General features: G+C 44.6%; 5 protein-coding genes and 2 pseudogenes across 8 annotated transcripts in view; 5 read left to right on the top strand and 2 right to left on the bottom strand.

Annotated features, from left to right (window-relative positions):
• The window catches only part of LOC129633809 (duodenase-1-like), a 2,015-nt gene extending 1,510 nt beyond the window's left edge, over positions 1–505 (top strand). Inside the window, exon 5 of the mRNA XM_055555733.1 lies at positions 314–505. Within this exon, the coding sequence (XP_055411708.1) occupies positions 314–475 (162 nt within the window). The 3' untranslated portion in view covers positions 476–505. The remainder of the gene's footprint in view (positions 1–313) is intronic.
• Positions 506–2,949: 2,444 nt separating this feature from the next.
• LOC129633920 (granzyme H-like) lies at positions 2,950–5,416 on the top strand (annotated as a pseudogene).
• Positions 5,417–18,591: 13,175 nt separating this feature from the next.
• Positions 18,592–20,593, top strand: LOC129633831 (duodenase-1-like). Its single transcript, XM_055555781.1, has 5 exons — positions 18,592–18,682; positions 18,877–19,024; positions 19,513–19,648; positions 19,839–20,096; positions 20,432–20,593. The coding sequence occupies exons 1-5, from the start codon at positions 18,628–18,630 to the stop codon at positions 20,591–20,593; spliced, it is 759 nt and encodes a 252-aa protein (XP_055411756.1). The 5' UTR covers positions 18,592–18,627.
• Positions 20,594–23,079: 2,486 nt separating this feature from the next.
• LOC129633876 (granzyme H-like) lies at positions 23,080–25,957 on the top strand. Of its 4 annotated transcripts, none has more exons than XM_055555836.1 (5): positions 23,080–23,133; positions 24,173–24,315; positions 24,843–24,978; positions 25,181–25,438; positions 25,814–25,957. In XM_055555836.1, the coding sequence occupies exons 1-5, from the start codon at positions 23,080–23,082 to the stop codon at positions 25,955–25,957; spliced, it is 735 nt and encodes a 244-aa protein (XP_055411811.1). The 4 variants fall into 4 exon arrangements, with proteins under 4 accessions (XP_055411811.1, XP_055411812.1, XP_055411810.1 ...); XM_055555837.1 differs by having other exon boundaries at positions 24,155–24,315; positions 25,181–25,246; XM_055555835.1 differs by having other exon boundaries at positions 24,155–24,315.
• Positions 25,958–39,333: 13,376 nt separating this feature from the next.
• LOC129633652 (tropomyosin alpha-3 chain-like) lies at positions 39,334–41,093 on the bottom strand (annotated as a pseudogene).
• A 3,845-nt stretch (positions 41,094–44,938) lies between these two features.
• Positions 44,939–47,964, top strand: LOC129633919 (cathepsin G-like). Its single transcript, XM_055555889.1, has 5 exons — positions 44,939–44,993; positions 45,951–46,098; positions 46,814–46,949; positions 47,108–47,362; positions 47,803–47,964. The coding sequence occupies exons 1-5, from the start codon at positions 44,939–44,941 to the stop codon at positions 47,962–47,964; spliced, it is 756 nt and encodes a 251-aa protein (XP_055411864.1).
• Positions 47,965–60,888: 12,924 nt separating this feature from the next.
• Positions 60,889–63,421, bottom strand: LOC129633918 (cathepsin G-like). The gene is made up of 5 exons (XM_055555887.1): positions 63,367–63,421; positions 62,501–62,648; positions 61,914–62,049; positions 61,483–61,737; positions 60,889–61,050 (listed from the first exon to the last, which is right to left on the bottom strand). Exons 1-5 carry the CDS (start codon positions 63,419–63,421, stop codon positions 60,889–60,891), a joined length of 756 nt encoding a protein of 251 aa, XP_055411862.1.
• Positions 63,422–69,714: the final 6,293 nt, after the last annotated feature.

Genomic DNA, 69,714 nt, shown 5'->3' with positions numbered 1-69,714 from the left:
TCTCCAGTGTTATCCATGCAAAGCCTTGGTCTCTGGATCCGGGGCCATGGGAACGAGCTCTGTCCTGTGTCCCCAGCCTGTCCTCCTGTCCAGTCTCTGTCTGGGGTCCCTGGGGGATGGACATTGCCTCTAAGTCACATATGGGCAGAGGCTTCCTGTGGGAGGAGGCGGATTGTCAGGGCCAGATTGAAACCTCAGGACCAACAAGACCCTTTTATCAGCCAGGGCCCCTAAGAGGGACCACCCACCACAGGGTGGCAGGGAGAACAGATCCAAAGAAGGTGAGCTCAGCCCTTGCCCTCTCTGCCCACAGGGTGACTCCGGGGGCCCACTTGTGTGTAATGGTGTGGCCCAGGGCATTGTGTCCTATGGAAAAAAGGATGGGACACCTCCACGGGTCTTCACCAGAATCTCAAGCTTTCTGCCTTGGATCCAAAAAACAATGAAACAGTACGAACTTCAGGGACCAGATTGAGGTTTCTCCAAGGACTAATCTGTCCATCTTCTCTGGGATGGAGGCACTGGGAAAGTGGTTAGAAGCTAGGCTGGCTGAAACTTAATAAACTTCCATCTCTTGAGCAGAAATCATGGATTCGTCCTTTACTTACCTAAACATATTCATTTAGCAAATGCTGTGTCTGACCTGTTTATAGTTCTGATCTGTTACTGGCTTCCACCTCCAATACACCACCCTGTTCCAACTCTGGAATAAAAACTCCTGCTGCACTGATAGCCAGCTCCCTCCACTCACACGTCCTCAGTGCCAGCTCCCTCTCCAGGCTAACCATGAGCTCCATCAGAGCAGAGAGACTCCTCTCAGGACTACCCGACCCTCTTCTTGACAACCCTCGTGTCTCATCCATACACCTTCTTCCTCGTCCACATCTACTCCCCTCCCCCCCAAATCCCAGTGCCCTGGGGGAAAAGAAGAGAATCCAGATTTGGAAGGAGGGCCACATGAGGTTGAGGGTTGAGGCAGAGGGGCACTTGTCCACCCTAACAGAAACGGGGGAGGTTTACAAAGGTGTAGCTCACCTCATGCAGTGTTCCTCCCTGCATCAGAGCAGGCAGAGCTCAGAAGCCTGAGAAAGTTTCAGGAGACCTTCAGTATTCCTAGGCCTGGCTTGAGTGCCTGTCACAGCCTTGTCTTAGAGTCCTGGGCCCAGGGCCCTGTACAGCCTCTGGTGTCCTGAGGGCACATCTTCCTTCAGCCCCAAGTGACCTTGAGGGAGCTCTTCCACCTTGGGCTGAGCCAGCCGTTCCGACGTTCATCATTCCCACCTGTGTTTGTACATAAATACATTTATCTCCAAAGGAAACTCACTCTAAAGAAAATCATTGGTTTCAAGGCATCCTAAAGTTTCAAAGAGTATCTATAGCCTATAGTTATTTGATACGTTTCTTCCTGTATTTTTTTTTTAATCAATTGCTGAAGTTTTGATGCAAGGTTCAGAAGAGCAACCTCAGTTTTAAGACATGCAGTTTAGAGAGGGCTTAAGAGAAGTGGTTTGCTGAACATTTGAATGGAGAGTGAGCTTCAGCTATTGCAAAATGTGTTCTGGTAGAAAGTAACACATATTCATCAAAATATATTCCTCATAATGGAATATATGCAACATGGTGCGTGCAAGTGTGCTAAGTTGCTTCAGTCGTGTCGGATTCTTTGTGACCCTATGGACGGTCGCCCTCCAGGCTCCTCTGCCCATTCATCATAGAAAGACAAATAAATACAGAACATACGGCTAAGAAAAGTAAATGAAGTGCACTTCCACCACCCCCGATCATCATCATTAATGCTTAAGCATATTTCCTTCCACTATTTTTCTATTTATTCATAAGATGCTCTTGCTTCAACTCCCTTGGGATTGGGTTGTTTAGATCTCCTCATGCCCTTCTTTCCATTCCTCTTTCTTCTGTCCTCATACTGCTGAAGGTGTTGGGGTCATCTGCACATGTTTAGGATGGCCTGGCCCAGAGACAGCAGATAGATGGCTCTCTGGGCTCTGGACAGGGAATACTTAGTGGGGAGTAAGTATTAGATGACGGGCATCTGTTTCCCCTTCACCACTCACCAGTCACCAGCATTTCTGGAGAGGAAGCCCCTCCTGACTCACAAACACCCTGATTTGGGTGGGACAGCCTCCGTCTCAGCTTCAGGGGCGCTGGATACCTCAGCACAACCCAACCATGTCCCTCATTGCCAAAGGATCTGGTGATGGTTTTTTTCTGGTTCGGTGAATATCAAGTCCAGGACTTTATGTTCAAAATTTTCAGATAAGAAAGGCTCTCTTTGTTAGAGAATACTTATATTTAAACAGGAGATTCTAAATCCTCCAAAATTGTGAGGCTGGAACCCTGGCAAGATACGAAATGGGGTTGCTCTTTGGGCCATTTGGCTGAGTCCAGGCCTCTCTGCTCCTAGAGCAAGTGCAGTCTCTGCCTCACCCTTGGCCCCAAGCAGAGCCCCACGCCGTTTTCCTCGCGTACGTGTCCTCTGCCTGCAGATTCGAGGTCTCCTCCAGCCCCTGAGCTTCCCAAGTACAGGAGCCAAGTCGCTGAATCCCTGACCCTCACCTGTTGGGTAATTCTTCATGCTTTCCCCAGAATCAAAGAAGACCCAAGAGGGGAGAAATGCAGACCCTCCTGATTCAGTCACTGAGGGCCTCTGGGGATCCAGCTCCTCCCCTGGCTGCAACACAGCCTCCACTTTCTTGCTGTTCCTCTTGCTCTGTGACTCAGCAGAGGGGATGCAAGTGTGGTGACTGTGTCGTTCTCACCTATCCCACAGCAGAGAACATGGGCACATGTGACATGCTCACACCCGGCTGGGGGGAGCACAGCTCTGGGGGGTCTGTGGGGGCACTGAGCCTCCCCTGCATCCTTCCCCTGTGCTTTGTATCTGGAAGGAAGAAACCCCAGCAGCTCTGACCTGGGCAAATCTTCTGGAAGATGCAGCCACTCCTGCTCCCTATGGCCTTTCTGCCTCCTGGGCTGGGACAGGTGAGTGACCGTCCCCATTCCTGACAGGGTAGCCCATCTCACTAAACCTCCCCAAGTCCTGGTCCTTCTGCTCAGTTCCAATTTCTGAACCAGCTCCCATCCCAACTGAGACTACAAGTTTGATGCTTCATAGACATTCAGCAAGGATGGGTGGTAGGAAGCAAGCTTTCACTAAAAGCTTTTGTAGCTCTTAGCCTCTCTCTCACCACTGGTAAAGTGGGTTGTGCATTTGCTGGAGGATGTGAAGCTACAAAGCACAAGTAGGAAAATTCCTCACTCTAGCCAGGAAAGGACAAGTCAGACAAACCATCCACAGTGCGGGAGTTCTCAGTGGACCCAGCTTAACAACCAGAGTAACATGTCAGTTTCCCCGCCCTTCACTCCTGCCCAGGAGAGGAGCCCAGGGTGTGACTGGTCAGAAATGGCTAGATGGCAGCACCCAAAGCTCTCTGGGTGTCGTTACTCTTCCCCAGGCCCTAAGCAGCTCATTTTCTGCCCCAGTGTCTTTGGCATGTTCTCCCCCAACCCTGTGGTCTTAAATCCCACCAGTACTATCCCCACAAAACCTCAGCCAAAAGCTAATTGCAGGCCATTCAGGTGTCCAGTCAACAGATGTTTACTGAGATCGTGGGATGCGTTATGCCCTAGGACATGAGGATTTTTGAAAACCCAACTCCATAAACTCATAGGTGGATTATCAGAAAACGGCACCAATCAGGATGTTAGCAGAGGCTCAGAGGGGTCTAGAAGACTCCATGAGAATGAGGGCTCATCAGGGGGTCCTATCCACGATCTTCTGGGCTCCACCCTCTGGAAGGCAGTCTCAGGCCCCTCCATATGTGTGTGTGACTCAGGATGTGGAGAACAATACTGAGGTTTGGAGTTCAGAAAAGGTTATCCCACCACAGTGAGAACCTGGGGGACTCTTCCCTAGTGTCCGTTGGGCGCTGTCAACCCACCTTGACTGCCACGTTCACGAACCTCCCTTCTAACCATAGCCTCTCCCATCTCCCCATCTTTCAGCCTTTTCTTTCAGAGGAGATCATTGGGGGCCACGAGGCCAAGCCCCACTCCCGCCCTTATATGGCTTTGGTTCACTTTCTGGATGAGAAGAGTTGGAAGAGATGTGGTGGTGTTCTCACACAAAAAGACTTTGTTCTGATGGCTGCTTGCTTCAGAGAAAGGTGAGGGGCAGTAGCCAGCCTACCCTACCTGAGGCCTGGACAGGGACCCGTCCTCTCCCCAGGAGCTGAGCCCAGGGGTACCCCTCCTTCACCCCAGGATCCTGGAAATCAGGACCACAAGAGCTCATCAGACAAGCCATCTTATGAGCAGGACTAGGGTGATGAAAAGCTGAGAAACAGGACAAGAAAGGTTTTGAGGTCAGTGGGTCGGAGGTAAGAACAAGAGACAGGTTGAGAAGAGTTGACCCACATTGGCCAAATACAGCATCAGAGAAGGATGAGAGTGTGCAGTGAGAGCCAAAACCCAAATTCAGAGTCACTTCACAATATTGCTGAGAAAGCCCCCAGAGCCCTGCCCTCATGTCCCTGAGAAGCACAGGGCTCAGAGTCACTCAGCCCCAGGACCGTCTGTCACCTCAATTCCCCCTCAGCTGCTGGCCTGCCCTGGTCTCAGCTGCCTGTCACAGCTCCTGGGCTGTATCTCCAGTGACCCCATGATCCCCACACCTCTGCTCTGGTCTCTGAGCAGCTCAATCATCGTCACCCTGGGAGCCCACAACATCAAACAGCAGGAGAGGACACAGCAGGTCATCCGGGTGAGGAGGGTCATCCGCCATCCAGACTATAATCCTAACAACTTCTCCAACGACATCATGTTACTGCAGGCAAGGAAAACTCCCCTATGGCCCTGCCCTCCTGGGATCAGATTGCCCTCCCAGGATCTCCTGCCCTTTCGTCCCTCCCATCCTGGCTGCCTAACCAGTCCCTGTGGCTCAGGAGAGAGGGGAGACACATCAACGTCACTGCCCTGTCCAGGCTTGGGGACCACTGGCTGAGCCAGACTCTTGCCTCTTCCCATAGCTGGAGAGAAAGGCCAAGAAGACTGCAGCTGTGAGGCAGCTCCGCCTGCCCAGGGCCATGGCCTGAATGAAGCCAGGACAGACGTGCAGTGTGGCTGTGGCTGGGGGAAGGACACCATAGGCACCTACCCTAACTCACTGCAGGAGGTAAAGCTGATCATGCAGGAGGATCAAATGTGTGAGTCCCACTTACACTACTATTACACCAACACCATCCAGCTATGTATGGGGGACCCAAAGACAAAGAAAGCTTCCTTTAAGGTGAGAATGACAGTCTACTTTGCTTGGATCTGGGGAGAAGTGTGTTTGCAGAAGATCTGGGACCTGGGGACCGCCTCACCCTCTAGACACCAAGACACATCCTGGGGCTAGTGTGTGAGTATGCTAGTGTGTGACATGAGTGCAATTGTGTGGCAGTTTCAACATTCTTTGGCATTGCCTTTCTTTGGGATTGGAATGAAAACTAAAGCTTTCCAGTCTTGTGGCCACTGGTGAGTTGTCCAAATTTGCTGACATATTGAGTGAGCACGTTCACAGCATCCTCTTTTAGGATTTGAAATAGCTCAACTGGAATTCTATCACCTCCACTAGCTTTGTTCATAGTGATGTTTCCCACTTAGGAATGGGAACAACTTAGCAATGGAAACAGTGACAGACTTTCTTTTTGGGGGCTCCAAAATCACCGCAGATGATGATTGTAGCCAGGAAATTAAAAGACGTTTGCTCCTTGGAAGAAAAGTTATGACCAACCTAGATAGCATATTAAAAAAGCAGGGACATTACTTTGCCAACAAAGGTCTCTCTAGTCAAAGCTTTGGTTTTTCCAGTAGTCATGTATGCATGTGAGAGTTGGACTATAAAGACAGTTGAGCACCGAAGAATTGATGCTTTTGAACTGTGGTGTTGGAGAAGACTCAGGAGAGTCCCTTGGAATGAAAGGAGATCCAACCAGTCCATCCGAAAGGAAATCAGTCATGAATATTCATTGGATGGACGATGTTGAAGCTGAAACTCCAATACTTTGGCCACCTGATGCGAAGAATTGACTCATTGGAAAAGACCTTGATGCTGGGAAAGATTAAGGCAGGAGGGGAAGGGGTCAACAGAGGATGAGATGGTTGGATGGCATCACCGACTCAATCGACATAAGTTTCAATAAACTCCAGGAGTTGGTGATGGACAGGAAGGCCTGGTGTGCTGCAGTCCATAGGGTCGCAAAGAGTTGGACACGACTGAGCAACTGAACTGAATTGAACTGAAGGCCCACTTGTCTTTGTACTCCAGCATGTCTGTCTCTAGGTGAGTGATCACACCATCATGGTTATCTGGGTCATTAAGGTCTTTTTTATAATGTTCTTCTGTGTATTCTTGCCACTTCTTCTTAGTATCTTCTGCTTCTGTTAGGCCTTTTCTGTTCTTTATTGTTCCCATCTTTGCATGAAATGTTCCCATTGGTATCTCTGATTTTCTTGAAGAGATCTGTAGGCTTCCCATTCTATTGTTTTCCTCTGTTTGTTTGCATTGATCACTTCAGAAGGCTTTATCTCTCCTTGCTATTCTTTGGAACTCTGCATTCAGATGGATGTATCTTTCCTTTTCTCCTTTGCCTTTTGCTTCTCTTCTTTCCTCAGCTATTTGTAAGGCCTCCTCAGACAACCATTTTGCCTTTTTGCATTTCTTCTTCTTGGGGTTGGTTTTGATCACCACCTCCTGTACAATGTTATGAACCTCCATCCATAGTTCTTTAGGCATTCTATCTATCATATCTAATCCCTTGAATCTACTTGTCACTTCCTCTGTAAAATCTTAAGAGATTTGATCTAGGTCATACCTGAATGACCTGTTTTCCCTACTTGCTTCAACTGAAGTCTGAATTTTGCAATAAGGAGTTCATGATTTGAGCCACAGTCAGCTCCTGGTCTTGCTTTTGCTGACTGTATAGAGCTTATCCATCTTTGGCTACAAAGAACATAATCAATCTGATTTCAGTATTGACCATCTGGTGATATCCATGTGTAGAGTCGTCTCTTATGTTGTTGGAAGAGGATGCTTGCTAGGACCACTGCGTTCTCTTGACAAAGCTCTGTTAGCCTTTGACCTGTTTCGTTTTGTACTCCAAGGTCAAACTTACTTGTTACTCCAAGTATCTCTTGACTTCCTACTTTTGCATTCCTGTCCCCATGATAAAAAGGACATCTTTTTTTGGTGTTAGTTCTAGAAGGTCTTGTAGGTCTTCATAGAACCATTCAGCTTCTTTGGCATTAGTGGCTGGGGCATAGACTTGGATTTCTGTGATATTTAATGGTTTGCTTTGGAAACAAACAGAGATCATTCTGTCATTTTTGAGATTGAACCAAAGTACTGCATTTTGGACTCTTTTGTTGACTATGAGGACAACTCCATTTCTTCTAAGGCATTCGTGCCCACAGGAGTAGATTTAATGGTCATCTGAATTAAATTTGCCTGTTTGGTCCATTTTAGTTCCCTGATTCCTAAAATGTCAATGTTCACCCTTGCCATCTCCTGTTTGACCACTTCCAATTTACCTTGATTCATGGGCCTAACATTCCAGGTTCCTATGCAATATTGTACTTTCTAGCAAGATCTTACGTCCATCACAAGTCACATCCATACTGGGCATGGTTTTCACTTTGACTCAACCTCTTGATTCTTTCTAGAGCTATTTCTCTACTCTTCTCCAGTAGCATATTAGTTACCAACCAATATGGGGAGTTCATCTTTCAGTATCATATCTTTTTGCCTTTTCATATTGTTCATGGGATTCTCACGGCAAGAATACTGAAGTGGTTTGCCATTCCCTTCTACAGTAGACCGTGTTTGGTCCGAAGTCTCCACCTGTCTGTCTTGAGTGGCCCTACATGGCACAGCTCATAGTTTCATTGGGTTAAACAAGTCTGTGATCCAAGCGATCAGTTTGGTTAGTTTGAAAGAGTACCTTTCATCCTGTCCCTTTAGTCATAGCTGGTCACTGGGCCAAGATTCCCTGCTGGTCAGCTGGGGCCTTTGAGTTAGAAAGGGCTCCTGTCCTTAGTAGGACTGAAAAGCACATTTTTCATTTATCAATACAAATGCTGGTAGATCACCTACTAAGTGCTGGACACTATGATTGTACAGTGGTACAGTGGACTCAATACAGGTTCTACTGTCTGAGCCCATTCAGAATAAAAACTCTCAACAAACTTGGTACAGAGGAAATATATCTCAGCAACATACAGGCTGTTTATGACAGATCCACATAGGGCTTCCCTTGTGGCTCAGACATTAAAAGTCTGCCTGCAATGCAGGAGACTCAGGTTCAATCCCTGGGTCAGGAAGATCCTCTGGAGAAGGGAATGGCTACCACTCCAGTATTCTTGCCTGGAGAATTCCATGGACAAAGGAGCCCAGTGGGCTACAGTGCATGGGGTCCCAGAGAGTTGGACATGACTGAATGACTAACACTTTCACTTTCCATGACAGACCCACCACTTACATCACATTCATCAGTGAAAAGCTGAAAGCTTTTCCCCTAAGATTAGGAACAAAACAGAAATCCTAAAAAGGCTTCTAGCTATTCTTCAGTTCAGTTCAGTTCACTTCAGTCACTCAGTCATGTCCAACTCTTTGCGACCCCATGAATCGTAGCACGCCAGGCCTCCCTGTCTATCACCAACTCCTGGAGTTCACTCTGACTCACATCCATCGAGTCAGTGATGCCATCCAGCCATCTCATGCTCTGTCATCCCCTTCTCCTCCTGCCCCCAATCTCTCCCAGCATCAGGGTCTTTTCCAATGAGTCAACTCTTCGCATGAGGTGGCCAAAGTACTGGAGTTTCAGCTTCAGCATCATTCCCTCCTAAGAAATCCTAGGGCTGATCGCCTTCAGAATGGACTGGTTGAATCTCCTTGCAGTCCAAGGGACTCTCAAGAGTCTTCTCCAACACCGCAGTTCAAAAGCATCAATTATTTGGCGCTCAGCCTTCTTCACAGTCCAACTCTCACATCCATACATGACCACAGGAAAAACCATAGCCTTGACTAGATGGACCTTTGTTGGCAAAGTAATGTCTCTGCTTTTCAATATGCTATCTAGGTTGGTCATAACTTTTCTTCCAAAGACTAAGCGTCTTTTAATTTCATGGCTGCAGTCACCATCTGCAGTGATTTTGGAGCCCAGAAAAATAAAGTCTGACACTGTTTCCACTGTTTCCCCATCTATTTCCCATGAAGTGATGGGACCGGATGCCATGATCTTCGTTTTCTGAATGTTGAGCTTTAAGACAACTTTTTCACTCTCCACTATTCCTAAACCCTAAACTCAGCAAACTTCCTTTGCCATAAACATTGCCTTCACAAACAGGTCTCAGATAACAGTCCTTCCCATGGCCTCAAGCTGTGGCCTATGTGCTCATCCTGTAACATTCTTTGTAAAGATCCTTGAACAAATGTCAATGGTTACTTTATAGATTATTTTCTGGGCACAACTGCAGAAGGGTCTGTGCTTTCTCATGCTTCTCTTAAGAACAATAAGCACCTTAACATTCTTTCCAGCCAACTCAACCGAAGAAAAGAAAGAACAAGTCAGAATCACAAGGCCTAACTCCTTCATCCCAGGTCTGTGCCTGCGGGACTAGGAGAGGGGATTGGGGCCGTGCCTCCATTTTGTCAGTAATGCCTAACGCGGCTCCCGACAGGTACACTCAATATGCCAGCAAATTAGGAAAAGTCAGCAGTGGCCACAGGACTGGAAAAGATCAGTTCTATTCCAATCCCAAAGAAAGGCAATGCCAAAGAATGCTCAAAGTACCACACAGTTGCACTCATGTCACACGTTAGTAAAGTAATGCTCAAAATTTTCCAAGCCAGGCTTCAGCAATACGTGAACCATGAATTTCCAGAGGTTCAAGCTGGTTTTAGAAAAGGCAGAGGAACCAGAGATCAAATTGCCAACATCCACCGGATCATGGAAAAAGCAAGAGTGTTCCAGAAAAATATCTATTTCTGCTTTATTGACTATGCCAAAGCCTTTGACTGTGTGGATCACAATAAACTGTGGAAAATTCTGAAAGAGATGGGAATGCCAGACCACCTGACCTGCCTCTTGAGAAATCTATATGCAGGTCAGGAAGCAACAGTTAGAACTGGACATGGAACAACAGTCTGGTTCCAAATAGGAAAAGGCATTTGTCAAGACTGCATATTGTCACCCTGCTTATATAATTTATATGCAGAGTACATCATGAGAAATGCTGGGCTGGAAGAAGCACAAGCTGGAATCAAGATTGCCGGGAGAAATATCAATAACCTCAGATATGCAGATGACACCACCCTTATGGCAGAAAGTGAGGAAGAACTAAAGAGCCTCTTGATGAACGTGAAAGAGGAGAGTGAAAATATTGGTTTAAAGCTCAACATTCAGAAAACTAACATGGCATCTGGTCCCATCACTTCATGGCAAATAGACGGGGAAACAAAAGACACAGTGGCTGAGTTTGTTTTCAAGGCTCCAAAATCACTGCAGATGGTTACTGCAGCCATGAAATTAAGACACTTACTCCTTGGAAGGAAAGTTATGACCAACCTAGATAGCATATTCAAAAGCAGAGACATTACTTTCCCAACAAAGGTCCATCTAGTCAAGGCTATGGTTTTTCCAGTAATCAGGTATGGATGTGAGAGTTGGACTATAAAGAAGTCTGAGTGCCAAAGAATTGATGCTTTTGAAATGTGGTGTTGGAGAAGACTCTTGAGAGCCCCTTGGACTGCAAGCAGATCCTACCAGTCCATCCTAAAGGAGATCAGTCCTGGATGTTCACTGAGGGGACTGAGGTTGAAGCTGAAACTCCAGTACTTTGGCCATCTGATGTGAAAAGCTGACTCATCTGAAAAGACCCTGATGCTGGGAAAGATAGAGGGCAGGACGAGAAGGGGACGACAGAGGATGAGATGTTTGGATGGCATCACCGACTTGATGGACATGGGTTTGGGTGGACTCTGGGGGTTTGTGATGCACAAGGAGGCCTGGCATGCTGCGGTTCATGGGGTAGCATAGAATCGGACATGACGGAGTGACTAAACTGAACTCAGCATCTTTTTATGTACCTGTTGGCCATCTTCATGTCTTCTTTGGAAGAATGTCTATTCAGATGTTCTACCCATTTAAAAAATTACTTTTATTGAAATATAGGTGATGTACATGCTGTGTTAATTTATGCTGCACAGAAAAATGGTTCAGTTATTCATATATATCCTTTTTTATATCCTTTTCCATTATGGTATATCACAGGTTACTGAGTATAATCCCCTGTGCTCTGCCTATTTTTCAGTTGGGTTAGTTTCTCTTTTAATATGAGTTGTATGAGTTCTTTATATATTTTAAATGTTAGCCACTTATGAGACATATCATTTGTAAATAGTTTCTCCTACTCAGTAGGTTTCTCTTTTGTTTTGTTAATGATTTCCTTTGCTGTGCAAACGCTTTGAAGTTTGATTAGGTCCCATTTGCTCTTTTTTGCTTTTGTTTCCCTTGCCTGAGGAGAAACAGCCAAAAAAGTATTGCTAAGACCTGACCAAAGAGTGTACGGCTTGTGTTTTCTTCTAAGAATTTAATCATTTCTGGTCTTGAATAAGTTTGAGTTTATCTTCGTGTATGCTGTGAGAAAATGTTCTAATTTTATTCCTTTATGTGTAGCTGTCCCGTTTTGCCAAAATGACTTATCAAAGAGACTGTCTTTTCTCTATTTTATGTATCTTGCCTCTTTTGTGATATAAATAGACCTTACACGTGTGGGTTCATTTCTGGGCCCGCCATTCTGTTCCATTGGTCTATGTGTCTGCTTTGTGCCACTTTCATACCATTGTGATTACACTAGCTTTATAGTGTAGTCTGAATTGAGGGAGCATGATGAACAGTGAAAGTGCTAGGTGCTCAGTTGTGTCTGACTCTTTGCAACCCCAGGGACCGTAGCCCGCCAGGCTTCTCTGTCCCTGGAAGTTTCCAGGCAAGAACACTGGAGAGATAGCCATTCCATTCTCCAGGGGATCTTCTTGACCCAAGGATAGAACCCATGCTCTTGCATTGTAGGCAGAGTCTTTACCATTTGAGCCACCCCGGAAGCCTCAGGAAGCCTGATAACCCCATCTTCGTTCTTTTTCCTCAACATCGCTTTGCCTCTAAGGGGTCTTTTGTTGTTCCAGATGAATTATTTGTGGGACTATTTGTTCTAGTTCTGAAAAATGTCATGGGTGTTTTCATACATATTGCCTTAACTGTAGGTTGCTCGGAGTAGTTCACACATTTTAGTAATAATAGCTTTTTTTTTTTTTTAAATTTTATTTTATTTTTAAACTTTACATAACTGTATTAGATTTGCCAAATATCAAAATGAATCCACCACAGGTATACATGTGTTCCCCATCCTGAACCCTCTTCCCTCCTCCCTCCCCATTCCATCCCTCTGGGTCGTCCCAGTGCACCAGCCCCAAGCATCCAGTATCGTGCATCAAACCTGGACTGGTAACTCATTTCATACATGATATTTTACATGTTTCAATGCCATTCTCCCAAATCTTCCCACCCTCTCCCTCTCCCACAGAGTCCATAAGACTGTTCTATACATCAGTGTCTCTTTTGCTGTCTCGTACACAGGGTTATTGTTACCATCTTTCTAAATTCCATATATATGCGTTAGTATACTGTATTGGTGTTTTTCTTTCTGGCTTACTTCACTCTGTATAATAGGCTCCAGTTTCATCCACCTCATTAGAACTGATTCAAATGTATTCTTTTTAATGGCTGAATAATACTCCATTGTGTATATGTACCACAGCTTTCTTATCCATTCATCTGCTGATGGACATCTAGGTTGCTTCCATGTCCTGGCTATTATAAACAGTGCTGCGATGAACATTGGGGTACTCGTGTCTCTTTCCCTTCTGGTTTTCTCAGTGTGTATGCCCAGCAGTGGGATTGCTGGATCATAAGGCATGTCTATTTCCAGTTTTTTAAGGAATCTCCACACTGTTCTCCATAGTGGCTGTACTAGTTTGCATTCCCACCAACAGTGTAAGAGGGTTCCCTTTTCTCCACACCCTCTCCAGCATTTATTACTTGTAGACTTTTGGATTGCAGCCATTCTGACTGGTGTGAAATGGTACCTCATAGTGGTTTTGATTTGCATTTCTCTGATAATGAATGATGTTGAGCATCTTTTCATGTGTTTGTTAGCCATCTGAATGTCTTCTTTGGAGAAATGTCTATTTAGTTCTTTGGCCCATTTTTTGATTGGGTCATTTATTTTTCTGGAGTTGAGCTGTAGGAGTTGCTTGTATATTCTCGAGATTAGTTGTTTGTCAGTTGCTTCATTTGCTATTATCTTCTCCCATTCTGAAGGCTGTCTTTTCACCTTGCTAATAGTTTCCTTTGATGTGCAGAAGCTTTTAAGGTTAATTAGGTCCCATTTGTTTATTTTTGCTTTTATTTCCAATATTCTGGGAGGTGGGTCATAGAGGATCCTGCTGTGATGTATGTCAGAGAGTGTTTTGCCTATGTTCTCCTCTAGGAGTTTTATAGTTTCTGGTCTTACGTTTAGATCTTTAATCCATTTTGAGTTTATTTTTGTGTATGGTGTTAGAAAGTGTTCTAGTTTCATTCTTTTACAAGTGGTTGACCAGAGTTCCCAGCACCACTTGTTAAAGAGATTGTCTTTAATCCATTGTATATTCTTGCCTCCTTTGTCGAAGATAAGGTGTCCATATGTGCGTGGATTTATCTCTGGGCTTTCTATTTTGTTCCATTGATCTATATTTCTGTCTTTGTGCCAGTACCATACTGTCTTGATAACTGTGGCTTTGTAGTAGAGCCTGAAGTCAGGTAGGTTGATTCCTCCAGTTCCATTCTTCTTTCTCAAGATCGCTTTGGCTATTCGAGGTTTTTTGTTTTTCCATACAAATTGTGAAATTATTTGTTCTAGCTCTGTGAAGAATGCTGTTGGTAGCTTGATAGGGATTGCATTGAATCTATAGATTGCTTTGGGTAGTATACTCATTTTCACTACATTGATTCTTCCAATCCATGAACATGGTATATAATAATAGCTTTTTCAATCCCTGAACATGCAATATCTTTCCATTTATTGGAATTGTCTTCAAATTCCTTCAATCAGTGTTTTACAGATTTTAGAGTATAATACTTTCATGGGTAAATTTATTCAAGTTATTTATAAATTTTTATTGGAATGTCATCCCCTTCTCCTCCTGCCCCCAATCCCTCCCAGCAGCAGAGGCTTTTCCAATGAGTCAGTTCTTTCCATGAGGTGGCCAAAGTACTGGAGTTTCAGCTTCAGCATCATTCCCTCCAAAGAAATCCCAGGGCTGATCTCCTTCAGAATGGACTGGTTGGATCTCCTTGCAGTCCAAGGGACTCTCAAGAGTCTTCTCCAACACCACAGGTCAAAAGCATCAATTCTTCGGCGCTCAGCCTTCTTCACAGTCCAACTCTCACATCCATACATGACCACGGGAAAAACCATAGCCTTGACTAGACGGACCTTTGTTGGCAAAGTAATGTCTCTGCTTTTCAATATTGTATCTAGGTTGGTCATAACTTTCCTTCCAAGGAGTAAGTGTCTTTTAATTTCATGGCCACAATCACCATCTGCAGGGATTTTGGAGACCCCAAAAAATAAAGTCTGACACTGTTTCCACTGTTTCCCCATCTATTTCCCATGAAGTGATGGGACCGGATGCCATGATCTTCGTTTTCTGAATGTTGAGCTTTAAGCCAACTTTTTCACTCTCCACTTTCACTTTCATCAAAAGGCTTTTTAGTTCCTCTTCACTTTCTGCCATAAGGGTGGTGTCATCTGCATATCTGAGGTTATTGATATTTCTCCCAGCAATCTTGATTCCAGCTTGTGCTTCTTCCAGCCCAGCGTTTCTCATTATGTACTCTGCATATAAGCTAAACAAGCAGGGTGACAATATACAGCCTTGACGAACTCCTTTTCCTATTTGGAACCAGTCTATATAGGATTCACCAATTCCACACCTGGGTATATCCAAAGTAAAGAAAAGCACGAATTCAATAAGTCATTAATATATGCACTCCAATGTTCAAAAAAGTATTATTTACAAAAACCAAGCTATGAAATCAAGCTCAGCATCCATTAACAGATGAATGGATAGAGAAGGGGTGGCACACATATACATACAATAGTATATACTCAGCCATAAAAAAATGAAATTTTTCCATTTGCAACAACATGAATGGACCTATAAAGTATTAAGTTTAGTGATATCAGACAGAGAAGGATAACTACTACACATTTTCACTTACATGTGGAATCTAAAATATAAAACAGTTGAACAAATTGAACAAAATACAAGCAGACTCATAGATACAGGGAACAAATTAGTGGTTACCAGAGGGGAGTGGGTGGAGACAGAGACAAGATAGTCGAAGGGGATTAAGAGGTACAAACCAGTAGGTGTAAAATAAATAAGATACATGAATATAATGTACAGCGCTGGGAATGTAGTCAATACTATATAATAACTTTATATGGAGTATAAACTATAAAAATATGGGGTATGACATTGTACAGCAGAAACTAATACTGCGAGTTGCTATACTCTAATTTTTAAAAAGTGACTAAATGGAAAAGAATTTATATCAGTTTCTTACATCGATTATTGACGATTTAAGGCAAAATAGTATATGAGGCATATAGTGGTGAAATGCATGACAAAGATAACTCAAAGGGTGAGAAGGAAGTCGAGTGAAAATATACCATACGAGGTTCACATATGAGTGAAAAACAAAGTGAAAGCATTAGCTGCTCGGTCCCGTCTGAGTCTTTGCAGCCCCATAGACTACAGCTGCCAGGCTCCTCCATCCATGGGATTTCCCAGGCAAGAAACCTGGAGTGGGTAGCCATTCCCTTCTCCAGGGGATCTTCCCAACCCAGGGCTCAAACCCAGATCTCCGGCATTACAGGCAGATTTTTTACCATCTGAGCCACAGGGGAGGCTGAGGGCATATCCTTCAATGTAACAACTAAAATAATAGGTAGATAGATAACGGAAAGCCAATAAAGAAGCCAAAATGAGACATCACAAAATGGAGCAGAAAAGCAGGGCAGAAGAACAGAGAATAAATCACACTGTGTTCCAACAAGAACTTTCATAGTTTTTAGCTCTGATAGGCTAACCTTCTCCCTTATTACACATTTTTCATTTGGACAAAATTTCCCTAGTGATTCTTTCATGTTTATTTTCCACTTAAATTTTAGAAATTATCTAGAACTTGTGGAACACTAGGAGAAAAAATTCAATAGCTTTCTTTTAAAAATCACATTATATATATGATTTTTATAAACATATTCATATATTAACTTGGGAGAATCAGTACATTTTTGGTGTAGATCTATTCTATTTGAGAACTAAGAAAATCTTGCTATTTCTAAAAACTTCTTGTGTTTTTCAGAAGCAGTTTAACATTTTGCATGAATAGGTTTTTCACAATTCTGGTTAAGGTTTTCCTCAGCTTCATACCTATATTTGGTACTTCTGTAACAGATTTTCTTTTAAATTATATCTTAAAACAGGTTATTATTATATATGTGAAAGGTACAGGTTTCCTTTTACATTGGAAACAATCTCAAGCTCATAGACAAGTTGCAATCGCGATGCAAAAAGTTTTCCTCTCCAGAACCGTTTGCTAGTATAAGTTACTGAAACGGCACTCTATTGCTTCTCAAATACTATAGAACGTAATTCGTACAACCAAGGACATACGTAGCCACCATCCAACCTTCAGACCCAGGAAGTTAACACTGATGCCACAATCATCATCTAATCCTCAGTGAAAAACCTAGCTCAGTAGCCTGAATAAGTTGACTGATCAGCATGTGCAGAGATATATATATATAACCGATCTCTCACCCATCATCCCCAAGGGCATCCCCTGATCCCCGCGCCCCAGGATCTGGTGACGCACATTAGGTGGCCCCTTCCTACCAATGCCCACCTCACCTTATTTGTCCTGGTCTGATAAATCCCACCTGATTGCCCCCACCCCCGAGAAGGCCCATAAACCCCCCTTGCTCAGAAACCACCCATCCCTTGTGTGAACACCCTCCTTATCCCACGTGGACATTGAATCTCCACCTCACTTGTATTCTGTTACCTGATCCAGGATGCCCAATGCAGGGTGTAGGGTGAGAAGTGTGTCCCCACAGGAGAGAGGCCAGGTGTGGACACATGCTCACCCGACGTGGGCTTGGCTTGGACAACATGCCCTGGTTACCTGTGGCTCCCCTGCCAGAATCCATATTGACAGTGGGCTTTGTTTCTTAATCAAAGGTTTCATTGCTTTAGAAGAGACTTGAGATCAAGGTGTTTAAGGTCCCATGATGTTTTCAATTTTATGACTCTCTCCACCTTTTCCATTATTGGGACATGGCCAGGATAATTTGGTTAGCAACTTGTATAGGGACATCAGAATGCCATTCTCTGGGTAGTGGTGGGGGAATTCTGCATTGCCTCCCTGGCACCCACTCTCACTTCACGTGGAACTCCCATCCCACAGCCTCTTCTTCCTTGACTGCAACACTCCTGCTGGGAGATGAAATCTAGGGCCCTTCCTTTTTAATCTGCTGGGACCTCTTGATTGCCTCAAACAGAGGGATATGGTGGAATAGATGCCATAGGACATCAAAAGTGAGGTAATTAAAAGAGCCCAGCTTGTGCCTGGCTTGTTTCTTAGCAGATGCTTCTTTGGGAGAAAGCCAACAACATGTCATGTGTGAGGGAGACTGACCATCCCAGAAACAGAGATGACTTGAGGTGCCTCATGGAGAGAAACCAACATGCCCAGTGAACAGCCAGCACCATCCACTGGGCCTGTGTGAGCGAGACGTCAAGTAATTCAGCATCCAGGCTTCAAACCTCCCTGATACCAAGAGGAGCAGAGGAATGCTATCCACACTGGATCCTGACCAAAACGCAGATTCATGGCTAAAACAATGTTGCTGTTTTGAAAAAAAAAAAAATACTCAGTCTTTAATAACTGGAATAATCTTTCTTCAGCATCACTCTCACACACCATCCTGTATATACCACACCATGGTTCTCACCATCCTGTTTGACCAAGACGGTTTTGTCTCCTCCACCAGAAGTGAGAGATCTTACCTCCAAATTTCTCATACAAAGAGGCCTTAATACACATTCACCCTGGTGACCAAAGAGAACCACAGAAATGAAGACATTCTATGTTATGAATCTCTCATCATGGGACCCAGAATGCTGGGGCTCAAAGATCTGGTATTTGTTGATACAACGTCTCACTACCTCTACTTGTAGTGATTTTCTTGCTTTCTGCTGAGTGATGGCACTAAGCCAAGAGCTTATGGGTGCTTCTGTGGTGACCACTAAGCACACACTCCACTCAGACCCCAGGTCAGACAGAGGTGTGAGGCTTCAGAGAAATCTCAAGTGATAAAGCCACAACATAGGCGGAGACACTGGTTAAAAGGCCACATGGAAGTAGCAGCTGCTCAGATCTGGGCAGCTTTCCTGCAGAGATGGTCCTGCTGCTCCTGCTCCTGGTGGCCCTTCTGTCCCCTACCGGGGAGGCAGGTGAGTGACGGTCCCACCCTCAAAGGCCCAGTCCCACCCCACACGAACAGACCTGCCCAGACGCTACACTCATGCACAGCCTGGGCCTGGTCCATCTAAGAGAATTTCTGAACTCAGGGAAACCTTGATCCCATCTCCCCTGTTCAAACTTTGGCTCCATTAGCACAGCAGGCAGGCTGGAGTCTTTCTTTCAGGGAAAATCATCGGGGGCCACGAGGCCAAGCCACACTCCCATCCCTACATGGCGTTGCTTCAGGTCAAGACTTCAGGGAAATCTCACCGCTGTGGGGGTTTCCTCGTGCGTGAGGACTTCGTGCTGACAGCGGCTCACTGCCTGGGAAGGTGAGGAGCAGTGCGGCCCCACCCCTCTGTTGAGCCCTCCCGGGGAGCCCTCTTAGGAGCTGCAGAACTGTGCCTCCAGGTAACACAGGAAGCTATTCAGAGGACAGGGGAGCACTGGGGAGGGAGGGACAGCCAATGCCAGTCGTGCATGGAGAGAAGGGACTGGTCAAACCTGGAACATAAGGAAGCCAAGGTTGTGGCCTGGAGCCCACAGTGCAAATGTGAGAAATTCATGTTTTCCTTAGAGACAGTCAAGCTCGAGCAGGACTGAACCCACACTCCGTGGACTTCAGGAACTGCCACCCTGCCCAGGCTGCCAGGGAGCAGACAGTTTAGAGATGCTCAGCCCCAGGGCCCACCACCTAGAATTTCGCCACACCCTCCCCCTGCCCCGCCCCAAGTTTGGCCCTGTCCCAACTGTGCTCTTTCCTCCTGGCTCCTGGACCAGTTCTCCTGTGACGCCGCCTCTGTTTCTGCTCTCTGTGCAGCTCAATCAACGTCACCCTGGGGGCCCACAATATCAAAGAACAAGAGAGGTCCCAGCAGGTCATCCCAGTGAGAAGACCCATCCCCCACCCACGCTATAATAATAAGACTTGGGCCAACGACATCATGTTACTGCAGGTGGGACACATGGCTGCACTGAGTATGGGACCCTTCCATCCAGGGTTCTGCATCCCCCATGAACCCATTCCTGACCCTCCTCCTGTACAACCCCTCCGTGATCCCAATGCTGAGAAGAAGGCAACCCCATTACTGTCCTGCCGCCTCTGTGGGCCAACAGTAGGTGAGAATGCTTTTCCTCTACCTTCAGCTGACTAGGAAGGCTGACATTACGGATGCAGTGAGCCCCATCAACCTGCCCAGGAGATTGGCGAAGGTGAAGCCAGGGATGATGTGCAGTGTGGCCGGCTGGGGGCAACTGGGGGTAAATATGCCCTCTACAGACAAACTACAGGAGGTAGATCTTGAAGTCCAAAGTGAGGAGAAATGTATCACTCGCTTCAAAAACTACATCCCCTCCACACAGATATGTGCTGGAGATCCAAGCAAGAGGAAGAATTCTTTCTCGGTGAGACCCCCAGTGTTATCCGTGCAAAACCCTGGGCCCAACTGAGCTGGGACGATGGGTGGCTGTGGGAACAAAGCCCGCCCCTGTGTCCCCAGCCTGTCCTCCTATCTGGACACTGTCCTGTGTCCCTGGGGTGTGAACACTGCCCCACAGTCACAAATGGGTGGAGGTTTCCTGCAGGAGGAGCAGCAGGATTGTCAATGCCAGGATGAAACCTTAGGACCAACAAGGCCCTGATATCAGCCAGGACCTCTAACTGAGCCCACCCACTCCAGGGTTGCAGGGAGACCAGACCTGAAGAAGGTGAGCTCAGCCCTTGCTCTCTCTACCCACAGGGTGACTCTGGGGGCCCGCTTGTGTGTAATGGTGTGGCCCAGGGCATTGTGTCCTATGGAAAAAAGGATGGAACACCTCCAGATGTCTACACCAGAATCTCCAGATTTCTGTCCTGGATCCAGAAAACAATGAGACGGTACAAACGCCAGGGATCGGTGTGACGTGTCCTCGGGATGGACCCCTCCATCTTCCCTGGGATTGGAAGCATTGGTCAAAGTGTGTGGAGGAAGGTTGCCTGGAACTTAATAAACATTCATCTCTTGAAAAGAAATCACTGATTGCTCCGTTATTCACAAATTCGTTAGGTACCTTCTCTGTCAGGGAAACATCTGTTCACATTTCTGATCTGTTAGCAGCTTCCGCCTCCAGCACATACACTGCTCCTCCCACCCCTCCCTTCCATTCTCTAGAATAAAATCTTCTGCTGTACCTACAGCCAGCTCCCTCCAGTCACATGTCCCCAGTGCCAGCTCCCCCTCAGGCTGCCCGTGAGCTCCATCAGAGAAGGGAGACCCCTCCTCAGGAACACAGGACCCCCTGGTCCACGACCCTTGTGTCTCATCCATATGCCCTCCTTCTCGTCAATACCTACTTCCCTCCCCCACATCCCAGAGTCCATGGGGCAACAGAAGAGAATCCAGATTTGGAAAGGGGACCACCTGAGAAACTCTGGGGTCGAGGGGGGCACTTGTCCACCCTAACAGAAATGGGGGAGGTTTACAAAGGTGTGGCTCACCCCATGAGTGTTCCCTCCCTGCATCAGAGCAGGCAGAGCTCAGAAGCCTGAGAAAATTCCAGGAGGCCTTCAGTATTCCTAGGCCCAGCTTGAGTGCCTGTCACAGCCCTGTCTTGGGGTCCTCGGCCCAGGGCCCTGTGCAGCGTCTGGTGTCCTGAGGGCACATCCTCCTTCAGCCCCAAGTGACCTTGAGGGGGCTCTTCCACCTTGGGCTGAGCCAGCCGCTCCCACCTTCATCATTCCCATGTGTGTTTGCGCATAAATATATTTATCTCCAAAGAAACTCACTCTAAAGAAAATCATTGGTTTCAAGGTATCCTAAAATTTCAAAGAGTATCTATAGCCTATAGTTATTGGGTACATTTCTTCCTGTATTTTTTTTTTAATCAATTGCTGAAGTTTTAATGCAAGGTTCAGAAGAGCAACCTTAGTTTTAAGACATGCAGTTTAAGGAGGGCTTAAGAGAAGTGGTTTGCTGAACATTTGAATGGAGAGTGAGCTTCAACTATTGCAAAATGTGTTCTGGTAGAAAGCAACACATATTCATCAAAATGCATTCCTCATAAATGGAACATAGTCAACACGGTGCATGCAAGTGTGCTAAGTTACTTCAGTCGTGTCGGATTCTTTGTGACCCTATGGACGGTCGCCCTCCAGGCTCCTCTGCCCATTCGTCATAGAAAGACAACTAAATACGGACATATGGATGAGAAAAGTAAACAAAGTTCAGTTCAACCACCCCCGATCATCATCATTAATGCTTAAGCATATTTCCTTCCACTAATTTTCTATTTATTCATAAGATGCTCTTGCTTCAACTCCCTTGGGGTTGGTTGTTTAGAGCTCCTCATGCCATCCTTTCCATTCCTCTTTCTTTTCTCCTCATACTGCTGAGAATGTGGGGGTCATCTGCACATGTTTAGCATGGCCTGGCCCAGAGACATCAGATATATGGCTCTCTGGGCTCTGGACAGGGAATACTTAGCGGGGAGTAAGTATTAGAATATGGGCATCTGTTTCTCCTTCACCACTCACCAGTCACCAGCATTTCTGGAGAGGAAGCCCCTCCTGACTCACAAACACCCTGATTCGGGTGGGATAGACTCTGTCTCAGCTTGAGGGGCGCAGGATACCTCAGCACAACCCAATCATGTACCTCATTGCCGAAGGACCCGGTGATGGTTTTTTCCTGGTTCAGTGAATATCAAGTCCAGGACTTTATGTTCAAAAGTTTCTGATAAGAAAGGCTCTCTATGTTACAGAATACTTATATTTAAACAAGAGATTCTAAATCCTCCAAAAATGTGAGGCTGGAACTCTGACAAGATATGAAATAGGGTTGCTGTTTGGGCCATTTGGCTGAGTCCAGCCCTCTCTGCTCCTAGAGCAAGTGCAGTCTCTGCCTCACCCTTGGCCCAAGCAGAGCCCCACGCCGTAGTCCTCACGGACGTGTCCTCTGCCCATAGATTCTAGGTCTCCTCCAGCCCCTGAGCTTCCCAAGTACAGGAGCCAAGTCGCTGAATCCCTGACACTCACCTTTGGGGTAATTCTTCATGCTTTCCCCAGAATTAAAGAAGACCCAAGAGGGGAGAAATGCAGACCCTCCTGATTCAGTCACTGAGGGCCTCTGGGGATCCAGCTCCTCCCCTGGCTGCAACACAGCCTCCACTTTCTTGCTGTTCCTCTTGCTCTGTGACTCAGCAGTGGGGGTGCAAGGGTGGTGACTGTGTCATTCTCACCTATCCCACAGCAGAGAACATGGGCACATGTGACATGCTCACACCCGGCTGGGGGGAGCACAGCTCTGGGGGGTCTGTGGGGGCACTGAGCCTCCCCTGCTTCCTTCCCCTGTGCTTTGTGTCTGGAAGGAAGAAACCCCAGCAGCTCTGAGCTGGACAAATCTTCTGGAAGATGCAGCTACTCCTGCTCCTGATAGCCTTTCTTCTGCCTCCTGGGCTGGGACAGGTGAGTGACTGTCCCCATTTCTGACAGGGTAGCCCATCTCAGTAAACCTCCCGAAGTCCTGGCCCTTCTGCTCAGCTCCAATCTGAACCAGCTCCCATCCCAACTGAGACTACAAGTTCGATGCTGCATAGACATTCAGCAAGGATGGGTGGTAGGAAGCAAGCTTTCACTAAAAGCTTTTGTAGCTCTTAACCTCTCTCTCACCACTGGTAAAGTGGGTTGTGCATTTGCTGGAGGATGTGAAGCTACAAAGCACAAGTAAGAAAATTCCTCACTCTAGCCAGGAAAGGACAACTCAGACAAACCATCCACAGCACGGGAGTTCTCAGTGGACCCAGCTTAAGAACCAGAGAAACTTCTCAGTTTCCCCGCCCTTCACTCCTGCCCAGGAGAGGAGCCCAGGGTGTGACTGGTCAGAAATGGCTAGATGGCAGCACCCAAAGCTCTCTGGGTGTCGTTACTCTTCCCCAGGCCCTAAGCAGTTCATTTTCTGCCCCAGTGTCTTTGGCATGTCCTCCCCCATCCCTGTCGTCTTAAATCCCACCAGTACTATCCCCACCAAACCTCAGCCAAAAGCTAATTGGAGGCCATTCAGGCGTCCAGTCAACAGATGTTTACTGAGATCCTCAGATGCGTTATGCCCTAGGACATGAGGATTTTAGAAAACCCAACTCCATAAACTCATAGGTGGATTATCAGAAAATGGCACCAATCAGGATGTTAGCAGAGGCTCAGAGGGGTCCAGGAGACTCCATGAGAATGAGGGCTCATCAGGGGGTCCCATCCGTGATCTTCTGGGCTCCACCCTCTGGAAGGCACTCTCGGGCCCCTCCATATGTGTGTGTGACTCAGGATGTGGAGAACAATACTGAGGTTTGGGGTTCAGAAAAGGTTATCCCACTGCAGTGAGAACCTGGGGGACTCTCCCCTAGAGTCTGTTGGGCACTGTCGACCCACCTTGACTGCCACCTTCCCGAACCGCCCTTCTAACCATAGCCTCTCCCATCTCCCCATCTTTCAGCCTTTTCTTTCAGAGGAGATCATTGGGGGCCACGAGGCCAAGCCCCACTCCCGCCCCTACATGGCTTTTGTTCAGTTTCTGGATGAGATGAGTTGGAAGAGGTGTGGCGGTGTTCTCATACAAAAGGACTTTGTTCTGACAGCTGCTCACTGCAGAGGAAGGTGAGGGGCAGTAGCCAGCCTACCCTACCTGAGGCCTGGGCAGGGACCCGTCCTCTCCCCAGGAGCTGAGCCCAGGGGTACCCCTCCTTCACTCCAGGATCCTGGAAATCAGGACCACAAGAGCTCATCAGACAAGCCATCTTATGAGCAGGACTAGGATGATGGAAAGCTGAGAAACAGGACAAGAAAGGTTTTGAGGTCAGTGGGTCAGAGGTGAGAACAAGAGACAGAGTTGAGAAGGCTTGACCCACAATGGCCAAATAAAGCATCAGAGAAGGATGAGAGTGTGCAGTGAGAGCCAAAACCCAAACTCAGAGTCACTTCACAATATTGCTGAGAAAGCTCCCGGAGCCCTGCCCTCATGTCCCTAAGAAGCACAGGGCTCAGTCACTCAGCCCCAGGACTGTCTGTCACCTCAATTCCCCCTCAGCTGCTGCCCTGCCTGGTGTCAGCTGCCTGTCACAGCTTCTGGGCTGTATCTCTACTGACCCCATGATCCCCACACCCCTGCTCTGGTCTCTGTGCAGCTCAATCAACGTCACCCTGGGGGCCCACAACATCAAACAGCAGGAGAGGACCCAGCAGGTCATCCAGGTGAAAAAAGCCATCCACCACCCAGACTATAATCCTAAGACCTTCTCCAACGACATCATGTTACTGCAGGCAAGGAAAACTCCCCACTGGCCCTGCCCTCCTGGGATTATATCATTGCCTTCCCAGGATCTCCTGCCTCTTTATTCCTTCCCATCCTGGCCGCCTGACCAGTCTCAGGGGGATAGGTAGGAGATGGGGTCCATGCAGCCTCATCATGGCATCCAGGCCAGAGGACCACCGGCTGAGCCAGACTCTTGTCTCTTCCCATCAGCTGGAGAGAAAGGCCAAGCAGACGTCAGCTGTGAAGCCCCTTAGTCTGCCCAAGGCCAAGGCCCAGGTGAAGCCAGGAGAATTGTGCAGTCTGGCCGGCTGGGGGAAGGTGGCCCTGGGCACTCCAGCCACCACCCTGCAGGAGGTAGAGCTGACGGTTCAGGAGGATCGGGTGTGTGAATCACTCAACCCCAGGAACTACAGTCGGGCCACCCAGATTTGTGCCGGGGACCCAAGGAAGGTGAAAACCGGCTTCAAGGTCAGTTTTCCTGCATCTAAGCACACAGACCCGGGAGGTGTGGGTAGGGCAGAGGCCATATCCTCAGCTGAGAATTTCGGCTGCCTGGTCCTTGAATCCAATGTTTTGCTTTTCTTTTCCCTGAGTGGCTCAGGAAGCATCAGTCATCCCACAGCTGTCTTATCACCAGAGTTTCCAGGAGAAAATTGACAGAAAGGTAGACTTGAGTCCAGCTGCTAAGAACAGAGTCAGGCTGGAGCCCCAGGACCAGGAGGTGACCAGGCCTCCCTGGGCCTGGGTCTTCCCCACAGCCCCTGACTGAGACCACACAGCCTGGGCGGCAGCGAAGAGAGAACCCCAAGGAGGCCTGCTCAGCCCTTATCTCTCTGCCCACAGGGTGACTCCGGTGGACCCCTCGTGTGTAAAAAAGTGGTCCATGGTATTTTCTCCTATGGAAAGATGAATGGGACACCTCCAGGAGTCTTCACCCAGGTCTCACACTTCCTACCCTGGATAAAGAGAACAATGAAGCACCTCTAACAGCAGCTTGAGACTGTCCTTTCTCTGCACTGACCATTGTCCTGGGGCAGCAGCAAGAATCCCACAGGGATTGGCAGTGGGATCACAGGGCCATAATAAATGGGATCTCCAAAGCGATGGTGACTGAATTCCTATTTATTCATGGACCACCTTGATACATAACCACACTGCTCCAGGACACCCTCTGCTGTCAGTTCTGGGTTTTACTTCCTCCTTCCTCCCTAGCCCTCTGCTTCTGTTAAGGCACTAAGTCGTGTCCCACTCTTTGCAACCCCATGGACTGTAGCCTGCCAGGCTCCTCTGTCCATGGGATTTTCCAGGCACAAACACTGGAGTGGGTTGCCATTTCCTTCTACAGGGGATCTTCCTGACCCAGGGATCAGATCCTCGTCTCTTGCATCTCCTGCTTGGCAGGCAAATTCTTTACCACTAAGCCACCCTAGGCCTTGCTCCTCCCTAAATCCCATGCTGTCTGTATAGAATCTCATTGATTCCTCAATAAGAAATCATTGAGAAAATGATCTGGTGCTTAGCCAAAGCAAGAAAATCTCTTTGGTGCTTAGCCTTCTGCCAGGGATGAATCTAAAGGGCAATTCATTAAAAAGGACAAACTCTCCCCAAAATGGTCCTCTCTGGGTGTTAGAAATTTCTTACCTTCTCTAAGCCAAACACTGTCACCAACCCCTCAACAATTTAGCAAAGAACAGGTCAGAGGAAGGAGAATAACTCCAGGGACCTAGCAGGTCAGTAGGTCATGCCATGGGCACTCAGATTCCTGTTTCCAGGGCCTCTCCCTCCCCTGTGAGGGCAGGCTGATCCCATACTGGGACTGTCTAGAGCTTAGGAGGTGCGATGTTCCCATGATGGCCCTCAGCCTCACCCAGGTCCCATCTCCATACCCTGCCCCAGGCCCAACACAGGACTCAGTCAACCTTGCTCCCTGTGTATCGTCCCACATCAGCCCCTGTTTTCCACCCGAATGCCCTAGCCACCAGCTCCTTTCCCTTCCCGCTCACCTGGTTTTGAGCCACTGTCCCTGCCATATCTAACCTCCCAACCAGTACCTTCTGCTTATCAGAGGAGCCAGGACCCACCTCCCACCTGGGAAGGGCCTCCTCAGGCCCTGGGTCCAGCCCAACATCCCCCAGGGGCTCAACCACCACCACCAAGGCCTGTAGAGGAACTGAGAGGCCTCAGCCCTTTCAGCCTGGCCTGGCATTGGGCCTCTGACTCCCCCTGCTGGCAACCCGGTTATGGCAGCCTTGTGAGCCACAGGGATCCAGGACCACTGGGCGGGAAAGTACCACATTGCCATCGATCAGTAGATCAAATATTGATCTTTCTCTTTGTGCCAGAACACAACAAGCTCTGTCTCTGCCATTAGGAAACGTTTGGTGGTGAGAAATTTCCTTTAAATTTCCGTGGCGCCTCTCCTTCCACAAGGAAGTTCAGTTTGGCACAAATAGACCTGTATTTGGAATCTGGAAGAAATCTTGTCTTGAAAATAATTACTTTCTCTGTATTTTAGCTGGATTGTACCTTAGAGTTTCACATGCATAATCTTGTTTGATTCCAGAAGGGCAATGTGAAATTGGAAGAGGGTTGGAGACCCACAAGTCCTGGGGTTTCCAGTCTGTGCTCCATGGAGTCCATGTTTGGAGGGGAGGGAGGGAAGAGACCCCTGGAACAGCCTCTTTTGTTATCTTACATGTGGAAGCATGAACCTCAGTTTGCAAAGCTACAAGATGCCACATTTAAACGGTAAGACAGTTCATTATGACCCAGATGTCTTGAATCCTTTAAACAGCACCACCAGTGAATTGAGGATAATGGAACACATCAAATTCATGGTAACTGGGCAAACACTGAATCGAGTGAGATCAACATTGAGAAGAGAAGAAACTTCACAACAACAAAAAGAACCAAAACAAAGAGAAAGAACTTCACTAAAAAGAATAACAAACCACATGAATATGAGAAGTAAAATTCAGCATATTGAAAACTAAGGTGAAAAACAAATAAACACTTATTTTTCACATAAGACTGTCCCTACATCCATCTGCCAAGTCTAACCCTGGAGCTCACAGTACCAGCAAGAGCACAGGTGAGCAAAGAGCTGAACGTATGCATGAAGGTGAACAAGAAAGGGCTAAGGTGTGCATAAGCCAGGGGACAACTTTGGGTCCCCGCAGTCGATGATGACACTCTTAGGAGATGTCTTCACACAAAAGGAATGCAGAGAGCCCAGAAAGCCAGTCATGAAGAGCTCCACAGAAGCCCAGGGAGTAAGGCAGAGTGGTCAAGGATATCCACCACCCCAGGCAAGGATGTGTACCCTCAAGAGACAGTGCCCAATGAGTTAGTCTTCCCCTTTACACCTGATGGAACCATTTAACAGAATATGAAATATATTAGGAAGAAAAACTATTACCTTACGATGCTATAGCATCATGATCACAGAACTGCTTGAGGCTATATATTTCTTTAAAATGATTTCCAAATATTTTTACATTATTTCTTTCTTTGATCTAGTGATTTTTATTTCTAGGACTTTAACCAACATAAGATCTAAAATGTGTGTGTTTATAGGGGGGTTACTCACATAAATGTTCATCACACCATTATTTAATAATAGACCTCAAATTAGAATCAGTTATTAATGTCCAAAATAGGAAGATGGTAAAATAAGGCATGCTTGCATTATATATTAGGCAGTTGTTATTATCTACATTATCCACTACTCTAGAAAACCAGGCTAAGAAAACAAAAGAACAGAAACTAGGCAGAGAAAACAAAAGAAAGTAAACTAGGCTAAGAATATTAATAGGAGAATCATTTTTAAAAACTGAACAAACACTTGGGGGAAAGTGAAAGCTCACTAATTAATTAATGCAAATTGAAATATGAATAATCTTTACTTATATGATTGGAAAGGATTGACACAAACGATACTAGTGAGATTTAGAATAGACACTGAGAAAATGCAGTTTGACACCTTGCACACAAATAGCCTTAAAAAATAAAAAAGAAAAAAAAGAAGAATCTGATGTAGCCATCAACTATACCAGGAAAAGTGCAGAAGGTGATGCCCAAAAAAGTTACACAAGTCAAATCTTAAGAAATACTAATTAACCCAGAATTAAATGGGGATTTGCTTTTTAAAATTTTTCATCACTTGGAACACAGTGGAAATTTTAAAGTCATGAAAGAGAATTACAATAGCTACAGGAAAGAATGGTCATTAGATTTAAGTCAAAAGTAGATTAAGAGCTGTACATACTACAGTCAATTTTTGCTTATACATACATTTTCCTTTTAGGCTTTTTTCCTTCCTACACAACCATTTATCTAATTTTTCTACATTTATGTATGATTTAGATAACTTAAGTGTCTTTTTAAAAATACGAAAGAGATTCTAAAATGATCTTCAAATTAAAATAAATAAATTTAAATTAAAAAATAAAAGGCATTAAAAATTGAAAAAAAATAAAATGATCTTCACTAACAGTTTTTTTTAATAAAATGAGGAAAATGTTTGTTGAATGAACTATAGGATTCAAAACTGAATGTATTGTAACCACACCTATAAAAAAGAAACATGTAGAAAACCTGGATGGAAATAGATCTGTTAACAGTAGTCAGTTAAATGGTGCAATTAAGGCTGACATTTTTATTCTTTGTGCTTTTAATTTAGTCACTATTTTAAAATGCATCATTCATTTTGATATTTGGCAAAACTAATACAGTTATGTAAAGTTTAAAAATAAAATAAAATTAAAAAAATAAAATAAAATGCATCATTCATAAAATTATCGTATTTTTTTAAATCTCATGTTAGAAAAAGGCAGGGTTAAGTAAGCTGGCAGATGTGTTAGTTAACTGACTATTCTAACAGATCAATTTTAGCATTTCATGGCTGGCACAATAGAATTCTCTCTTGCTCAGGGACAGTCCCAAGTGAATATTCCTGGAGAGCAGTGCCCACGCTCACGCTCAAGTGTCCTGCTTTGGGCAATAAATTACATGGTCAGCCCAAAGCTAAGGGATCCAGACTCGGTCCCCGAAAGACGCTTTCAACTTCCCCATGTTCATCTGTGCCAAACCCTGGAAAGGGGAGAAACTACGGTCAAGCATGGGAGTTGCTGCAGCTCAGGATGGGGCTCACAGCACCTCACTCACCTCCCGCTTACAATGACAGACACGCCTGTGCTCAAGGGAGATGGGCAGCACAGTTGACCTATGTCCCCCAGCCATAGGTCACATGATCTGGTTTTGCTAAACTGCCAGATCTTCTCTACCACAGCACTTAATCCTGTTTGCTGTTTAGAAGGATCATGGCCCTCAGTTTTTTTCTGCTTGTCTTTATAGAAAAATCAGATTTTAGTAGATACATTTTCATTTTTGGTTTTGCTTTTAGATTTTTATGTCTTTTTATCGAAGTGCAGTTGATTTACATTATTTGTTTTAGGTGTATAGCATAATGATTCAGTATTTTGCAGATTATACTCCATTTAAAGTTATTACAAGATAATGGCTATAATTTCCTGTGCTGTACAATATATCCTGGTTGCATATCTATTTTGTACATAGTGGCTTGTGGCTCTTAGTCACATACTCCTAAATGCCTCTCCCCTTCCCTCTCTCCTTTGGTAACCACTAGTTTATTTTTCATATCTGTGAGTCTGTTTCAACTTTGCATATACATGCACTTGCAGTATTTTTTAGATTCTTCATATAAGTGATATATAGAATTTTTCTTCAAAATTATTTCACTAATCTTAATATTCTCTAGCTTCATCCACATTGCTGCAAATGGTGGAATTTCATTCTTTTTATGGCCAAGTAATATTCCATTGTATAGGTACACCGCTTTTTCTTTATCCATTCATTTGTTAGTCAGCACTTGGGTTTCTTCCAAATATCGACTATTGTAAGTTGTGCAGGGGTACATGTCCCTTTTCAATTAGTGTTTTGTTTTTTCTGGATATATACCCAAGATTACAATTGTTGGGTCATATGGAAGTTCTGTTTTTATCTTTTTGAGGAACTTTCATACTGCTTTCCATAGTGGCTGTACCAGCTTACATCCCCACTTACAGTTGTAGGAGGGTTCCCTTTTTTCCATGTCCTCTCCAACATTTGTTATTTGTGTACTTTTCTATGATAGCCATTTTTGCAGGTATGAGGTGATATGTTATTGCTGTTTTGATTTGCATTTCTGTAATAATTAGTGATGTTTAGTATCTTTTCATGTGACAGTTACTCATTTGTGTGTCTTCTTTAGGGGAAAAAAATGTCTATTCAGGTCTTCTGCCCATTTCTTGATTTGGTTAGTTGTTTTTTCGATATGAGTTGTTTGTATATTTTGGATATTAATCCCATGTCGATTATATCATTGGCAAATATTTTTTCCCATTTCATAGATTGCCTTTTCTTTTGTTTAGTTTGTTTCATTTGCTATGCAGAAGCTTTCATGGTTAATTAGGTCCCATTTGTTTATTTTTGCTTATATTTCTTTTGCTTTAGAAGATAAATCCAAAAAAATATCGTTACAATAGGCAGTGTTCTGCCTATGTTCTCTTCTACGAGTTTTATGGTTTCAGTTCTTACATTTGGATCTGTAAACCATTTTGGGTTTATTTCTACATATGATGTGAGGAAGTATCTCATCTCGCTTTTTTACATGGAGCTGTCCAGTTTCCCAGCAATCTTTGTTGAAAAGGTTGTCTTTCTCCATTGTAGAGTCTTGCCTCTGTTGTCATAGATTAATGGACCATAGGTGTGTGGGTTTATCTCCTAGATTAAACGGACCATAGTTGCGTGGGCTCTGTGTCCTGTTTCACTGATATATCTGTCTGTAGCATGCTTCCCAGGTGGTGCAGTGGTAAAGAATCCACCTGCCAATTCAGGAGATGCAGGAGACCTGTGTTCCATCCCTGGGTCAGGAAGATTCCCTGGAGGAGGAAATGGCAACCCACTCCAGTATTCTTGCCTGGGAAATCCCATGGACAGAGGAGCCTGGTGGCCTACCATCCATAGAGTCACAAAGAATCAGACACGATTGAGTGACTAAGCATGCAACACCAGTATTTGGATTACTGTAGTTTTGTAGAGCAGTCTGAAGTCAGGGAGGATGCTAACTCCCAACTTTGCTATTTTTTCCTCAAGATTGCCTTAGCAATTTGGGGTCTTCTGTGGTTCCATGTAAATTTTAAGGTTATTTTTTCTGGTGCTGTGGAAAATGTCATGGGTATTTTGATAAGGATAGCATTAAGTCTGTAGATTGCTTTGGGTAGTAAGGTCATTTTAACAATATTAATTCTTCTGCTCTAAGAACACCAGATATTTTTCCATTTCTTTTTATCATCTCGAATTTCCTTCATCAATGTTTTATAGTTTACTTCCTTGGATAAGTTTATTCTTTAATTTTATTCTTTTTGATGCAATAGAATTGCATCTATTCTAAATAGATTTAAATTGCTTCCTATTTTAAATAGGATTGTTTTATTTTCTCTTTATGATAGTTAATTGCTGGTGTGTAGAAAAGCAACAGATTTCTGTGTATTAATCTTGTATCGTGCAACTATGCCAAATTCATTTATTAATTCTAATAGTTTAGGGATGGAGACTTTAGGGTTTCTATATGAAGTATCTTGTCATCTGCAGTTCTACTTCTTCACTTCCAATTTAGATGCTTTTTTTCCCCTTGTCTTATGCTGTGGCTGATACTTCCAATAGTATGTTAAATAGAAATGGGCATTGTCAACTGAGTTTGTCTTAAATGACCTTTATTATGTTGAGATATGTTCCCTGTACACCCACTTTGCTAAGAGTTTTTATCATAAGTGGATGTTGAATTCTGTCAAGTGATTCTTCCTCATCTATTGAGATGATCATGTGATTTTTCTGTACTTGTGATAACATGGTGTATCACAGCCATTGATTTGTGAATGATGAATTGTCCTGTGTCCCTGGAAAAAAACAACTGGATCACATTATATGATCCTTCTTATATGTTGTTGGGTATGGTTTGTTAATATTTTGCTAAGGATTTTCAAATCTATGTTCATCAAAGCTACTGGCCTATAATTTTTTTTTTTTTTTGGTAGCACCTTTGTCTGATTTTGGTAATAGGGTAATGGTGCTCTCAGGCTTCCCTTATGGCTCATACAGTAAAGAATCTGCCTGCAATGCAGCAGACCCAGGTTCGAGCCCTGGGTATGGAAGATCCTCTGGAAAAGGGAACGGCAACCCATTCCAGTATTCTTGCCTGGAGAATTCCATGGACAAAGGAGCCTGGCAAGCTACAGTCCATGGGGTCACAAAGAGTCGGACACGACTGAGCAACTAACACTTTCACTTCACTTTCAATGATGCCCTCATGCAATGAATTTGGGAGTGTATCTTCCTCTTTAAACTTTTGGAATAGTTTGAGAAGGATAGGTAACAACTCTTATATGTTTGGTATAATACTCTTGTGACATTGTCTGGCCTTGGACTTTTGATTGCTAGAAGTGCTTTTATTTAGAAATTTGATGTTACTACTAGTAATCAGTCAGTTCCAATTATCCATCTCTTCTTGACTCAGTCTTGGCAAGTTGTATCTTTCTAGAAATTTGTCCGTTTCTTCTAGGTTGACCAATTTGCTGGCATATAGCTGTTTGTCGGAGAAAGCAATGGCAACCCACTCCAGTACTCTTGCCTGGAAAATCCCATGGATGGAGGAGCCTGGTGGGCTGCAGTCCATGGGGTCGCTAAGAGTCGGACACAACTGAGCGACTTCACTTTCACTTTTCACTTTCATGCATTGGAGGAAATGGCAACCCACTCCAGTGTTCTTGCCTGGAGAATCCCAGGGACGGGGGAGCCTGGTGGGCTGCTGTCTATGGGGTCGCACAGAGTTGGACACAACTGAAGTGACTTAGCAGCAGCAGCAGCTGTTTGTAGTATTTGCTTATGATTTTTTGTATCTCTGTGATGTCAGTTGTTATTTCTCCTCTTTCATTTCTTATTTTGTTTACTTAGGTCCTCTCTCTTTTCTTCTTGGTGAGTCTGGCTAAAAGTTTATTAATTTTGCTTGTCCCTTAAAAAAATCAGCTCTTGGTTACATTGATTTTATTTCCATTATTTGCTTTATTTCCTCTCTGGTCTTTATTACTTCCTTCCTTCTCCTGACTTTGGACTTTGTTCTTTTTCCAATGCCTTTTGATGATAGGTAACTTCACTTATTTGAGATGTTTCTTGTCTCTTGAGGAAAGCCTGTGTTGCACTAAAATTCCCTCTTAGAGTTGCTTTTTCCATCTCATAGATTTTGGAGTGTTGTGTTTCTATTTCATTTGTCTTTCATTTCACATGTGGTGGGAAGACAGTCATGGGGGCAACACAAGCTAATCAGTAGAAGTACCCCCAAGGAGCTTCCAAAACATCCTTCTAAGAGTGATTTTAAGGCAGCCCTGAGGATTTCCAGAATGCTTCAGGAATACACTGGTCTCCTACAAAGTCAAGACTAACTACGTTGGTTTCTGACCAAAGTAGCAGCAAAAAGAGGGAAGGGGAAGTGACCCAGCACCACGTGACAACTGCCTGCCTGGAAGACTTGGACTGTTGGTGGCGTTGGGAGCCAGGAAGGAGGTGGGAAACACCCTGCTAGTGTCCCAACAGCCCAGAGAAGAAAAACACATTTAACTGACGGAAATGTAATAAAACAGCCCGAAGCAGATGTAACTAGCTATGGATATTGTGAAACATATCACCATCCTATTTGTTCAAATATCACTTTCAGTCCAGTTCAGTCACATTTCATCAAAATACAAAATAAAAACATACGTCCCTCTCTCTACCATCATATATCCCCTCTCTACCCAAATGGTCTCTCTAATCCCTAAACTCTGGCTTTTGTTTCTCTCCACTTTGATGTCTAAGTCATCATTACATTTATTAACGATTAATACTTCTGTATACAGCATTGAAAATATTTACCTATCATAAAGTTATTATTACATTTTCAAATACATATTCACATTTGGATCCATAATCCACATAAAACAGATTATTGGACATGGTGTGAAATAAGGGTCAAGAAGAAATATGTGTTCTTAAAGGATATCATAGAGGCATTTATTGTCCTAGAACCACTTACTGAGGAGTAAAAAGAAAAAAAAATCTTTTCCCCACTATCTGCCATAAATCCTCCATCATAAACCAAGCATTCAATATGTGTGTGCTGCTGCTGCTGCTAAGTCGCTTCAGTCGTGTCCAACTCTGTGCGACCCCATAGACGGCAGCCTACCAGGCTCCCCCGTCCCTGGGATTCTCCAGGCAAGAACACTGGAGTGGATTGCCATTTCCTTCTCCAATGCATGAAAGTCAAAAGTGAAAGTGAAGTGACTCAGTCATGTCTGACTCTTTGCGACCCCATGGACTGTAGCCTACCAGGCTCCTCTGTGCATGGGATTTTCCAGGCAAGAGTACTGGAGTGGGTTGCCATTGCCTTCTCCCAATACGTGTGTATCAGTGTCTAAATGTGTGTGGAATCTCTATTTCCTGTCCATTAGTCTGTGTGTCTATGCCCCTATCAGTACCACACTACCTTCATGACTGTGGCTTCATTTGCTACAATAAGACTTCCCATCTTATTCTCATTCTTCAAGTCTTGGCTAATATTGACCATTGGTTTCTCCATATTTGTTTAGAATCAATTAAGTTCTATGAAATACCTCTCAGATGCAATGAATCCTATAGAACACTTTTTGGAGAATTGACTTTAAAAAAATTTTTTTTCTGTTTCAAACACCACCATGGAATATCTCTATGCTTAGGTCCTATTAAGTGTCTCTTCTTATAATTTTATACATATTTTCACCAAGAGGTCGTGCACAACTTTTTTTAGATTTATATTTAGTTATTTGATAATTTTCATGATTTAAATGTTAACTTCCTCAAAATTTCCAACAGTATTATAGTATTTATCAAAATATAAATAATGTTTAAGTTGGTTTTATGGCCCAGCAAATTTGTCAAACTGCCTTATTAACTGTAATAGTTGAGCTGCAAGTTCTTTGGCATTTTCTACATACACAATAGCATCTCAAATATTCAGTTTTATTTCTGCTTTTCATTACCTTATACCTTTCGCTTCTATTTCCTGCTTATGTGCACTGTGTAAAATCTCTAGTATAAATACTAAAGAGAAATGGTGATTATGGCTATCCGCATGTCCTTATATTGTTTCACTCTAAAGCAAAAACACTGTGTGTTTCAACATTAGTATAATGATTGCTGGGGGTTTTTATGGAGACATTTTATCAGGTTAAAAACATTATTTTTTATTTATACTTTGCTTGAATTTTAATTAATGAACTTCAGCAAGTGCTTATTTGTTCATTTCAATTGAATAATCATACGACATTTCTCCTTTTATCAATCAATGTGTTGTTTTACAGCAATTGGGTTTGAATAAAAAGTCACCCACTCCTAGGATAAACCCAAATTCGTCCTGATATATTACTTTTCCTTGTTGAATTATTCGACATACCTCAATATTCAAGTGATATTAGCCTGTAATATTCCTTTCCCATATTGTCTTTATTGGGTTTGGCATTGAGGCTTTGCTAGTCTCATAAAGGAGATAGGTAGCATCTCCTCTCCAGAAGATATTGTGTAGTGTTCTTTGAATATTTTCTTGAGATGCTCAGTGAAGCTTTATGAGCATGGGGCTGCCCTTGATAGAATGTTTTTGAAAACAGAATCAATTTATTGAATGTTTAAAGGAAAATTAAAACTTCTTGGGTATATTTCACTAAGTTATATTTTTTAGGGATTTGTCAATTTCATGTAGATTTTCAAAATTATTGGCTTCCCAATGACATATAAGATAACATAGATATGACATACACACACACACACATCTCCCACATACAAACCCTTTCTCAGTTAATGCAAGTATCTTCTCTAACCCTGTGGCTTTACTTTTCACTGTAAAAATTCTGATTATCCACTTTTTGGATAATCAGAATTTCACTTTTATTCATACCATGCTGTGCTTAGTCACTCAGTCGTGCCCAACTCTTTATGACCCCATAGACTGTAGCCCGCCAGACTCCTCTGTCCATAGGGATTCTCCAGGCAAGAATACTGGAGTGGGTTGCCATACCCTTCTCCAGGGGATCTTCCTAACCCAGGGATTGAACTAAGGTCTCCCACATTGTAGGTGGATTCTTTACCATCTGAGCCACCAGGGAAGCCCAAGAATACTGGAGTGGGTAGCCTATCCCTTCTCCAGGGGATCTTCCTGACCCAGGTATCAAACCAGGGTCTCCTGCATTGCAGGGGGATTGTTTACCAGCTGAGCTATCAGGGGAGCCCCACCTCTATTCATATATACCCAATAAATTTTTATGTATATCAATTTATCCATTTTTACTTTCTAATTATAATTGGTTAGCACTTTTTATATCTTAAAATTTTTCCCTTTGTTAAGTTTATTAAGAAATTCTTCTTTTAAAAGTTTTTTCCTTTATTTTAAATAATCAAGTTTTATCTTTATTCATACTCAATAAATTTTACTATAAATTATTTTTGCCATTATTAATCATTTTAAACTCATTTTTTGTCTCCATTCTTTTAAAATTTTAACTCTTTATTTACAGTGGATCTTTGAACAGTGCAGGGGTTAAGGGCATCAACCCTCCACCCAGTGGAACATCCAGGTAAAACTTATAGTTGGCCCTCCCATTCTGTGGTTTCACATTCACTTATATAATCAACCATGGATAATGTAGTATGGTAGCATTTACAACTGAAAAAAAAACTTGTATAGAATGAAAAATGAGATGGTGGAGTAGAAGGACTTGAGCATACCTCTGCTAATGAAAACACCAAAATCACAACTAACTTGCTGGACAATCATTTATGAAAAAAGACTTTGACAAACTAGAAAAGATATTCTACTCGCACAAAGAAGAAGCTACAATGAGATGTCAAGAGGGGCTCTTTCACAATAAAATCAAACCCCATACCACCAAGTGAGCAACCGACAAACCGGAAAATAATTATTTCTCAGAAATTCTTTCACAAGAGTGAGACTCCCTAGCCCCACGTCAGGCTTCCCAGCCTGGAGATCTGGCACTGGGGGAAAGACCCCCAAGAGCATTTGCTTTTGAAGGCCAGCAGGACTTGAATGCAGGAGCTCTACAGGACTGGGGAAAATGGAGACTCCACTCTTGGGGTGCATATTCAAGGCTTCATGTGCACTGGGACCCAGACCAAAGCAGTGACTCCATAAAAGCCTGGGCCAGACCTAGCTGGGGGGCCTGGAGGGTATACTAGGAAGGTGGGATACCCTATCCTGGGAAGGTGTGGCTCACTGTGAGGGCAAGGACAGTGGTGGCAGACACCCCAGGGAATGCTCATCAGTGTGAGATCTCCTGGAGATTGCCATTTGGGCACCAAGACCTGGCCTTACTCAACAGCCTGCAGGCTCCAGTGCTAGAATGCCTGTTTCACAATAAAATCAAATAACCCCATACCCACAAGGTGGGCAACAAACAAACTGGAAAATAATTGGGAAAAGTCCCACTCATCAGCAAACATGTTGCCTAAAGTCATCCTGAGCCAATAACTGCCTATAAACACATCCCTTGACATAGCCCTGCCAACCAGCAGGACAAAACACAGCCCCACCCACCAATAGCAAGTACTCGTCCTTCCCACTAGGAAGCCTGCACAAGCCCTGAACCAAGTTCACCCACCAGGAGACAGACACCAGAAACAAGAAAACTTACAGTTCTGCAAGGAACTGTAAGTTCTGAGGAACACAGACCACAGACATAGAAAGTTAGATAAAATGAGATTGCAGGAAAATATGTTCCAGATGAAGGAACAAGATAAAACCCCAGAAGAACAACTAAGTAAAGTGAATATAGGCAATCAACCTTGAAAAGAATTCAAAGCAACAATGGTAAAGATGATCCACAATCTCAGAAAATGAATGGAGGCACAGACTGAGAGGATACAAGAAATGTTTATTTTTTTGGAGGGACTAGTTCTTTATTTCAAAAAGACATTTATCAATTTTCAGTATCAAAACAGTTACACTATTGGGTTTTTTTTTTCTCCTGGTTGGTCCCCAGAGAGACCACACCAAAGGTGAGAACATTTTAAGCCAATTAAGCTGCAGGATGCACACCTAACAGACCTCACTGAAACCTCATCAAAAAAGTGGGATTGGGTAGGTAAAGAAACTTTAAAAGATCAGCACACTGCTAGCCCATAGACTGTAGAGAGCTCTCACAGGCAGAGGGGTGACCAGTTTGCCTCAACCCCAAAGAAGCAAAGTTCCAAAATATAAAAATTTACAAGTTTTGTACGTACGCTTTTCAAGATTTCTCCAGCACTAACCGACACAAAGCACAATGAGATGGCACTTTTAGAGACAGCAGCTTCAGACCCAGTAAAGGGTGATGAGATGAGTTTCATATGGCTAAATCAGTGGCAAAACATATTTTCTCTCCTTTCTTTCAAGGAGGCAGGAGAGCAAATGAGTGGTCACTTCAACATAAGGGGCACGTGATCTATTCTGTGAGCAGTTGGGAACAGGGTAGAGCTGCAACAAGGATTTGGTCTCAGAGGTTTCACCATCTTAATTGTTTGGTCACTTCTGATGAAAAAAGGAAAAAAAAAAAAAAAAAAGGTTGTCCAAATTTAAAGCTGAAAACCTGAACGGCACTTTTTTTTTTTTTTTTTTTTTGGCTAACTCCTCCTGGAATCATCATTCTGGTTTGGCAGGTACTTTTTACAGGGCAATGAGGTTTCCCCAAATGGAGCCTTTCTCTGGGCTGCTAGGCTCTCAGTAAGGCAGGCCCAAACCTTTTCCCTTTCTCTCTGGAGAAGGCAATATACATTAAGCTGAAATGTTACCTTCCAAAAGTGAGAAAGGGATTAGACTGCTGCTTCAGAACTACGGAATTATCTGGAATGTTTTTTTTACAAATGGTTGTTACATCAACAACAAAAAAGGTAATTACAAAATGTGTACATCACAACATGCTTTTAAAGACACTTTGCATTGTGCTCACATTCCCTTAAACGTTGTTCCCAAAGGTGCTCAGCCTCTAAGCCCAACTGGAATCTCTGGGGAGAGGCAGAGACAGTTTGGCGAAAAGGACACAGGAGTAGGGGGGTGGAAGAGGTGGCGAAAGGAGAAAGCACCCTTCCACTTAAAGATCAGCCCTCAGTTTAAAGGTCAGCTTCGGGCAGGCTGGCCCCAGCGAGTCGGGGTGAGAGGGAGGAGCAGCGGCAGGGCGGGGCTGGGGTGCTCTACATCTTATTGAGGTCAAGCAGAGTCTGGTCCAGCATCCTTTGTGTACAGAGGTGCTCCTCTTTGGTGCATTTCAGTTTATCTTCCAAATCATCAGTTATCTTTTCCAGCTTGGCTACTGATCTCTCAGCAAACTCAGCACGGGTCTCTGCCTCCTTGAGTTTATCGGTAAGAATCTTTATCTCTTCCTCTTATTTGTCTTCTTTTTGAGAGTACTTTTCTTCAGCAGCACTCAGACACTTCAGGTTCTGGTCCATCAGTCTGATTTGCTCATCTATCTCTCGGCAACGGGACTCTGCCTGCTCGGCTCGCTCCTCTGTGCGCTCCAAGTCTCCCTCAATAATCACCAACTTGCGAGCCACCTCTTCGTACTTCCTGTCTGCCTCTTCTGCAGTGTGCTTAGCTTCTTTGAGTTGGATTTCCTGGAGTTCCATTTTTTCTTCATCTTTTAAGGCTCAGTTTTCAATAACCTCCATACCTCTGTCGCTCTCATCAGCAGCTTTCTCAGCTTCCTCCAGCTTTTGCAGGGCAGTGGCCAGGCGCTCTTAAGCTCGGTCCAGCTCCTCTTCAACCAGCTGGATCCTAAGGTTCAAGGAGGCCACCTCAGCCTGTTCTCAGGCCCGTCTTTCTCCCTCCACTTCCCGCGGGAGGCGCTCGGCCCTCTCCTCTGCATCGTCAGCCTGCTGCTGCAGAACCTGGATCTTGCGCTTCACCGCCTTGATGGTGGTGATCCCGGCCATGGTCCCCACGCAGCTCCTGCTTGCCTTCGGGTTCCTGCCTCCTCCGCTTGGCGTTGCAGCCGCTTCTCCAAGAAATGTTTAATAAAGATCTAGAAGATTTAAAGAACAGAGATGAACAATACAGTACAATATAATTATTCAACAATACAATACAGTGACTAAAATGAAAAATACACTAGAAGAAATCAATAGAATAAATGAGGCAGGAGAATGAATACATGAACTGAAAGACAGATTGGTGGAAATCACTGTTGCAGAACAGAAGAAAGAAAGAAGGATGAAAAGAAATGAGGACAGCCTAAGAGACCAAAATTCACATTATGAGGAGGAGAGAAAGAGAAAGGACCTAAGAAAATATTTGAAGAGGTAAGAGCTGAAAATTTCCCTAATATGGGAAAAGAAACACTCACTCAACTACAGGAAGCACAGAGTCCCATACAAGGTAAGCCAAAGGAGGAACACAGAGAGACACATATTAATCAAATTGACAACAATTAAAGACAAAGAGAAAATATTAAAAGCAACAAGGGAAAAGCAACAAATAACGTACAAAGAAACCCCATACCATTATCAGCTAATTTTTCAGTAGAAACTCTGCAGGCCAGAAGGGAATCGCACAGTATATTTAAAGTGATGAAACGGGAAAACCTGTAACCAAGAATGCTCTACTCAGCAAGGCTCTCATTCAGATTTGATGGAGAAATCAAAAGCTTTACAGACAAGGAAAAGCTGTGAGAAGCCAACGCCACCAAACCATCTTTACAACAAATGCTAAAGGAACTTCTCTAGGTGAAATAAAAGGCCACAACTAGAAACAAGAAAATTATGAATGGGAAAGCCCACCGGTTAAGACAAACATACAGCAAAGACAGGAAAACATCCACACACAAATATGATGTCCAAACCAGCAATCATGAAAAGAGGAGAGTACACAAATGCAGGATATTGGGAATGCATTTGAAATTAAGAGATCAGCAACTTAAAACAATATTGTACATCAAAACCTCATGGGAACCAAACCTACAGTAGACACGCACACACAAATCCAAACATGATACTAAACATAATCATCAAATCACAAGAAGAGAGAACTAAAGAGGGAGGGAAGGAAAAAGATCTACCAAAACAAATCCAAAACAATTAACAAGATGGCAATAACATACATATCAATAATTACCTTAACTATAAAAGCTTTAAATGCTCCAACAAAGACAGACTTGCTGAATGGATACAAAAATAAGGCCCATATATGCGCTATCTACAGAAGACCCACATCAGATATAGGCACATATAAAGACTGAAAGTGAGGGGATAGAAAAAGGTGTTCCATGCAAATGGAGATCAAAAGAAAGTTGGAGTAGCAATACTCATATCAAACAAAATAACTTTAAAATAAAGACTGTTACAAGAGACAAAGAAGGACACTGTGTAATGATCAAGAGATCAATCTACGAAGAAAATATAACAATTGTAAATATATATCCACCCAACAGAGGAGGACCTCAATATATGAGGGAAATGCTAATAGCTGTAAAAGGAGACATCTATATTTTATTATACTGATAATATTATCTTAAAAACTAAAGGGTTTTTTCCTCTTTTGTTATTTACTATTTCTTAGTCATGATGTCTTGTATCCTTATGTGTTTGCTGAGCTGTTTGTATTTGGCTATATGCTTGTCACTATACTTGAAAAATAACTTTTTAGGTATAATTCGAATTTTGAAGATAAGTGAATTTCTTCTAGATTTGCCATAGATTCTGCCAGGTACTTTGGAACACAATCCATAAGTACAATAACAGAAGTTCAAGGCTTGAGAGTCCATTAAAAAGTCCAGATAATTGCAAACTTTCAAGAAATTATTTGCAATTACTAACTCAATACCTCTTTTTTGTTAATTTGAGCATGTAGCCTTTTAAGTTCATAGCTTATTGCAGGGAGGGTTTGACTAGACCTGTCTGTCTAGACTAGACCTCGTGATCTTTGATTTCTACACCATCATTTTAGGTGCTCTTCAAACAGAAGCTCAAATTCTGTGGATTTAGCAAATTCTCTCAGAGAAATAGAGCTACCTGTCTTGATTCCCATTATTCCTTCTGTTTTAACCTAATAATAACTCTTGCATTGGGAGTTCTTCAAGGCTTTTAAGGTTTCCATACATTTTAAACAAGTGTGTTTGGGGTTGGTTTTGGTGGGAAGATTGGCATGAAATCCTAGTCACTGTTAATGAAATCCCTAAACATCTCTCTACCCAGATCGTTAGGAGCATATTTTTTACTTCCCTTTTTGCACATGGACTCTCTGTTCTTTATACTTTCCCCTTAGTTTAAATTAGAGTAACATTTTAAAAACAAAATAAACAGTTAAAAAGCTTACAGAACAATAAATTAAAATTACCCAAAGGCACTAAGTAAAGTAGTTATACTATTTTTGCTTGTTTTCCTGTTTGCTGCCTATATCTTTTTGAGATGCATAAGGAAATTTCATGAGGTTGTAATCGTTTACAATGTAATAGGGACAGAATTAAGTTCTTTGCAGCTTTGAGAATAAGCGCCAAGCTGTGTATATTTGTATATGGGGAGAGGATCCTTAACTTTCATAAGATTTTTCAAGTGGGCTTATCACAATCCATAAAAGGCTGAGAACTCTATTGGTTTTCAATTCTGACATTTTTGCAAACATTTACTGTATTGTAGGGCTTTCTGTGCCAACACAGAGTCTTCCAAGTATTTTTAAGAGCGTCTAGCAGAAGGAAATGGCAGCCCACTCCAGTATTCTTGCCTAGAAAATCCCGTGGACAAAGGAGCCTGGTGGGCTGCTATCCATAGGGTCGCACAGAGTTAGACATGACTGAAGCGACTTAGCATGCATGCATGCATTGGAGAAGGAAATGGCAACCCACTCCAGTATTCTTGCCTGGAGAATCACAGGGACAGAAGAGCCTGGTGGGCTGCCATCCATGGGGTCGCACAGAGTCGGACACGACTGAAGTGACTTAGCAGCAGCAGCCCCCTGTGTTACTCTACAGAGCTCTGCCTTCCCTTCTCTCAGTGTTGAGTGTCCACTCCTTCAGCTGTCACAGGTAGCAGAGAGCTACCTCCTTCTTAGGCGCCAGCACCCGTGGAGCAGAGACGGGTTTAGGCTGATGGGTCTATCATGGATGAATAGGATCTGAGATGTTTTTCCCCAGGGCCTGATGGCTGTCAACAAAATCAAGTCACTGGGCTTTTTCTGCAGGCAGGGAAGCTTCTGGGACACAAAAACATTCAGCTCAGTAGGAAGCAGAAAAATAGAAGCCGTCCCCAGTATCGTGATGCACCGAGAGTTTGTTGGGGGCTCAAGTGACCTGAGAGAGAAGTGGTCAGTGGCAGAGCCTCATTCTTCCCTTTTCTTTCTCTGGCAGTGCCCTGCACCCACCCAGGAACAGAGCTACTCAGTGTGCTTGGCAACTTCTAGAAAGAAGTGGGAGCAGCCAGGGTCTGGGTGGGGCTCAGGACCAGGGGGTGAAGACATGCAGGTTCCATTCCCTGAGGGAGAAGGAGGAAATAGACAGGTCCCAGCCTTGATGCTTGTGAGGACTTGACTGAATTTGGCGGGTTTGGGGTTCTGGGACACGCAGCCTCCACCCCGGTGCCCTGGGTTCCCATTTCTGTGGCCGGCACGGACTCAGCAGCTGTGCATGCTGTTGCACTGAAGGCTTCGGTTACTGCCTTCCCCCAGGTCCCTGGCAGTTGGTGGGCAAGCCTCTTGGGCAGCTCTGGGTGATGAAACTGATCACAGCAGCAGGAGAATGGGACTGTGGATGCTCGAGCCCCCACCCCCACCCTCAAACCCCCACCTTCACCTTTGCTTCCTCTCCCAGGGGCTCAAAGTCTGGCAGGAGGAAGTAGGGGCAGCAACTGCTGGGCAGCCTTGCAGGGAAGATGTGGCTGCACCTGCTCCTCGTGGCCTTTCTCCTGTCCTCCAGGGCTCGGGCAGGTGAGTGACCGTTCCCACCCTCAGGGGCCCAACTCCACCTGATAGACTCTGAAGGCAGACCGCCCAGACACTTGCTAGCCCTGTATCACTGGGCAGCTTGCATGAGTCCACAGTTTCCAGCTTCAGATTCTGAGGGCAGGAATTCTATCAGGCCTACCTGGAGAGTCACTATGAGAGTTTAAGTGATGTGGTGTACATAAGGCTCTCAGAACTACCCTGGCACATCAGATCAGATCAGATCAGTTGCTCAGTCATGTCTGACTCTTTGCCACCCCGTGAATTGCAGCACACCAGGCCTCCCTGTCCATCACCAACTCCCAGAGTTCACTGAGACTCAACATCCATCGAGTCAGTGATGCCATCCAGCCATCTCATCCTCTGTCGTCCCCTTCTCCTCTTGCCCCCAATCCCTCCCAGCATCAGAGTCTTTTCCAATGAGTCAACTCTTCGCATGAGGTGGCCAAAGTACTGGCTATATAAATGTGCTCTCTGAACTCAGTTGCAGCCCCTGTGTCAGAGCCTAGGAGATCAAGATACAGTGATAGTGGGCCCATCAGCCCATCTCTAGATCCTTAAATTCATGAGCTGGACTCACAGGGATCTGGAAAGTTCCCTGAGGAAGAAAGTGCCACAGAACTTCAGGGAGAGGCGGCGCCAGAGGGCTCTGGGTTTGCCATCCCCACAGCAGAGAAACCCTCCTGTGAGGGAGGCCACAGCTGGCCCCGCCTTCCGGGCAGGTGGGAGGGCGCTGAGGCTGGATGGAGAGCCAGCAGCACTTTCTGCAGGATCCTGGAGCCTCCCCCAGTTCTGCACCCTGCAGACCCCATTCTCACCAACCACCAGCTCACCCTGCCCCTGCTCATCTCTTCTGCTCCCCAACTTCCAGTCTTTCTGGAGGCACCAAGCCCATGTCCACACACCCACCAGTGCAGAGGTAATGCTAGTGCTTCCTTCCAGGGCAGATCATCGGAGGCCGAGAGGCCAGGCCCCATTCCCGCCCCTACATGGCATATATTCAGACCCTGACACCAGCAGGTCCGACCATTTGTGGGGGGTTCCTGGCGCGTGAAGACTTCGTGATGACAGCAGCTTGCTGCTTGGGAAGGTGAGAACTTAAAGAGCTGCTGCTGCTGCTGCTAAGTCACTTCAGTCGTGTCCAACTCTGTGTGACCCCATAGACAGCAGCCCACCAGGCTCCCCCGTCCCTGGGATTCTCCAGGCAGGAACACTGGAGTGGGTTGCCATTTCCTTCTCCAATGCATGAAAGTGAAAAGTGAAAGGGAAGTTGCTCAGTCGTGCCCAACTCTTAGCGACCCCATGGACTGCAGCCTACCAGGCTCCTCCGTCCATGGGATTTTCCAGGCAAGAGTACTGGAGTGGGGTGCCATTGCCTTCTCCGTAAAGAGCTTCTAGGCACCTGCAAAGCAGATCCAGAAGAGTTCATGAGAGGAGCCATTGAAGGCAGGTTTCTAGCAATGAATAGGTGAAAAAAGACCAAGAGAAGGCCTGTGTGAATGGATAGAAAGGAGGGTCTGATCAGAAAGAATAAGAGGGGGGATGGAAGGCACACCATGGGACTCAAATTGTGAATTCAAGCTCTTTTTCAACTTCTGTAGGGGAGGCAATATTTAAGGTCATTGAATTTCCCACCACCCCCTCATCTCAAGGGGAGGCCTAAGGCACAGAGTTCAGCCCCAGAGCCCTCCTGTCCCTTGGTTCCCTTGGCTGAGGTCTCACTACCCTGGGCAGTCACTTGACCTGTATCGGGGACTGCAGTTCCCGCAGCTCAAACCTACCTCTAGGCTCCCTTTCCTTTGCAGCCAAATAAATGTCATCTTGGGGATCCACAGTGTCACCGCTTCTGAATGGACGCAGCAGCGCATCCCTGTTCTCAGACCCATCCCCCACCCCAGATACAATCAGCGGAACAACCTGAACGACATCATGTTACTGCAGGTACCGACCCTCTGGTTCTTCAACTGGGTGGCTCTCTCCCAGCTTGGGGGGCTTCATGTGTCCTGGGACCATGGAGGGGGAATCAGGGCTGACTCCCAGGGTGGTGGTGGGCATGGGGTGAGCATACAGTCCCTGAGTGCCTGCACACTTCCTGCCAGCTGGCGAACAGAGCCAGACAGGATGAAGCCGTGAGGCTGGTAGCTCTGCCTCAGACAGAGGAAATGCTGAGCCCTGGGACCCAGTGCACGGTGGCCGGCTGGGGCCTCACCAGACGGCACAGGAGAGCAATCACACTCCAGGAGGTGCAGCTGACAATTCAGAGGGATGGAGAGTGTCACAGTCGCTTCAATTTCTACACCAGCCAAAAGCAGATCTGTGTAGGGGACCCAAGAGAGGGGAAGTCCACTTTCCTGGTAAGACAATGTAGGGTGTGCCCAAGACAGGGGGCCCTGGGCACAATGGGCAGTGGGGACATATTCCATCTCTGTGGCTGCAGCCTGGGATCCACACCAAAGTGACGTGGGGTGGGGAGGGGGGCTTTCCCCCATGCATCTGGTGTCTGGGGGAATAGGAGAAGTACCAGACACGAAGGATGTTCACGTGCAGGTTTTCCTGGGGCCAGTGAGGTGCCTTGACCTGGGTTGGGCTGGAGAAGCAACCACAGTCAGGGCTGAAGCCCAGCGATGGGAAAATTCAGAAGCTTTTCTTCTGCACCCCACCACCCTCCCATCTCACACACAGCCGGCACTGGAAGGAGCTCCCTTCAACCCCCGTCTTCTCTGAGGGTTGGGAGAGGGCAACAGGAGTGGGGGGTCCTGGAAAACTGAGTGCCCTTTCCCTCCTCTGCCTGTAGGGGGACTCCGGTGGCCCCCTTGTGTGTAGCAATGTGGCCCAGGGCATTGTCTCCTATGGAGACAGGATGGGGACCCCTCCAGCAGTCTTCACCAGAATTTCCAGCTTCCTGCCCTGGATAAGGAGAACAATGAGACGCTTCCAAGAGTGGAGACCAGAGTGACATCCCACGAGACTGACTCTCCTTCTCTGGGGCAGAGCCCAGCTCCAGGGCAGTTCCCAGAGCCTTAATAAACATCCTCATCTGGAGTGGAAATAACTGATTTCTAATGTGTTCATTAAACATTATTTGTGCACAACAAAGTGTGCCAGGAATGAGGGTGAGCTTTGTCGAGGAAGATGGGATCTCTTTCCCAGGACAAGTGAATCCCTATTCCTACCGGCCTGGAGTCAGCAGGAGCTTCTTCCCTCCTCCAAGCCACCCATTCCTCCGTGTCCCCTCTACCCACAGCCTGGGGAGGGATGGAGGGACCTACCTCTCCCCAGAGTAGGGCTTTCCATTCTCTACCCACTAGAGTATTAGAAAGACTCCACACTAGGTATTAAAGTGTACCCCAAAACCACGTGCCATTGGTGTGAGAAGGATGAGTTGGACAGGCAGACCAAAGGGACAACTGAAATTCTAAACGAGGCCCAATTTAGTATATGGTGAACAATTCTCAAACCACTGGGAAACAATAAACTTTTAATAGGTGTCATTGAAACAAAATAGAATCACTGGGTAAAAAAGATACAGTTAGGTCCATACTTCCTATCATAATCCAAGATAAGACTCAAATGGGATCAAAAATCTAAATGTTTAAAAAATCAAGCCACACAAGTACTAGAAGAAAGAAAAAAGAAGATTTACTCTCTTAAAAATATCTAACAAACACCCATATCAAAGTTGCGCTTTTCACAATGGCCAAGAGATGGGAGCAACCCAAGTGTCTATGGACAGCCAGAGTCTTTCTCCTAAACCCTTTACCACACCAACCTTCACTGTGCTCTAGACCGGTGTTCTCAGTTTCACTGTGATGAGAATCTCCTGCTGGGTTTCTTACTCTAAAATTAAACAAACCTCCACACAATATGTTGACTAAAATGCCTTTTACCCTGAAGATTAACCCATGACTAATACATCAATATTATATTGAAATAAAGGATATCTGAAGTAACATAATAACTTAAACCCAAGCTTTTAGCACCTTAAGGTAACTGTAGAGAATCAGCTAGGAGGTCCTACATCCATCAAAATGTTAACAACTCCTTGCAGTGTTACATTTCCCACCTGAATTCTTGCAGTTCCCATAATCTGAAATGGAATGATCCATATGCACATATCAAATCCAACTGGCTCTACACAGATATACCTTAGCAAATTTGTCCATTATGTTTATGGGTTCAGTTCAGTTACCCAGTCGTGTCTGACTCTTTGCAACCCCATGAGTCGCAGCACGCCAGGCCTCCCTGTCCATCACCAGCTCCCAGAGTTTACTCAAACTCCTGTCCATCGAGTCGGTGATGTCATCCAGCCATCTCATCCTCTGTCATCTCCTTCTCCTCCTGCCCCCAATCCCTCCCAGCATCAGGGTCTTTTCCAATGAGTCAACACTTCGCATGAGGTGGCCAAAGTATTGGAGTTTTAGCTTTAGCATCAGTCCTTCCAAAGAACACCCAGGACTGATCTCCTTTAAAATGGACTGGTTAGATCTCCTTGCAGTCCATGGGACTCTCAAGAGTCTTCTCCAACACCACAGTTCAAAAGCATCAATTCTTCAGCGCTCAGCTTTTTTCACAGTCCAACTCGCACATCCATACATGACCACTGGAAAAACCATAGCCTTGACTAGACAGACCTTTGTTGGCAAAGTAATGTCTCTGCTTTTTGATATGCTATCTAGGTGGGTCATAACTTTCCTTCCAAGGAGTAAGTGTCTTTTCATTTCATGGCTGCAATCACCATCTGCAGTGATTTTGGAGCCCAAAAAAATAAAGTCTGACACTGTTTCTACTGTTTCCCCATCTATTTGCCCTGAAGTGATGGGACCAAATGCCATGATCTTCATTTTCTGAATGTTGAATTTTAAGCCAACTTTTTCACTCTCCTCTTTCACTTTCATCAAGAGGCTTTTTAGTTCCTCTTCACTTTCTGCCATAAGGGTGTGCCATCTGCATATCTGAGGTTATTGATATTTGTCCCGGCAATCTTGATACCCATGTTTATGGGTACTTCTTGTCAAAAATTCATTTGCCTAAAGTTCAGTGTATGCCATTTTCCACAAAACGTTAACATCTTTGACAACATTCAGTCATTTCCTCTAAATTTGATATCACCTACCCATAGGAATTATCTCTTACTTATATGTTTTCAGGGATAAAAGTCTCATTATTAAATGTCTGCATTGCCAGATGGAAAGAATACTTGATGGTGGGGGCAGGGGGAGAGGAGAGAGCAGTGGAAGAGCCCTCATGAAGCCCTTCCTCTCTGTAACATTTACTTTGAGCCCCAGAGCTGAAGCTCCAATACTTTGGCCATCTGATGCAAAAGGTGACTCACTGGAAAAGACCCTGATGCTGGGAAAGATAGAAGGCTGGAGGAGAAGGGAACAAAAGAGGATGTGATGGTTGGATGGCATCACCGACTCAATGGACATGAGTTTGAGCAAACTTCAGGAGGTGGTGAAGGACAGGGAAGCCTGGCATGCTACAGTCCATGGGGTCGCAGAGTTGGACATGACTGAGCAACTAAACAACCACCACCAGAGCACCACCCAGGTCAGGAATGCCCAGGAAACTCCCAGGACAGACCCATCTCTCCTCCAAGCCTCTCCCTGCCAGTCAGCTCTCCAAGGCAGCTGTCTGCCTCCAGCCGCCCTGCTGGAAAGATTTCTATAGCCCTCACCATGCCCATGTCCATAGGACAATTCCCTTCATGACCATTCAGAAGCGAGTTCCACCACTCCTCACAGCTCAGCATACTTCCTTATTAAGTAAACCTCAGCAGCAGAGCTTCAGCAAGAAAATATTTTGCACACCAAAAACTAGTGCAAAAGAACATAGTTCCTCTCGCTCTCTTTCTCTGCTTTCAACCTCTGTGCTTTGGAAGACCTACTGACTTGTCTGGAAAGTCACAAAACCATGACAAGCTCTAGGACAGAAACCCGACCAGGAACTTCACTCCTGACCTGATAGCTCAGGCAGACTTCCGGTCCATAGAAACCTGGTGCCTGTGCCCTGGGGCAGAGCATCAGAGTCAGGAGAAGCTAGACACTGGTGATACATCAGAACTAGCAGCATCACAGAAGTGAGGGCTGGTAACCTTGATCATGGTTGTCTGAGTTTGTCTGGGAAAAGTGGGGACCCCAGGAGAAAGCCACCTTTCTCCAACGCATCCACCAACCTCGAGTTGGAGACAAGAGGGCAGCCCAGGACCGGTCCCAATAGCTCAAAGAATATGTCTTTCTTGTGGAAACGTTAAAAAAAAGAAAAACTCTCAGTATACAAAATCTGCCCAATACTTTATGAATCAGTTCAAGATTTTAGGTGGCTTGACCCCCAGAACAACTACAAACTTCACTAGACTGATATCTATCAAGACTGCTTTATCACCAGCAATCCACTCCTGGGCACATATACAGACAAAACTCTAATCCAAAAAAATATATGCAATCTGTGTTCAAAGCAGCGCTATTCACAATAGCCAAGACATGGAAGCAACCTAAATGTCCATTAACAAATGAATGGATAGAGAAGATGTGGTACGTATATACAGTGGAGTACCATTCAGCCATAAAAAATAATGAAATAACGCCATTGCAACAACATAAATGCAACTGGAGATCATCATACTAAGTGAAGTCAGAAAGTAAAAGACAAATACCATATGAAATCACATATGTGAAATCTAAGATACGGCACAAACGAACCTATATTCAAAATAGAAACAGACGCATGGACATAGAGAAGAGACTTATGGTTGCCCCTGGGAGGGGGTTAAGGGAAGGTTGGAGTTCGCAGATGGAAGCTATTACGTATAGAATGGATAAACATTAAGGTCCTTCTGTGTAGTGCAGATAACTATAGTCATAGTTAATCATAATGGAAAAGAGTATTTTTAAAAAGAATTATATATGTACATGTGTCACTGAATCATTTTGCTGTATGAAAGAAACTAACATTGTAAATCAGCTATACTTCAATTTTTAAAAAAGGTTGCTTTTTCAAGTTTCCACTGAATTTTCAGAAGTACAATTTTCACAGGCTACATTATGATTCACTGTTTTGTTGTGCAAAAAATTACGAAACCATTTTCACATCCAGAAATTTAACAGGCCTATCTCCAAACACCCCTAGTACCCCCCCCCCACACTTGGTTGACCCTGGCCCAAGAGAATCAGATGGTTCCATTGATTAGCATCAGCTCTGCATGCTCTGGGGCTTTCCTGAGTTACGAGGCCTAGGATGGTACTAGGGGTTCCCAGAAAGACAAGACTCTTTTGTGCTCCTTACCTTCTCTCCCAGTGAGCCACAGTTAACATGAGGTTGTCTCATGCCAGGAACCCCCAACACCTGCTCCAGCCTTGTTTGTTATCATAAAAATCTACAGATACCATGTATGGTGGGGAGCGCCATCTGACCTTTCTGCCCCATTTCATCTCCCCTGAAAGAGAAAATTTCCCTGGAGTTCTGTCTTCATAGGAAACAGGACAGGAACTGCCAGGTGGCCTAAAACAATTGGACGTTCAGAGGATGATAGTCCTCAATGGTCTTTAGGGACCCAGCTCAATGAGATGGGGGCCTCAGGCTCCCCTGGGCAGCACAGCAGGCTCGCAATGTGACCTGTTTCCCTGGTTAGTTCTTATCTCTCCATAGAGAGGAGGGGCTCAGCCTTTGTTCTGGAGCACTTCAAATACATGTGAGGGGGTGGGGATCTGTCTTCGAGATAAACCACCTGGAAGCTACTCTCTCTGACCTACTCTGGCTCTTTCTTTGTTCCTGAGCTTCTCAGACCCCCTGTGTCCTGCTTACTTCCAGATGAGGCTGGTTTCAAAAACCCAAAACTTTTGAGCTCGTGGAGCAGAATACCCTGGCTTCTTTCTCCCCCATCATGAGCCAGGCACATAGTAAATGTCCCACAAATGCTGTTGGATATGTGAATGAACAGTCTCCAAAATTGCTTTGGGTCCTAATGTGGTCTGAATTTCAGCACAGATTTATCTTTTTAAGCAATTTAACTTTCAAGCCAAAGAGGACATGTGCAAGGATTAGAAACCAGAGTGAGGTGGGGAAATGGGAGGAGGGGGCCTGGGTGGAAGCCAGCCCCCATGAGGGCCATGGAATCGGTGGTGAGGTGACACCGTGAGGCTCGCCTGGGTTCTAGATACCTGCCCTGGTGGAGCAGAGTGGCTCAGGAGAGCGGGGTCAACGAGAGGGTGACATCTAGGAAACTGTGAGATGGCTCATTCATTCTTATTCTGGACGGTAGCTCCTGGGACAACGCAACTCACCCTTAGCTTTGGAGAATGGGAAGTTACAACACTCATTCTCAGCTGTCCCTCCCCACCAGGATCCTGTGCCATCCTAATTATAAATAACTTTCCACATGCCAGGGTGTGACCTATGAAAGGGAGAAGACCCACCAGGTCTCCATGGGAGTAGTTTTCTGTAATCTGCACACACTGTGTCCAGAAGCAGATCTGGAGTCTAGCAAATTTCTGGGAATGGACTGAGGCGAGGAACATCATAGCAATAGTCTCGCAGGGGCACTGGGGAAGTGGTGTTGCTGGAATAAGCCAGGCCTCTGAGGACAGAGGGCCTTCCCTTGTGACTCGGTTGGTAAAGAATCTGCCTACAGTTTAGGAGACCTGGGTTCGATCCCTGGGTTGGGAAGATCCCCTTTAGAAGGGAAAAGCTACCCACTCCAGTATTCTGGCCTGGAGAATTCCATGGACTGTATAGTCCATGGGTTGCAAAGAGTCAGACATGACTGCACAACTTTCACTGAAGACAGGGACAGTCACTTAACCTCCTTTAGCCCCAGGGGCTAGGAGGTCGGCCAGTAAGAACAGGAGCAACAGCATCTTCTCTGAAAGCTGAGCAGGTCTGAAGCAGCGTGCGCGTTCTCCTTCCAGGTTTTTTCAATTCTGAGTTTAAAAGGGCAGTCTCGGGCACCACCAATTTACTCGTGGTTCTATTGATTCCCAAGATGTGAACTTTCATAGAATTTTCATCAGAAAAGTCTATGTGGTAAGGGTGTTTCAGGAGCTGCATTCTTAGGCCCTTGAAAGCACAACAAAATTCATCTAGAGAAAGTCCTGGATGGACTTTCTGAACAGAGAAAGGTGGGGGGCTGGTGGCATTAATCCGAAATGGTGCCCCCTTCCTCTACTTTTGATCCTCCAAGACCATAAATCTGACCCCACCATGCCTTGACTTTGTCATTAGGTATCAAAAAGCATACAACTATCCAATTATACTCTGTAGAACTTCACTTTTTTTGGATAGCTGAAGAGGTTTGTTGTTGTTATCTTTATAAGTGCAAAATTACCAAGCAGAAGTCTTTCCTAGAACACATTAGGCAAGAGCCTAGCCGTCCATCAGCTTCTTGGTAGTTTCAGGCAACTGCAAACTGTTGGGGATGCAGGTGAGGACCAGAGACTGCGGATGAAGTGGAGGTGGGGTGTCAATGAGAGTGCCAGGAAAATAAGGTAGTGACAGAATAGAAGAGTTTGAGAAGGTGGGTTTGACAGACAAATGCACCTGAATTTATTTTATGGTCCAGTCCTAGGTAGCCCTTATAAAGCCAGAATTGTTCTCAACTTGTTGATATTTCAAAGATTTAAAAGACCCCAATATTAAAGCAGTTGGGAAGCATGCAGATAGTAACAGCAAGAGGATAAACAAAGCTTTGTCATTCATTCTAAATTTTCCGGGTCAGTCCTGTCCCTCCTGGCCCAGGTAATGTGGGTTCCAGGAAAGACCATGATGTGGGCAAAGGTTCTGCCCACCAAGGCTCCTTGTTGCTGGTGAGGAACCAGGCATATTTGCTCATGCAGTTCTCTGCACACAGGTATTTAAGCGTTGTCAGCCTTAAGGGCAAGTTCCAAGCTATGATTCTACTTAGAATACATGCAATCAGACAAACAGTTTAAATTGCTTTTATTTGTTCTTTTATAATTTAATATAGATATGAGAAGACTTCTGGAATCTTATCTCAAACTGGACATAATGTTTAAGATACTTTGCATGTATTGGCTCAGGCCTTACCCGCAAGGAGGAACATGTATCTTCTCATTTTCACTCTCTGCCCCAGACATGACAGTTAAAGGGGATACATGGCTTCTTAGCTTTGATGGTTTACTGGTCCTCCCCCACCACCAATCTGCAAACCACAAATATGCTCAGCAATGTTGTAATAATTTATTAAACCACTGTGTTGACACACTGGGCTTTAATGTACCTATAAAATATTATTTATGATGTTTGGGGAAGTATAGAAAATCAAAGAGGATAAACTATAGTTTTAGCCCAAAGCAGGTGTTTATCATTTTACTGCATCTTGTCACATAGAGCCGTGAGAGTTTTCACAATTTCTGTAGCTGGTTTCCTGTGCATTTGGCTGCGCTATCACACTTTTCTGACAGGTTTCCTCAGCTATTTGGACTCCACCTTGGACTACCCTTGCACCCCACACGTGGCTCCAGCCTCCCTTCTCCAGGGCTCCCCGTGGATCCACATAATGTTGATCAGCAATTGTCTCTCTCTCTGTTCTCCTTCTCCCCGCCTCCTCCTGTCTCACCTGACCCACATCTAGCTCTGCTGCTTGGACCGAGGGCAGAAGGCACCTGTGTCGAGCTTGGCTGTTATTCCAGGAGAGTAGCTGGCTGCCCCTGTCAAGTCATCACTAACAAATCTGGAATTGCTTTAGGACTTTTCAGTGAACAGAAGTAAAAAATAAAAATGAATAGGATATCAGATGTGTGGAACACCTCATGCATCTTATAAGTAGGGAGTCCCAGAAGGAGAAGAGACACAGAAAGAGCAGAAAAAAAAAATTAAAGAGGGAGTTTGAGAGAGAATGGATACATGTATAGGAATGGCTGAGTCACTCTGCTGTGCACCTGAAAAAAGTCACATTATTCATTGGCTATACTCCAATATAGGGCTTCCCTGGCGGCTCAGTGCTAAAGAATCCTTGCCTGCCAATGAAGGAGATGCAGGTTCGGTCCCTAGGTTAGGAATATCCCCTGGAGGAGGAAATGCAACCCATTCCAGTATTCTTGCCTTAAAAATGGACAGAGGAGCCTGGCAAGCTGGGTCCATGGGGTCGCAAGAGAGTCAGACACAACTAAGCATGCCCATGCATGCATACTCCAATAGAAAATAAAAAGTTGAAAAATTTTGAATAAATGATGGTTGAAAATTTCACAATATTGATGAAAAACTGTAAAGTATTAACGTTCAAAACCAAGAAACTCAGTGAACTCCAAGTAGGAGAGAGTATCAATATCAAAGAAGAATGGGTGAGATTTCCCCCACTCCTCCTTTCTTTCTATCCTAGATCTCATCATTTTATTTCCAGCCCAGCCCTCTCTTCAGATAGCACCTCTGGCTCATTCTCTCCTACAGTTTCTCCTTCTGTGTTATGTTCACGCATGAAAAATGCTGGGGTGGAGCTACTTCTGCGGTCTATGACATTATTCAGACACGGGGCCTCTTGTCCTTGATCTAGAAACTAGAGTGCTCTTAAGGGAAAAGTAACTCCAACAATGCCATCTGTGTGCAGAAGAGGTAGCTGCCCACTTTCTCCAAATAACGTCTTCTACCATTAGAACTTTTTAAGAAGAGTTGCAAGAAATTTAAATAACTTTTTAAATTGTAGTAAAATATACATAATAGAAAATTTACCTATTAACCAGTTTTAAGTGTGCAGTTCAGTGGCATTAAGTACATGAACATCATTGTGCAACCTCCACTATTATCCATCTCAAAAAAATTTTCACCTTCCCAAATTGAAACTCTTAACCCATTAAGTAGTAATCCCCCATTACCCCTTCCCCCCAGCCCCTGGGAATCACCATTCTACTTTGTATCTCCTGAATTTGCAAGAGATTCTTACATAAATGCAAGAGCCTTCATGATCACATTGTGAGTCTTGTACCTCACTTATCACTTACGCCTTAATAGGTAGCAGGCAAAACCTGTGCAAACAGACTGTAAGAGAAAAGGGATGAAGAGCGAGCTGGGGAGGGAACAAGTCATCACAAACAAGCCTGCCTGACTTCATCCTGCCCCTGACAACCAGGTTGAAGCCAAGGTTCCTCCTACCTGTCCCTGCATGTGTACAGGTAGGCTAGAGAGGCCTCGCTCTGCATACTTTGGGCCATCTTGTAAGCTGAAGAAAGAGGTGAGAAGCAAATGCCCTTGCTCATCTGGGACAACTGAAAGATATCCGAAGCCTGGTGAGGGCATCTGTTCTTGTTTTCAAGCGAAGAATAGCCCAAGTTCAAAGTGACTGCCCCCACCTGGGCATTCCTTCTCTAGTCTTTCTACAAACCTCACATACTGAGACGGAGAAGGCAATGGCACCCCACTCCAGTTCTCTTCTTGCCTGGAAAACCCCTTGGACAGAGGAGCCTGGTAGGCTGCAGTCCATGGGGTTGCAAAGAGTCGGACATGACTGAGCGACTTCACTTTCACTTTTCACTTTCATGCATTGGAGAAGGAAATGGCAACCCACTCCAGTGTTCTTGCCTGGAGAATCCCAGGGACAGGGGAGCCTGGTGGGCTGCCATCTATGGGGTCGCACAGAGTCAGACACGACTGAAGTGACTTAGCAGCAGCAGCAGCATGTATTGAGAAGAATGGGGGATGCAGTGGAAATATTTGTGCTTCCAGAAACCACAGCCCTAGTCCTGATCCTGAGGTTTGAGAAAACTCAATTTGTGGCTTGGTCTAGGAGGTCCCAGTCTTGGAGTTGGAGAAGAATTTCCACAAGAGAGGATCCTCGGAGGTGAATGGACTCCAGAATATCTTTAGGAGAATAGATGAAGAGCTGGAGCTGTTATTTTTTTTCAGGAGAAGAGAGTTACACTGACAGGACACTAGACACGATCAGTTCAGTTCAGTCGCTCAGTCGTGTCCGACTCTTTGCGACCCCATGAATCGCAGCACGCCAGGCCTCCCTGTCCAGCAACAGCTCCCGGAGTTCACCCAGACTCACGTCCATCCAGTCAGTGATGCCATCCAGCCATCTCATCCTCTGTCGTCCCCTTCTCCTCCTGCCCCCAATCCCTCCCAGCATCAGAGTCTTTTCCGATGAGTCAACTCTTCGTATGAGGTGGCCAAAGAACTGGAGTTTCAGCTTTAGCATCATTCCTTTCAAAGAAATCCCAGGGCTGATCTCCTTCAGAATGGACTGGTTGGATCTCCTTGCAGTCCAAGGGACTCTCAAGAGTCTTCTCCAACACCACAGTTCAAAAGACATGATAGCTCCCCTAAATTAAGGACTGTCAGATTGCCTGAGGTGAATTTCTCCCTGTGGCTCCAGAGCTGGGACATAAGAAGTAAAAGAAAGAGAAGTGACGATTAATATTTATTAAAATCTTTTTTATACACCAGGTACTTTGAAAGAAATTTGTAATGTACTGTGTCATTTTATCCTCAGAATTCTTTGGGGATTCCTTAATCCAGAGATGAAAAAGGAACTCTCACAGAGTTTAAATAACTCGATAAGTCACAGTAACACAGAGATTCCAACTAAACTCAAGTTAGTCAAACACTGACTTATATCAAACACTGACATATATCACTGAGATGTATGGATGACTAGAAAGCCCCAGGGAGACAGACTTCATCAGAGAAAAAGATGGGATGACCTAGACCAACACCTAGACCAAGCCACGTGATCCAGAAAGATCTGAGAGCAGCAGGCTGAATGGTCCTGTGACCAGTGAGACCAGGAGAAAATAGAAGAACAATACCTTCTGATTGAGAGAGGGCTGGCTAGTACTTGGGAGATCAGTGTCCAGTGCCTGTGGAGAGCACAACAAGGAATATTTTCCTTAAGTAAACTTTGGACCCCTGCCAAACCTCTGCTGCTGGGATTTACTTAATAGGGGAGGGTGCTAAGCTGTGAGAGGTAGTGGACCTGACTTTTGGGATGGTCAAGAAGAGAACTGTCCTCTGGAGGTGAGCATGGTGAGGTCTGTAGAAACCTTTCCAGCAGGGCTGCTAAAGGCAGGCAGCTGCCTTGAAGGGGCTCAATAGCTGGAAGATCCTTAGGTGGGGAGACGAGTCTGCACTAGGAGTTTCCTGGGAACTGAGTCTTGACTTGGGTGGTGCTCTGGGGCTCAAAATGAATGTTACAGAGCTTAGGAAGGACTGTACGGGGGCTCTTCCACCGCTCTCTCCCCCCACTTCCACCATCAAGTATTCTTTCCACCTGGCAATGCAAACATTTAATAATGAGATTGTTTTCCCCTAGAACATACAAGCAAGACATAATTCCTATGGGTGGGTAGTAGCAAATAAAGGGAAAAAACGACTGATTAGTTTCAAAGATGTATCACTGATTAAAATTTTGTTGATAAATGACTCACACTGAATATTAGGCAAATGACCTTCTGGCACGATGTATCTATAAAAATCTGATCAAGTTTACTGAAGCATTTTTGTATATATCAGTTGGATTTGATGTATGTTCAGTAATTACTCAAGATTATGGAAACTGCAAAAATTCAGGTGGGAAATGTCACATGGCAAGGAGTAATTACCATTTATTTATTACCATTTATTTATTACCATTAATTACCAGTAATTTATCTGTTTATTTTTGGCTGCCCTGGCTCTTTGTTGTCATGCACGGGCTTTCTCTAGTTGTGGTGAGTGGGGGCTACTCTGTTGCAGCGCACAGGCCTCTCGTGGTGGTGGCCTCTCCTGTTGTAGAGCATGGATTCTAGGATGTGGGCTTCAGTAGCTGTGGTACACAGACTTAGCTGCTCCACGCCATGTGGGATCTTCCCAGACCAGGGATGGAACCATTGTTCCCTGCATTGGCAGGCAGACTCTTAACCCCTAGACCGTCAGGCAAACCCAGTTAACATTCTGATGACTGTAGAAGAACCTCCAGCTGATTCTTTATAGTTACCCTAAAGTGTTAAAACATGATTTTAAACCATGTGACTTCAGAAATCTATTATTTGAATATAATATTGGTGTATTAGTCACAGGCTAATCTTTATAGTAAAAGTCATGTTATTTTAGCCAACATATCATGTGCAGTGTTGTATAATTGTAGAGCAAAAACCCAGAAGGAGACCCTCATCACATGGAAATGAGAACATTGGTCCACAGCACAGCGGGTTGGTGTGGAAAAGGGTTTGGGAGAAAGACTCTGTCTGTAGACACTTGGGTTGCTCCCATCTCTTGGCCATTGTGAACAGCACAGCTTTGATATGGGTGCTTGTTAGATATTTTTTAAAAAGTAAATTTTTTTTTCTTTCTTCTGTTTCTCCTATGGTTGATATTTTCATTTAGATCTTTGATCCCATTAGGCGGACCCGATTTTATCTTTTTTCCCCAAATGACTATCTGTTTCATTGCAATCTATTAAAAATTCATTGTTTTCCAGTGATTTGCACTGCCACATTTATTCTTAAATTGAGCCTCATATGGAATTTCAATTGTTCCTTTGTTTTTTATGTCCTACCCAGGCCAATGGCATGTGGTTCTCAGGTACCTAAGGGGGCATCTCTGGTAGGATGGAGAACAAGGAACCTTACTCTGGGAAGAGGTAGGTCCCTCCATCCCTCCCCAGGCTGTGGGTAGAGGGGACACGGAGGAATGGATGGCTTGGAGGAGGGAAGAAGCTCCTGCTGACCCCAGAACAGTGGGAATAGGGATTCACTTGTCCTGAGAAAGAGACCCCATCTTCCTGATGAAGCTCACCCTCATTCCTGGCACACTTTGTTGTACACGAATCATGTTTAATGAACACATTAGAAATCAGTCATTTCCACTCCAGACTAGGACATTTATTAAGGCTCTGGGAACTGCTCTGGAGCTGGGCTCTGCCCCAGAGAAGGAGAGTCAGTCTCGTGGGATGTCACTCTGGTCTCCACTCTTGGAAGCGTCTCATTGTTCTCCTTATCCAGGGCAGGAAGCTGGAAATTCTGGTGAAGACTGCTGGAGGGGTCCCCATCCTGTCTCCATAGGAGACAACGCCCTGGGCCACATTGTTACACACAAGGGGGCCACCGGAGTCCCCCTACAGGCAGAGGAGGGAAGGGACACTCAGTTTTCCAGGACCCCCCACTCCTGTTGCCCTCTCCCAACCCTCAGAGAAGACGGGGGTTGAGGGGAGCTCCTTCCAGTGCTGGCTATGTGTGAGATGGGAGGGTGGTGGGGTGCAGAAGAAAAGCTTCTGAATTTTCCCGTCGCTGAGCTTCAGCCCTGACTGTGGTTGCTTCTCCAGCCCAATCCAGGTCACGTTACCTCCCCGGCCCCAGGAAAACACTGCACGTGAACATCCTTCGTGTCTGGTACTTCTCCTATTCCCCCAGACACCAGATGCATGGGGGAAAGCCCCCCCACATCCCTCTGATCTAGGCCCCAGACTGCAGCCATGGGAATGTGGTCCGTCCCACTGCCCAGTCTGCCCAGGGTCCCCTGTCAGTGTTAGCAGATGCCGTGGTCTTACCAGAAAGGCAGACTTCCTCTGTCTTGGGTCCCCCACGCAAATCTGTGTCCGGCCATTGTAAAACATGAAGCGTCTCCTGCACACCCTATCCCTCTGCACCCTCAGCTGCACACACTGAAGCGTGTCTGTTCTTGTGTTCAGGCCGATCAGGCCCCAGCCAGCCACGGTGCACTTGGTCCCAGGTCTCAGTCTGTTTTGAGTCCGAGGCAGAGGCACCGGCCTCACAAATCGATTAGGTTGAGCTCTGTTTGCCAGCTGACAGGAAGCATGCAGGCACTCAGGGACTGTCTATTCTACACTCACCCCATGCCCGCCCGTGCCCGCCACTGCCCTGGGAGTCTGCCCGGCTTCCCCCCTCCCTGATCCCAGGACACAGGAAGCCCCCCAGGCTGGGAACGAGCTGCCCAGCTAAAGAACCAGAGTGTCGGTACCTGCAGTAACATGATGTCATTGCTCTTGTTCTGCTGACTGTATCTGGGGTGGGGGATGGATCTGAGCACAGGGATGCGCTGCTGGGTGCTTTCCAGTGTCCTGATGTTGTGGGCCCCCAGGATGACATTTATTTGGCTGCAAAGGAAAGAGAGCCTAGAGGTAAGGTTTGAACCACAGGAACTGTGGTCCACAATAGAAGTCAAGTGACTACCCAGGTTTGCCAGACCTCAACCGAGGGAACTCAGAAACAGAAGGGCTCTGGGGCTGAACTTTGCGCCCAAGGTCTCCCCAGCCTTGAGCTGGAGGTGGTGGAGGACATAGTGATTTTGAATTTTGCCTCCCCAAAAAGAGATTGCAAAAATACCTTGAAGTCATAACTTAAGCCCCAGTGCATACATGTCATTTCCCATCTTGTTCTTTTTCATCAGGTCCTCCCCCATTCACACCGGCCTGCTTCTTGTCCCCCAATCTCTACATGGTCTTTTTTTTTTCACCCATTCAAGCTAGAACCCTGCTTTCGATGACTTCTCTCGTGAACTCTTCTGGACCTGCTTTGCTGGCGCCCAGAAGTCCCTTAAGTTCTCACCTTCCCAAGCAGTGAGCTGCTGTCATCACGAAGTCTTCACGCACCAGGAACCCCCCACAAACTTTCACACCTACTGGACTTCGGATCTGAATATATGCCATGTAGGGGCGGGAATGGGGCCTGGCCTCTCGGCCTCCGATGATCTGCCCTGGAAGGAAGCACTAGGATTACCTCTGCACTGGTGGGTGTGTGGACATGGGCTTGGTGCCTCCAGAAAGACTGGAAGTTGGGGAGCAGGAGAGATGAGCAGGGGCAGGGTGAGCTGGTGGTTGGTGAGAATGGGGTCTGCAGGGTGCAGAACTGGGGGAGGCTCCAGGATCCTGCAGAAAGTGCTGCTGGCTCTCCATCCAGCCTCAGCGCCCTCCCACCTGCCCGGAAGGCGGGGCCAGCTGCGGCCTCCCTCACAGGAGGGTTTCTCTGCTGTGGGGATGGCAAACCCAGAGCCCTCTGGCGCCGCCTCTCCCTGAAGTTCTGTGGCACTTTCTTCCTCAGGGAACTTTCCAGATCCCTGTGAGTCCAGCTCATGAATTTAAGGATCTAGAGATGGGCTGATGGGTCCACTATCACTTTATCTTGATCTCCTAGGCTCTGACACAGGGGCTGCAACTGAGTTCAGAGAGCACATTTATATAGCAGGTAGTATGTGCCAGGGTGGTTCTAAGAGCCTTATGTACACCACATCACTTAAACTCTCATAGTGACTCTCCAGGTAGGCCTGATAGAATTCTTGCCCTCAGAATCTGAAGCTGGAAACTGTGGACTCATGCAAGCTGCCCAGTGATACAGAGCTAGCAAGTGTCTGGGCGGTCTGCCTTCAGAGTCTATCGGGTGGAGTTGGGCCCCTGAGGGTGGGAACGGTCACTCACCTGCCTGAGCCCTGGGGGACAGGAGAAAGGCCACGAGGAGCAGGAGCAGCCACATCTTCCCGGCGAGGCTGCCCAGCAGTTGCTGCCCCTACTTCCTCCTGCCAGACTTTGAGCCCCTGGGAGAGGAAGCAAAGGTGAAGGTGGGGGTTTGAGGGTGGGGGTGGGGGCTCGAGCATCCACAGTCCCATTCTCCTGCTGCTGTGATCAGTTTCATCACCCAGAGCTGCCCAAGAGGCTTGCCCACCAACTGCCAGGGACCTGGGGGAAGGCAGTAACCGAAGCCTTCAGTGCAACAGCATGCACAGCTGCTGAGTCCGTGCCGGCCACAGAAATGGGAACCCAGGGCACCGGGGTGGAGGCTGGGTGTCCCAGAACCCCAAACCCGCCAAATTCAGTCAAGTCCTCACAAGCATCAAGGCTGGGACCTGTCTATTTCCTCCTTCTCCCTCAGGGAATGGAACCTGCATGTCTTCACCCCCTGGTCCTGAGCCCCACCCAGACCCTGGCTGCTCCCACTTCTTTCTAGAAGTTGTCCAGCACACTGAGTAGCTCTGTTCCTGGGTGGGTGCAGGGCACTGCCAGAGAAAGAAAAGGGAAGAATGAGGCTCTGCCACTGACCACTTCTCTCTCAGGTCACTTGAGCCCCCAACAAACTCTCGGTGCATCACGATACTGGGGATGGCTTCTATTTTTCTGCTTCCTACTGAGCTGAATGTTTTTGTGTCCCAGAAGCTTCCCTGCCTGCAGAAAAAGCCCAGTGACTTGATTTTGTTGACAGCCATCAGACCCTGGGGAAAAACATCTCAGATCCTATTCATCCATGATAGACCCATCAGCCTAAACCCGTCTCTGCTCCACGGGTGCTGGAGCCTAAGAAGGAGGTAGCTCTCTGCTACCTGTGACAGCTGAAGGAGTGGACACTCAACACTGAGAGAAGGGATGGCAGAGCTCTGTAGAGTAACACAGGGGGCTGGTAGACACACTTAAAATACTTGGAACATTCTGTATTGCCTCAGAAAGCACTACAGAATGGTTAAAGTTTTGCAAAAATGTCAGAATTGAATTCTAATACAATTCTCAACCTTTTGTGGATTGTTTTAAGACCACTTGAAAATCTTATGAAAGTTAAAGATCCTCTCTGCATATATAAATACCTGTAGGTTATCACTTATTCTTAAAGCTGCAAAGAACTTAATCCTTTCTTTAATGCATGGTTTATGCTTGCAGCCTCATGAAATTTCTTTATGCATCTAAAAAGTAATATGCAGAAAACAGGAGGGAAAAAGTAAAAAATAGAATAACAGCTTGATTAGTGCCTTAGCATTTGGGTAATTGAAAATCATTGTTACTTACATTTTTTCAGCACTTCATTTAATTTTAAAAACTTTAACATAATTTTTTTTAAAGGAAAGATAAAGAATAATATGCAAAGAAATGAGGGTCAAATATATATAATCATCTGAATGAAGATGTGCATAGGGCATTTCATTCACAATGACTAGCATTTTATGCCAATCTTTGCTCCAAAAACTACCAAAAAAAAACCTGTTTAAAATGTCTAAAAACCTGAAAAGCCTTGAAGAACTGCCAATGCAGATATGACTCAGGCCACAACTGAAGGAATAACAAGTGTCCAGTTAGATAATTATTATTGTTCTGTGTAAATTTTCTGAACCCACAAAATTTGAACTTCTATTTTTGTTTTTTGAACTTCTGTGTTAATGAGCATATAATGTGAGGAGTGTAGAAATTAAAGACCAAGACCCTCACAAGCAGGTCTAATCAGGCCCCCCACCATGATAAGCTGGGAATTAAAAGTCTACACACTCAAAGTAACAAAAAAAGAGTTAATGGGCTATTCCTTGCATGTAATAGCATGAAAGATGGGATTATTTAGATTTTCACAGCCTCTCATACCTTGAACTTCCTTCCATTAATGTGGTTACAGACTGTTTCCCAAAATACCTAGCAAAATCAAATACAAATGTAGAGGAAATTCACTTAATTTCAGTGTTTGAATTACACCTAAATATTGTTTTTCAAATGTAATAAGTATATAGTCAAATATAAAAAGATGAACAAGCAAACAAATACAGGATACCATGACTAAGAAACAATAGATAATAATAGAGAAAAAAACTTTAATTATTGGGATAATGTTATTAGCAAAATAAAATACAGATTGCAAAACAATTGGCTGAAATAAAAGCTAGCTTTAAACACACTCCAGGGAACAGTAATCTTAAAAAATGACACAACATCTGAAAAAGAGCTAAATACAGCTTCTAAAAGCAAAAAATATGAAAAAGACAAAATCAAAGTCACAGTGAATAAAATTAATAACAGATTAGACAAAGATGGGAAGAGAATAACTAACCTGAAAGAGCTCAGAAAGAATTGTCCAGAATGGAGCACAGACAGGCATAAAGATAAAAATATAGAAAATAGTAGAATTAGGAGGTTGAACCTATGTTGAATTAGGAGAAAATCAAGAAAGAAAAGGGAAAAAAGTAATATATAATGACATACTAGCTGAGATTATTTTTTAAGCTGATGACAAAAATGCAGTTAGAGGTTAGAAAAAGATAAATCTCAACCAGAATACAACAAAACAAATTGACACTTAGAAATCAATATTATAAAGAAATGGCAGAAAATTTAAGGGCAAGTAGATTAAGATAAACAGATTAAACACTTTCAAATGAACGGCAGGTCAAAGGCTGAATTTTCAACAGCAGCAGTGAGTGGATGCTCCCCAGGAAGAAATATCTTCATATCATTTGTGAAGATTTTAAAACTTATCCTATATAAGTTATGAATAGCTAATGAAAAAATGAATACATAATGAACATCTTACCCAACAAAAGCAGATTACACAGTTGACAAGTACACACAGATGTTGACCATAGATTAAGCCATAGATTAGGCCTCAAAAGTGTTTAAAGGATTTAAATGATACATCATATTTAATATGCCACAATGAGTATAAACTAGAATTTCATAACAAGAATATGAGCAGGAAATCCTTATATCTTAAAAATTAAGTAAATAGGCTGCTAAATACAGTGGTTCCTTGAACAACAGGGGTTTGAACGGAACAGGTCTACTTATACACTGATTTTTTTCAGTAGTAAATAATAGACTACTGAGCTATCCGTGATTGGTTGCAAAACCACAGAACATGAGGGCCAACTATAGGTTAGTTATACCTGGATTTTCTACCAGGTGAAGCGTCAGTGCCCCTTATCTCCTATGCTGTTCAAGGATCAACTGGAAACCATGAGTAAAATCATAATGAAAGCAAAAAAATTAAAATGATTAATAATGATGAAATTAATTTGTAGTAAAATTTGTTAGGTGTATCAGAATAAAGATGAAACTTGACCATTTAACACTATGCCTCAAATTAATTAATTGCAAGGTAAAAAATTAAACCTTTGAATTTAGGAGAATTTCTTTATACACTCATCACTGTAAAAACAATTTTATACAGATATAAGAAGCACTAACTCGCAAAGAGTCAGACACGACTCAGCGACTGAACTGAACTGAACTGAACCATCAATAATAATGGATGAGTTGATCTACATTAAAATTTTTTTGGGTGTACATGAATAAAGATGAAATTCTGATTACCAAAGACACTATTGAGATGGTGAAAAGTACAGCCACATGGTGGGAGAACTAAGAAAGAGTTTTTATCTGGGAGATATATATATAAAAATCATATCTATATTAACTTCTAGGTCACTGGGAAGCCAGTAATTTTGTAAATTAGTGATAAAAAATCTGCCTTCCAATGCAGGAGACACAAGAGACATAGGTTCAAATAAAAAAGGAGAGAGACATGGGTTCATTCCCTGGGTAAAGAAGTTCCCCTGGAGAAAGAAATGGCAAACCACTCCAGTATTCTTGTATGGAAAATTCCATAGACAGAGGAGCCTGGCGGGTGGCAGTCCATAGGCTTACGAGTCAGACACGGCTGAGCGACTGAATAGCAACACATGAAATTGACAAATCCTTAGTAACTTAATGAAACATACTCAAGAAATTTGAATTTTCCCATAAACGTTAAATAACTTGTTTCAGTTTTCAAAAATAGTCCATCAAGGACAGCCTCAGGCTCACAGGGATTCACTGGAAATCTGTGAAAAAAGTTCCAAGGATGATAATTTCTGCTGGCAAGAAGATGCTAAACATCTCCTTTATGAGACTAGCAAAACCTAGATGCCAAACCCAGTGATGACAATATAGGACAGGAACATTATGAGCTAATGTTATTCCAGTACTGATATAAGTCAAATCAGTCAATAAGCAAAAATATTAGATCATTTCTAATTTGGGTTTTTCTGAGGATGAGTGATTGCAGCCATGAAATTAAAAGATGCTTACTCCTTGGAAGGAAAGTTATGACCAACCAGGATAGCATATTAAAAAGCAGAGATATTATTTTGCCAACAAAGGTCCATCTAGTTAAGGCTATGGTTTTTCCAGTGGTCATGTATGGATGTGAGATTTGGACTGTGAAGAAAGCTGAATGCCGAAGAATTGATGCTTTTAAACTGTGGTGTTGGAGAAGAGTCTTGAGAGTCCCTTGGACTCCAAGGAGATCCAACCAGTCCATCCTAAAGGAGATCAGTCCTGGATGTTCATTGGAGGGAATGATGCTAAAGCTGAAACTCCAGTACTTTGGCCACCTCATATGAAGAGTTGACTCATTTGAAAAGGCCCTGATGCTGGGAAAGGAGGAGAAGGGGACGACAGAGGATAAGATGGTTGGATGGCATCACCAACACAACGGACATGGGTTTGGGTGGACTCTGGGAGTTGGTGATGGACAGGGAGGCCTGGTGTGCTGCGGTTCATGGGGTCGCAAAGAGTTGGACACAACTGAGCGACTGAACTGACTGACTGAACTGAGGATGAGTTGCTTTTCATTCAATACACAATTACTGTATATATGTTTCTTCCCTTTCCACACCTGTTGCTGTTTCCTGATTACCATTTTGGTGTGTGTCTGATTAATAAAGTTGTAGCTGAAGTCTTTAAACACACACAAACAATTGCTATAACAACATGTTGATTGGTGAAAGAAGAAACACCATATGATAATTCAACTGAAGGGGGAAAAGGCATGTACTAAAATTCATCATTAATTATTTTTAAAGATTCTTAGCAAAATAGGAACAATAAAGAGGCTCTTTATTCTGATAAGAGGTCTCTGCAAAAATCCCATACCAATCATTATACTTAATGATGAAGTGTTGAATGTTTTTCCATTTGAGAGCAAAACAAGTTCACACAGATAGCCATAATCATCATTTCTCTTCAACATTATACTAGAGATTTTAGCCAGTACAGTTAAGCAGGAAATAGAAGGAAAGCTTCTATTTATAGAAATAAGGACAGGAAAAGAGGAAATAAAACTGAGTATTTGAGATATAGTATACACTGAGAATACTCAAGAATCTGCCAATCAATTATTATGATTAATAAGAGAGTTTGACAAATTTTCTAGGCACAGAATTAATTTAAATATTAGCCATATTCTATATACACGATAATACTGTCAGAAAATGAAATTTGAAAAAAGTTTTAAAGCATAAAAATTGTCAGATAAGTAAATATAAACCTAAAGAAAAGATATGGTGAAAATTATAAAACCTTACTAAGAGACACTTAGAAGATTTAAACAGAAAGATATTCCATGTTTATGTTTGGAAGAGAAAATATTTTTAAAATGTCATTTCTCCAAAAAATGGTCTATAGATTCAATGCACCCAAGAGGTATTTCATAGAACTTGCTGCTGCTGCTGCTAAGTCACTTCAGTTGTGTCCGACTCTGTGTGACCCCAGAGATGGCAGCCCACCAGGCTCCCCCGTCCCTGGCATTCTCCAGGCAAGAACACTGGAGTGGGTTGCCATTTCCTTCTCCCATGCATGAAAATGAAAAGCGAAAGTGAAGTTGCTCAGTCGTGTCCGACTTTTAGCGACCCCATGGACTGCAGCCCACCAGGCTCCTCCATCCATGGGATCTTCCAGGCAAGAGTACTGGAGTGGGGTGCCATTGAAAGTAACTTACTTAGTTCTAAATAGACATGGAAAATAGATGTGGAAAAATCCATGACCAAAAATAGCTAAGTCGTCTTAAAGAATGAGAACAAGATGGTAGGTCTTGCTTTAGCAAATGAAGTCATAGTATTGAAGATGGTGTGGCATTGATGGAGCACAGGGATATAGACTAGTGCACAAGAAAAAGAGACCCCACACATATTGGGACAGTGATACACACATATCAAGGGCTATCCAGGTGCCTCAACAGTAAGGAATCTATCAAATAATGCAGAA

Source organism: Bubalus kerabau, chromosome 19 (assembly GCF_029407905.1).
Source record: "Bubalus kerabau isolate K-KA32 ecotype Philippines breed swamp buffalo chromosome 19, PCC_UOA_SB_1v2, whole genome shotgun sequence".
Taxonomy (NCBI): Eukaryota; Metazoa; Chordata; class Mammalia; order Artiodactyla; family Bovidae; genus Bubalus; species Bubalus kerabau.
The sequence above is the reverse complement of the archived record's forward strand: the minus strand, read 5'-3'. Positions and strand labels throughout refer to the sequence as shown.

Bases quoted from the DNA above. Each gene is read 5' to 3' on its own strand.
- LOC129633831 (XM_055555781.1), top strand. From the start codon at position 18,628: ATGGTCCTGCTGCTCCTGCTCCTGGTGGCCCTTCTGTCCCCTACCGGG. The intron at 19,025-19,512 runs GTGAGGAGCAGT...CTCTCTGTGCAG, and splicing joins GCGGCTCACTGCCTGGGAAG to CTCAATCAACGTCACCCTGG. The intron at 19,649-19,838 runs GTGGGACACATG...CTCTACCTTCAG, and splicing joins ACGACATCATGTTACTGCAG to CTGACTAGGAAGGCTGACAT.
- LOC129633876 (XM_055555835.1), top strand. From the start codon at position 23,080: ATGCAGCTACTCCTGCTCCTGATAGCCTTTCTTCTGCCTCCTGGGCTG. The intron at 23,134-24,154 runs GTGAGTGACTGT...CCCATCTTTCAG, and splicing joins TGCCTCCTGGGCTGGGACAG to CCTTTTCTTTCAGAGGAGAT. The intron at 25,439-25,813 runs GTCAGTTTTCCT...CTCTGCCCACAG, and splicing joins AGGTGAAAACCGGCTTCAAG to GGTGACTCCGGTGGACCCCT.
- LOC129633919 (XM_055555889.1), top strand. From the start codon at position 44,939: ATGTGGCTGCACCTGCTCCTCGTGGCCTTTCTCCTGTCCTCCAGGGCT. The intron at 46,099-46,813 runs GTGAGAACTTAA...TTTCCTTTGCAG, and splicing joins GCAGCTTGCTGCTTGGGAAG to CCAAATAAATGTCATCTTGG. The intron at 46,950-47,107 runs GTACCGACCCTC...ACTTCCTGCCAG, and splicing joins ACGACATCATGTTACTGCAG to CTGGCGAACAGAGCCAGACA.
- LOC129633918 (XM_055555887.1), bottom strand. From the start codon at position 63,421: ATGTGGCTGCTCCTGCTCCTCGTGGCCTTTCTCCTGTCCCCCAGGGCT. The intron at 62,050-62,500 runs GTGAGAACTTAA...TTTCCTTTGCAG, and splicing joins GCAGCTCACTGCTTGGGAAG to CCAAATAAATGTCATCCTGG. The intron at 61,738-61,913 runs GTACCGACACTC...GCTTCCTGTCAG, and splicing joins ATGACATCATGTTACTGCAG to CTGGCAAACAGAGCTCAACC.